At 46.2% G+C, this 60,193-nt stretch overlaps 1 protein-coding gene across 2 annotated transcripts; it reads left to right on the top strand.

The window, feature by feature from the left end:
* Window positions 1-15,338: 15,338 nt before the first annotated feature.
* GNA11 (G protein subunit alpha 11) lies at window positions 15,339-56,905 on the top strand. 2 transcript variants are annotated; one of them, XM_081321362.1, is made up of 8 exons: window positions 15,339-16,586; window positions 30,148-30,332; window positions 31,292-31,446; window positions 35,068-35,196; window positions 39,975-40,104; window positions 48,351-48,504; window positions 52,030-52,153; window positions 53,829-56,905. In XM_081321362.1, exons 1-8 carry the CDS (start codon window positions 16,451-16,453, stop codon window positions 53,833-53,835), a joined length of 1,020 nt encoding a protein of 339 aa, XP_081177488.1. In that variant the 5' UTR covers window positions 15,339-16,450; the 3' UTR covers window positions 53,836-56,905. The 2 variants fall into 2 exon arrangements, with proteins under 2 accessions (XP_081177488.1, XP_081177487.1); XM_081321361.1 differs by having other exon boundaries at window positions 52,030-56,905.
* The last annotated feature ends 3,288 nt before the right edge of the window (window positions 56,906-60,193 follow it).

The raw sequence follows: 60,193 nt of genomic DNA, 5'->3' as shown, positions 1-60,193 counted from the left end.
GCCGCCCAGCTAAATGCATACACCTGGATAAGCACCTCTCTCTCTACCTTCACCGTGAAAATGGCAACCTTGATAATGAAACGTTTTGAGAAAATTACGGGGTGGGAATAACTATGGAAATTGCTTAGAAAGAACAGAAACTCCATGGATGAGGCATAATTACGGTAACAAGAATAATGATATTAGAATAGAATAACAAGAGTTGGAAGGGACCTTGGAGGTCTTCTAGTCCAACCCCCTGCTCAGGCAGGAAACCACTTCAGACAAATGGTTATCCAATCGCTCCAGTGTCAGAGCACCCACAATTTCTGGTGGCAAGTCATTCCACTGGTTAATTGTTTTAACTGTCAGGAAGTTTCTCCTTAGTTCTAGCTTGCTTCTCTCCTTGATTAGTTTCCATCCGTTGCTTCTTGTCTTGCCTTCAGGTGCTTTGGTGAATAGCTTGACTCCCTCTTCTTTGGGGCAGCCCCTGAGATACTGGAACACTGCTATCATGTCCCCCCCTGGTCCTTCTCTTCATTAAACTAGACATACCCAGTTCCAGCAACCGTTCTTCATATGTTTTAGCCTCCAGTCCCCCAATCATCTTTGTTGCTCTTCTCTGTACCCTTTCTAGAGTCTCAACATCTTTTTTACATCGTGGTGACCAAAACTGGATGCAGTATTCCAAGTGTGGCCTTAGCAAGGCCTTGTAAAATGGTATTAATACTTCACATGATCTTGATTCTATCCCTCTGTTAATGCAGCCTAGCACTGTGTTGGCTTTCAATATAGAGGTAGTTCTTGATTTAACAACCTTTCATTTAGCAACTGTTCGAAGTTACAATGGCATTGAAAAAAGTGACACATGACCGTTTTTCACACTTAGGACAATTGCAGCATCACTGGCAACTGGCATTTATGTATGGCAGTTGCAATGTCCCTGTGTCCTGTGTTATTATTTGTAACCTTCCTAGCTGGCTTTTAACAAACAAAGTCAAGGGGGGAAGCCAGGTTAGCTTAACAAGCGTAGTGATTCACTTAACAACTGTGGCAAAAAGGTCGTAAAATGGGGCAAACTCACTTAACAACTGCCTTGCTTAGCCATGGAAATTTGGGGCTCATTTGTGGTCATAAGTTGAGGACTAGCTGCATGGGGAATTATTCATTGTGTGTGAGCAAGAAATGCATTGATTTAAAATGTTTGCTGCCCCCTGGTGGATAGTGACAACAAAAATCCCGGAATAACCTGATAAAAGTAACAACAACCAATAAATAGTAACAGCCAATCTTTTCCCAAAACCCAAGAATACTTATATTGATTATGGGGGGGGGGGGAATCCAAAATAGATATTCCCTTAGATTGGAATAACACCACTTCCGAATAACCATAATAGGGGGACCTGCCAGATTGATTCCCAGGGCTGGGAGAAACATTAGTGATCAGAGGTGATCACATTAGTTGTAAGCACAATCACTTCCTGAGGAGAGAAGCTGCAGTTAAAGGGGATTTGTTCAAAGCTGTACGGATGTCAGAAATCATACATTTTCTAGTCCAGGGGTCTTCAAACTTGGCCCTTTTATGACTTGTGGACTTCCACTCCCAGAATTCCTCAACCAGCGTGCCTGGCTGAGGAATTCTGGGAGTTGAAGTCCACAAGTCATAAAAAGGGCCATGTTTGAAGACCCCTGTTCTAGTCCAACTCAAGCAGGGGGCAACTATACCATTTCAGACCAATGGCTGTCCAATCTCCAGTGATGGAACACCCACAATTTCTGAAGGCAAGTTGTTCCACTGCTTAATTGTTCTCACTGTCAGGAAATTCCTCCTTAGTTCTAGGTTGCTTCTCTCCTTGATTAGTTTCCATCCGTTGCTTCTTCTCCTTCCTTCAGGTGTTTTGGAGAACAGGTTGACCCCCTCTTCTTTGTGCCAGCCCCTCAGATATTGGAAGACTGCTATCATGTCACCCCTAGTCCTTGTTTTCCCATTAAACTAGGCATGCCCAATTCCTGCAATTCTTCTTCTTATGTTTTAGCCTCCAGCCCCCTGATCATTTTTGTTGTTCTTCTCTGTCCCCTTTCTAGAAGCTCAACCATCTTTTTTCTGCTGTGGTGACCAAAACCGGATGTAGCGTTCCATGTGTGGTCTTATCAATGCAATGTAAAGTGGTAATAACTTATCATGTGATCTTGACACTATCCCTCTGTTAATCTGTTTTTGAAGAATAGCCAACACCCCAGAAGACAAGCTTGGGATCCAAAAAGATCTTGGCAGACTTGAACAATGGGTCCTATCCAACAAGATGAAATTTAATCTGGGGAAAAGCAAGGTTTTACACTTAGCCAGGAAAAACCAAAGGTCCAAGTACAGATTAAGGTGAAACCTGGCTCAAAAACAGTAACTGGGAGAGGGACCTTGGAGTCCCAGTGGACGATTACTTAAACGTGAGCCAACCGTCTGTGGCAGCAGCCAAAAAAGGCTAATATAATCCTTTGTTGTATAAACAAAGGCATAGAATTCAAATCACGTGAAGTATTAGTACCGCTTTATAAAGCCTTAGTAAGGCCACACCTGGAATCCTGCAACCAGTTTTGGTCACCACATTACAAAACAGATGTTGAGACTTTGGGAAAAGTGCAGAGAAGAGCAACTAAGATGATCGAAGGCCTGGAGACTAAAACATGCGAAGAACGCTTGCAGGATTTGGGTTTGGCTAGTCTTGAGAATAGAAAGACTAGCGGGTGGGTGACATGATAGCAGTATTCCAGTATTTGAGGGGCTGCCACAAAGAAGAGGGGGGGGGTTCAACTTATTTTCCAAAGCACCAGAAGGACAAGAAACAACGGATGGAAACTAATGCAAAGAGAGAAGCAACCTGGAATTAAGGAGAAACTTCCTAACGGTGAGGACAATTAACCAGTGGAACAGCTTCCCACCAGAAATCATGGGCGCTCCATTACTGGAGGTTTTTAAGAAGAGACTGGACAGCCACTGGTCTGAAATGGTATAGGACGGTTCTCCTGCTTGAGCAGAGGGTTGGAATAGAAGACCTCCAAGGTCCCTTCCAGCTTGATTCTGATTGATTGAGTGATTAATTTGGTTTCAAAACAGAAACCTGGTCACAAGAGGCAGAGAGAGAGAAGGGGGGAGGGAGGGGGAGAAAGACAGAGAGAGAGAAGGATTTCTGGTGAAGAGTCTGAGATAAGAGAGGAGAGAGAGAGAGAAGCAGAGCTCTGAGGATGCAACATCACACATCATTTCTGCCAAAAAAAAAACCACCCCCACCACCCCTCTATATTACCGGCTTTATCACTGACTACAACTAATTAAACCCCATAAGTCTTGTGTGGCGGGAATTGCCCCCCACCCTGCCCCTCTTCCATTTTTCTCCCTTCCTTTCACCTCCTCCACAGTATTTGCTTTACAGGCTGATTAAGCTGTAATTATCGCCATTTACCGCCTCAAGATGCAAGATATATCTCTCAAGCAGCCTGTCAGCTAGAGCTGGGAGGCCTCTCCTGGTCCCTTGGCAGCTCCCGCTGTTTTCTCTCTCCTAGGGACCAGGGTTGGGGCTGGATCCTTAACCCTGGGAATTATTATTTTTTTCACGGCTGTGGTGAAAAGCTGGAGAAAAAAACCAAAATTCATCTCTTAGGCAGCAGTTCCCAGCTCCTGAAAGACATACGTGCACGCTCAACGGAAGGGCAATTGGAAAATGCAACTTGGGATGGGTAACATCAGCTTGGAAGCAATCAGCAAAACGAAACAAAAAAAACCCCCTTATGATGGGAGAGCAGGAGAAGGGGACTTGAACTGTACGCAGAATACAGAATAACAAGAGTTGGAAGGGACCTTGGAGGTCTTCTAGTCCAACCCCGTGCTCAAGCAGGAAACCCTATACCAGGGGTAGGCAACCTTGGCTCTTTTATGACTCATGGACTTCAACTCCCAGAATTCCTGAGCCAGCCACGCTGAGGGGAAAGGGAGAGGTTTCCAAGCTGAGCCACGCTGGCTCAGGAATTCTGGGAGTTGAAGTCCACGAGTCATAAAAGAGCCAAGGTTGCCTACCCCTGCCCTATACCATTTCAGACAAACGGCTGTCCAGTCTCTTCTTAAAAACTTCCAGCGTTGGAGCATTCAGAGCTTCTGGAGGCAGGTTGTTCCACTGGTTTATTGTTCTCACTGTCAGGGAATTTCTCCATAGTTCCAGGCTGCTTCTCTCTTTAGTTAGTTTTCATCCGTTGCTTCTTGTCCTGCCTTCAGGTGCTTTGGAGAATAGCTTGACTCCCCGCTCTTCTTTGGGGCAGCCCCTGAGATATTGGAAGGCTGCTATCATGTCCCCACTCGTCCTTCTCTTCATTAAACTGGACATTCCCAATTCCAGCAACCGTTCTTTATATGTTTTAGCCTCCAGTCCCCTGATCATCTTTGTTGCTCTTCTCTGCCCTCCTTCCAGAGTTTCAACATTTACAACCATTTGTTTAGCGACCGTTTGAAATTACAGTGGCCTGAAATACATAAATACATGCCAGTTGTCAAGTATCTGAATTTTGATCACATGACTATGGCGAATGCGGCAACGGTCACAAGTGGGAAAATGGCCATAAGTCACTTTTTTCAGTGCCATTGTAACTTTGAGCAGTCACTACAGCAGGGGTAGGCCACCTTGGCTCTTTTATGACTCGTGGACTTCAACTCCCAGAATTCCTGAGCCAGCACGGCTCAGCATGGAAACCTCTCCCTTTCCCCTCAGCGTGGCTGGCTCAGGAATTCTGGGAGTTGAAGTCCACGAGTCATAAAGCGGCCTAGGCCTAGACCAGGGGTAGGCAACCTTGGCTCTTTTATGACTTGTGGACTTCAACTCCCAGAATTCCTGAGCCAGCGTGGCTCAGCTTGGAAACCTCTCCCTTTCCCCTCAGCGTGGCTGGCTCAGGAATTCTGGGAGTTGAAGTCCACGAGTCATAAAGCGGCCTAGGCCTAGACCAGGGGTAGGCAACCTTGGCTCTTTTATGACTCGTGGACTTCAACTCCCAGAATTCCTGAGCCAGCGTGGCTCAGCTTGGAAACCTCTCCCTTTCCCCTCAGCGTGGCTGGCTCAGGAATTCTGGGAGTTGAAGTTCACGAGTCATAAAAGAGCCAAGGTGGCCTACCTCTGCACTAAGGGAATGGTTAGTGGGTCTACTTGTAGAAAGGATATTCAGGTAGTCATCAACTTACAACCTTTTCATTTAGTGACCGTTCAAAGTTACAACAGCAAGGGAAAAAGTGGCTGTTTTTCACACTTAACGACCATTGCAGCATCCTTGTGGTCACGTGGTCAAAATTCGGACGCTTTTGGGCAACTGACTCGTATTTATGATGGTTGCAGTGTCCCGTATCTTGTCATCCCCTTTTGCCACCTTCTGCCTGGCAAAGTCAATGGGCAAGCCAGGTTCAATTCACAACCGGGTTACTAACTTAACAAGCTGGGCAGAAAGGTTGTAAAAATGGGTCAAAAACTCATTGAACAAATGTCTCGCTTAAAAACAGAAACCTGAGTCTCAGCTGTCGCCGTTAAGTCGAGGACCCCCTGTATATCCTGGAGGAGGTGACCAAACCACTCAGAGGCCTGGAAAGGAAGAGCGTTTCCAGACGGCCGGCCTGGCTCGGCTCCCAGATCGAAACCACCAACCGGCCTCTGATCATACATCTGTTTCCTGGGCTCTTTCCTGCCCGCTGGCATTTTGAAAGCTGTGTACGGAGGCCTAGAGGGCAGGCAGCGTGCCGTCAGACATGGGTGGCCCCATCCATCGCTTTAATAAAATAAAATAAAATAAATGGCTGCTTGTCAGCCTGCCAAGAGTAACCAGGAGGAAATCCCCCCCCCGCACCCCCACGTGTTATCCAAGGAAGAAAAACCAGCATGAAATGGGTTACGGAGCTGGCTAGTCCTGTGGTTTGGTCTGCTTTCCAAGCAGCCCCTTTGTGGCTTGCAAAAAATAAATGCCAGATTGTCCCCAGGCTGCTTCCAAGGACCTGAGAAATGGAAATTTGGAGGGTGTGTGTGTGTGTGTGTGTGTTTGTGTGTGTGTGTGTGTGTGTTTGTGTGTGAGTGAGTGAGATCGAAGTGTCCCAAGTTCTTGGACAAAAAGGATGAAAAAAATGGAGGATGATTGTCGTGGAAGGTTTTAGGATGGCTGTCTTCAAATACCGACCAATGGTGGTTAGATGGTCAAACGGCTCAACTGGAACTCACAGATTTAAATAATGGTGAAGGTGGGTTTGGCAAGGACTCCCTACTGCGGTGCACCTTAATGTTAGCAACTCTAACATGAGTGGACTTCAGCTCCCAGAATTCCCCAGCCTGCATGTCTTAAGATGGGTGGATGTCAATTCCCAGAATCCCCCATCCTGCATGTCTTAAGATGGGTGGACTTCAACTCCCAGAATTCCCCAGCCTGCATGTCTTAGGATGGGTGGAATTCAACTCCCAGAATTCCCCAGCCTGCATGCCTTAAGATGGGTAGATTTCAACTCCCAGGATTCCCCAACCAGCATGCCTCAAAATGGGTGGACCAATTCCCAGAATTCCCCAACCAACTTGTCTTAAGATGGGTGGACTTCAACTCCCAGGATTCCCTAGCCAATATGCTTATGGTTTGATGCCTTAAATCGGTGTGGGCAATTATGATCCCTTTATGACCTGTGGACTTCAGCTCCCAGAATTCTGGAAGTTGGTCCACAGGTCGTAAAGGGGCCATAGTTGCCCACCCTTGACTTAAATTGGTCACTGAGCTTCTTCTGATGATACAAGAGGATCAATTACAGGGAAATTGGTGGAGTTCGTGAAGTGCTGGGAAGTTGTGGTTGCTGATTTCTGACATCTGTACAGTTTTCACAGAATAACAAGAGTTGGAAGGGACCTGGGAGGTCTTCTAGTCCAACCCCCTGCTCAAGCAGGAAAACCCTAGGTTCTCCTTCAAAAAAATGTCATAAAGTTGGCTGCGATTCTCTTAGCAACGGCTTCGCTTAGCAACAGCAATTCCAGTCCCAATCGTGATCGTAAACCAAAGTCTTGCTGTAAGCTTGGTCGTAAAAGCCCTACAAGGGGAGGCTGGGAGGCGGTGGGGATCCAGGTTCGAACTGCAGCCACTGTCAGATTTTATGCACAATCATTCTCAGGGAACTTTTCAGAACAGCTGCATGAATCTTCTATTTTTTTCTCCCTAAAACAAAGTAAATATAGATATACAGGTGGTCCTCGACTTACGGCCACGATTGAGCCCAAAATTTCTGTCGCTAAGTGAGACATTTGTTAAAGTGAATTTTGTCCCATCTTATGACCTTTCTTGCCACTGTTGTTCCAGGAATCATCACAGCTGTTCAGTAACACGGTTGTTCAGCAGATCTGCCTTCCCTGTTGACTTTGCTTGTCAGAAGGTCGCAAAAGGGGATCGCGTGACCCCGGGACACAGCAACCGTTATAAATATGAGCCAGTTGCCAAGCGTCCGAATTTTGAACCCGTGACCGTGGGGATGCTGCAACGGTGGTACGTATGAAAAAACGGTCACAAGTCATTTTTTTTCAGGGCTGTCTGAATGGTCGCTAAACGGACGCTCCGAAGTCGAGGACCGCCCGTATTGCAATGCGGTCTCTCTGGGATGCAGATCAGTGGAAGAATGCAGATCCTTCAAAAGCTGCAGCTTCGTTCCTCTGGATGGCCTGTAAGGCTGGTGGGCCAGAAGGTAAAAAAAATAATTAAAATATTCCTTGAGTGACAGGCTGCCCTCCTGGCATGGAAGAGGCAAAACTCCACAGAGGTGCTATGGACAGATCGGTGGGCGTTCAATCTTTTTTTTTTCTGCTGCCTTCAGGGCTTTTTAAGATGCAGATCCATCAAGAGGAGCGTGAGAACTGTGTCTTATTCAAGGGGGGAAAAAAATAAAATAAAACCTTTCTTTTGTTTCTCGGTATCAGAGATCAGAACCACAGAGAAACGGAAGCTTCCCCTCCGGAGGGATTTAGATAAAGGCTTTCTGAAGTTTGGTCATCCCCCAGAAGGTGGACTGGCTATGCTTTGATAAGACAAGGGGGGGGGGCTACCAGCATGTCTGAATGGGCCATCTTTTGTTCTTTCCGTGATTTCTCTTTAGTGTTTTTTACACCTCCTGGAATTTCATTCAGTCCCAAGCCAAGGTCTCAGGAGGAAACCTTTGGCGGAGAGCTTTTTCAGGGTTTGAAATTGGGCAGGCGGAGGAAGCAAGGAGGCTTTGGAAGGAGAAGAGAAACGTGCCACCCAAGCTAATTCGGGCAGCCTTTTTGCCACCCACAGCTGCTGAGTCAGCTGGAAAAAAAAAAAGAAAAAAAGCCTGCCGCTCTTATTTATTTACCGTGCTTTAAAAAACCGACGCCTGGCCAGGCAATTTGCAGCATAACAAAAACAGTGTGAAAATATAGACGTGAACACAGGTAGTCCTTGACTTACAACCATTCACTGACTGGTTGTAACATGATAGCCACGTTCCAGTACAGGGTGCTACTCGAAAAATTAGAATATCGTGCAAAAGTTCATTTATTTCATTCATGCAGCTTAAAAGGGGAAACTAATATATGAAATAGACTCATTACATGCAAAGCAAGATAGTTCAAGCCGTGATTTGTCATAATTGTGATGATTATGGCGTACAGCTCATGAAAACCCCAAATCCACAATCTCAGAAAATTAGGATATTGTGAAAAGGTGCAATATTCTAGGCTCAAAGTGTCCCACTCTAATCAGCTAATTAAGCCATAACACCTGCAAAGGGTTCCTGAGCCTTTAAATGGTCTCTCAGTCTGGTTCAGTAGGAATCACAATCATGGGGAAGACTGCTGACCTGACAGTTGTGTAGAAAACCATCATTGACACCCTCCATAAGGAGGGAAAGCCTCAAAAGGTAATTGCAAAAGAAGTTGGATGTTCCCAAAGTGCTGTATCAAAGCACATTAATAGAAAGTTATGTGGAAGGGAAAAGCGTGGAAGAAAAAGGTGCACAAGCAGCAGGGATGACCGCAGCCTGGCGAGGATTGTCAGGAAAAGGCCATTCAAAAGTGTTGGGGACTTTCACAAGGAGTGGACTGAGGCTGGAGTCAGTGCATCAAGAGCCACCACACACAGACGGATCCTGGACATGGGCTTCAAATGTCGTATTCCTCTCGTCAAGCCGCTCCTGAACAACAAACAACGTCAGAAGCGTCTTACCTGGGCTAAAGAAAAACAGACCTGGTCTGTTGCTCAGTGGTCCAAAGTCCTCTTTTCTGATGAGAGCAACTTTTGCATCTCATTTGGAAACCAAGGACCCAGAGTCTGGAGGAAGAATGGAGAGGCACACACTGCAAGATGCTTGAAGTCCAGTGTGAAGTTTCCACAGTCTGTGTTGATTTGGGGAGCCATGTCATCTGCTGGTGTTGGTCCACTGTGCTTCATTAAGTCCAGGGTCAACGCAGCCGTCTACCAGGAGATTTTGGAGCACTGCTTCCTTCCGCAGACGAGCTTTATGGGGATGCTGACTTCATTTTCCAGCAGGACTTGGCACCTGCCCACACTGCCAAAAGCACCAAAACCTGGTTCAATGACCGTGGGATTACTGTGCTTGATTGGCCAGCAAACTCGCCTGACCTGAACCCCATAGAGAATCTATGGGGCATTGCCAAGAGAAAGATGAGAGACATGAGACCGAACAATGCAGAAGAGCTGAAGGCCGCTATTGAAGCATCCTGGTCTTCCATAACACCTCAGCAGTGCCACAGGCTGATAGCTTCCATGCCACGCCGCATTGAGGCAGTAATTGCTGCAAAAGGGGCCCAAACCAAGTACTGAGTACATATGCATGCTTATACTTTTCAGAGGTCCGATATTGTTCTATGTACACTCCTTGTTTTATTGATTGCATGTAATATTCTAATTTTCTGAGATTGTGGATTTGGGGTTTTCATGAGCTGTACGCCATAATCATCACAATTATGACAAATCACGGATTGAACTATCTTGCTTTGCATGTAATGAGTCTATCTCATATATTAGTTTCCCCCTTTTAAGTTGCATTACTGAAATAAATGAACTTTTGCATGATATTCTAATTTTTCGAGTTTCACCTGTATCTCAGGGGCTGCCCCAAAGAAGAGGCAGTCAAGCTATTCTCCAAAGCACCTGAAGGCAGGACAAGAAGCAACGGATGGAAACCAATCAAGGAGAGAAGCAACCTGGAACTAAGGAGAAACTTCCTGACAGTGAGAACAATTAACCAGTGGAACGACCTGCCTCCAGAAGCTGTAAATGCTCCAACCCTGGAAGTTTTTAAAGAAGAGACTGGACAGCCATTTGTCTGAAATGGTATAGGGCAGGTAAAGGTAAAGGTAAAGGTTCCCCCGCACATGCGTGCTAGTCGTTTCCGACTCTAGGGGCCGGTGCTCATCTCCGTTTCAAAGCCGAAGAGCCAGCGCTTGTCTGAGGACGTCTCCGTGGTCATGTGGCCAGCATGACTAGACGCCAAAGGCGCACGGAACGCTGTTACCTTCCCACCGTAGTGGTCCCTATTTTTCTACTTGCATTTTTACGTGCTTTCGAACTACTAGGTTGGCAGAAGCTGGGACGAGTAACAGGTGCTCACTCTGTTACGCGGCACTCGGGATTCGACCCGCCAAACTGCCGACCTTCCGATCGACAAGCTCAGCGTTCTAACCCACTGAGCCACCGCGTCCCTGGTATAGGGCAGGGGCCTTCAAATTAGGCCCTTTTATGGCTTGTGGACTTCAACCCCCAGAATTCTGGGAGTTGAAGTCCACAAGTTATAAAAGGGCCAAGTTTTGAAGACCCTTGATATAGGTTCTCCTGTCTGAGCAGGGGGTTGGACTAAAACAGGGGTCCCCAACCTGTGGGCCATGTCCCATTACCAGTCTATGACCTATTTGCAACTGGGCCGTTGTGAGTGGCTGGCTGGTGTGTGTGCTTGTGGTCACCCCCCCACTCATCTGAGCGTCGCGGGCACTCGGGCCCCACTTGCCGGTGCTTTCAGCGTCTCTTGCAAATAACGCCTATGCACCTGCCCCCCCTCTTCCCCCCCTTCTCCCTCCCTCCAGGCCGCCAACCCAGAAAGATTGGGGAACTCTGGACTAGAAGACCTGCAAGGTCGCTTCCGACTCTGTTATTCTATTATCCTTAGGCATGAAAGCAAGTTGGGTTACTTTGAGCGTTACTCTTTCTCAGCCCAACCCACCTCACAGGGTTGTTGTTGTTATGGGGAAAATAGGAAAAGGAGGGTATGGTGGATATACATTTACTACCTTGAGTTATTCATAAAAATAATAAAAGCGGGATAGAAATAAATAAAAAGGCCACATTTGAAAAACACTGGGGTAGGCAACCTTAAGGGACGCGGTGGCTCAGTGGGTTAGGACGCTGAGCTTGTCGATCAGAAGGTCGGCAGTTTGGCGGGTCGAATCCCGAGTGCCGCGTAACAGAGTGAGCGCCTGTTACTCGTCCCAGCTTCTGCCAACCTAGCAGTTCGAAAGCACGTAAAAACACAAGTAGAAAAATAGGGACCACTATGGTGGGAAGGTAACAGCGTTCCGTGCGCCTTTGGCGTCTAGTCATGCCGGCCACATGACCACGGAGACGTCCTCGGACAAGCGCTGGCTCTTCGGCTTTGAAACTGAGATGAGCACCGGCCCCTAGAGTTGGAAACGACTAGCATGCATGTGCGGGGGAACCTTTACCTTTACTTTTAGGCAACCTTGGCTCTTTTATGACTCATGGACTTCAACTCCCAGAATTCCTGAGCCAGCCATGCTGAGGGGAAAGGGAGAGGTTTCCAAGCTGAGCCATGCTGACTCAGGAATTCTGGGACTTGAAGTCCACGAGTCATAAAAGAGCCAAGGTTGCCTACCCCTGTTCTTAGGGTGTTCAACCAGAGGCGGGATTCTTCAAGATCCCTTTGCCCCAGAGCAGAATACAGGGAGATGCTCTAACGGGCGATCGTCTTCCCTAAAATGCTTTGAAAAAGCTGAAACAAACCCTGGTTTGTTAAGGGCTGTCTCACGGAAGAGCCACAGCGCCCTCTGCTGAGAAGAAAAGGCTATCCTGGAAAAACCAGGAGATGGGATTGGGAGCCGTGAGTGGGATTGTTGAAGAAATGGGGGTCTTCAGGAGTGGGGGACTTGTTAGGAAGACCATCCTTTTGCTTTACTCCCTACCCAGGTTATGCAAACTACAGGCTTCACATTTCTCATGCAATGTCATGAGAACGTGATAGGAACAGGGAGAAGTTGGGAAAAGATGATCACATGATCCTGTGACATTGCAACGCTCATAAAAACGAGTCAGTTGCCAAGTGTCTGAATTTTGATCACTTGACTATGGGGAATGCTGCGACGGTCATAGGTGTGAAAAAATGGTCCTAAGTCACTTTTTCCAGTGGTGTTGTAACTTTGAATGGTCACTAAATGAACTGCTGTAAGACTAGTTCGGCGTTTAACACAATCATTCCCCAGCATCTCGTAGACAAACTGGGCCTTTTAGGCTTAAACGCTCCTTTGTGCAACTGGATTCTTGATTTTCTTACCAACAGGCCCCAATATGTGCGAGTTGGAACAAATACCTCTAATACCATTTCCTTGAGCACCATTTTCTTCTCCTCAGGGCTGCATCCTAAGTCCGCTGCTGTTCACCCTGTTGACTCATGACTGTTGTGCTAGATTTGCCACCAACCATATTGTGAGGTTCACAGATGATACAACCCTAGTGGGCCTTATTCATGATGACAATGTGGATGCTTACCGCAAGGAGGTTGAGGTGTTGGTGAACTGGTGTAAGGAAAACAGCCTAGTTTTAAACATTGGAAAAACCAAAGAGATCATTGTCGATTTCAGAAAAGGCAGGCACAGCCACACTTCTCTGTGTATTAATGATTCACCTGTGGAGATGGTTACCAGCATCAAATTCCTGGGTGTGCAGCTAACGAGTAGGCTGGCTTGGTCACTCAACAGCGAGACACTGGTGAAGCAGGCACAGCACCTGCATTTTCTGTGTCGCATAAGAAAAGCACATCTTCCTTCCCCTGTCCTGACCACTTTCTACAGGGGGACGATGGAGAGCATCCTGTCATACAGCATCACAGTCTGGTTTGGAAGCATCCCTGCTTCAGACAGGAAGGTGGTGCAGAGAGTGGTGAGGACGGCAGAAAAGATCATTGGCAGTTCCCTCCCTCCCATCCAGGACGTGGCATATAAGCATTCCTTGAACAGGGTTCGCAAGATTGTCTGGGACACGACACATCCTCTTCACAACCTGTTTTCCTTGTTATTTTCTGGGAGGAGGCTTCGTGGTATCCGAAGCAGAACATCCAGATTCAGCCATAGTTTCATTCCTTGCAGCATTAATCTTTTGAACTTGCAAGCTTCCTCCTTCCATTATATATTCAAGATGGACAGTATTTAATATATATGTTGTGTATATGTAGGGGTGTGAGTCTATACATATGATGTATATCAGACATGTCAAACCCGTGACATCGCATGATGTCTTGATAACTTTATTGTCACTTTGAATGTACACCAATTGGCATACATCAAAATGAAATTTCGTTGCATACAGCTCTCAAAGGGTCACCACCTCCGATATATACTCCTTGTTCGTGGCCCGCTCAAATTTCACATTGTCCATTTTAGTCTCTAGAGAGTGAACGATGGCAAACAGGACAGATGGAAATGGGGCTCCATGTGGATTAGCCCTCAAATTCGCTTGTATTCTGACAACCTCGCCCTCTTTCCTTTTTCTGATCCTGACTCTTCCACCCTTTCCTTAAAGAGGCCTTGCTTCTTTTCACCCCTGGAGCACGCTGCTGCCGCCGCCACCAACTTCTCCAAAAGCCTCTCTCTCTTCCTCTGGGCCTGCCGACAGCTCATCCAGTTCCTTCGCTCCTCTCCACCTCTGGAAACAGCCCTGATTTGCAGTAGAATCCATCACTGGGCCAGCAGTCAGATCTTGCTGCTGGTAGAACAAATTCAAACAGCGCCAATGACTTTTAACGGTCTCACCAACAGTTCCAAAACAACTAGAAACTCGCCATGCCACCAAAGATTGTCGGTCGTATGTCGTATGTTACCTTAGTTCCACCATGTTGCTCAAATACATTAAAATCTTCCTGATCATGTGGCCTATAGCCTTTACTATCCCTCCCAAAACTATTCGCCTTCAAGAGCCAATGCAGCCGCAGCCATTCCAGGCGCCGCCATCTTAGAACCTTGCAGTGTATCGGGACGCTTTTGCCATTGCCGGCAATGGGGTGGGCACAGCTTCTGCATGACGCATCCAGCCCACCGGCCGGCAGTTTGACACCCGTTGCATACAGTATGTTTAGGTGTGTGTCATATATGTTTCACTTTGAGAGTGGGCAACTAAAGTTAATTTTTGATGTGTGCCATTGGGCCCACAGTAAAAAAAAATGACAATAAAGGTTTATCTTATCTACATGTTTTTAACCCAGGGGTCTCCAAACCTGGCCCTTTTATGACTTGTGGACTTCAACTCCCAGAATTCCTCAGCCAGGCACTGGCTGAGGAATTCTGGGAGTTGAAGTCCACAAGTCATAAAAGGGACATGTTTGAAGACGTTTTAACCTGTTGTTTCCAATGTCTTTTGAAAACCCAGAAATTGGCTTAAATCAAGGTACACTCATCAAATTGTAAGGTTTCCCACTTAGCCTCACAATTGCCCCAGCGTTACTCAGGAATTTAAAAGAGCCAAAAGAAACTCCTGAGCCGAGGTTTCAGCAAGCAAACAACTTTTATTTTGATAAAAATAGAGTTGGGTTGACCCTGTCTCTCTTCGTGGCTGGTCAAGAGATGAAGGGAACAACCAGGAAAGATGTCTTCCACCTTTTATACCTTTCCAGAACAAAGAGATCTGGTCTTGGTACTAGGAACCAAAAGTTACAGAAAAATAATTCCTAGATGATGACTCATAAACAACCCAGGCTGCTTTTCCCCCTCCCCTTACCATGCTCTTTTCATGTAAGAAATCCCCTGTACCTAAATCATGAAACATTTGCTTTTACATAACTAATTTCCCAATATAAAGCACCTACAAAGCTGCTTACACATAAACAAAGATATTTGCCTGAAATGGTATAAGGTTTCCTGCCTGAGCAGGGGGTTGGACTAGATGACCTCCAAGGTCCCTTCCAACTTTATTATTATTTATTATTATTATTATTATTATTATTATTATTATTATTATTATTACTATTACTATTATTATTTTATTATTATTATTACTATATTATTATTATTATTATTATTATTATTATATATGATTACAAAGTATCACTATTAATCAATATTACTAACGTCAACCTTAAGCATAACAAAATCCCTTCAAAATAGACTGGATTCACGCAATACCTTCATGCACAAGTCAGGCCTTGTGCAAAGGTGCCTGTGAAGCCTTGTTAGGGGTTCTATTTAAATCTAATTTCCACATTTGCAGCTGCCTACATACACACACTGGCAAATAGAATCTGGAAAAAGTCAAGGAAGAGATGGAACGTCACTCTGCACATGCACAGAGGCACTATTCAAAAATAAAAATAAAACTTTTGGGCTCCTCTAGCCCTTTCCACTCGCTCCCTCGAGTCCTCCACCCGCCCATAGTGCTGCGCGGCCGCAGTCGCTCGGCGCATGCGCACTCCTACTCTAGCCAAGTGCCCGAGACCGTATATTCCCCCGCCATCTCTTATCTAACAACCAACCTTGCTTAAAAAAAAAAGGAAAAAAGGGCGGGTCCCACATAATAATTAAAAAACCCTCTCTGCCTCCTCACACGCCACCAAAAGCCCTCGGACTTCTTCCCACCCCTCCTCCGCTCTCGGATTGGTCGTCGTGCGGCCGGCGGGACCAATCCTTTCCCTGCTCAGCGGCGGCGCCCCGCTGCCCCCGCCTGCCGCCTGAGAGGGCTCGCTCGCCCATTGGCCAGGCCACGTCGCGTCTCTCTCTCTCCCGCGCGTCCAATCCGGCTTCTCCGGTGTTTTCTGTCAGTCACTGTGTGGTGGTTGGAAGGAGAAGGCGGGGGGGGGGAGCCGTTACGCACCCGCCCGCGCGCGCGCGCCCGCGTTCCTATTGGGCGCGGCCGCCGTCCGTCCCCGCTGGTGCTGGCAGGAAGGTTCGGTTGACCGCGTGTTGTGAGGCGAGCTGGGAAGTTGGGTTGGCGTCACGGGGCTGGGTCGTCGTCGCTGAGGGGGCGGCGGAGCAACAGAAGCAGCCGGAGCCGCCGCCGCGGCCGGGCGGCCAGGAGCGCGAAGCCGCCACCGCCGCCGCCTGAGCAGGCCGAGCCTTCCCGTCCGTCGCCTCCTCCTCCTCCTTCTCCTCGTCCGCCGCCGCCTTCTGTGGCGGCGGCTGCGGCGGCTCCGCCCGTGCCGGTGGCAGCGGCAGCAGCGGCAGCAGCAGCAGCAACAGCCATGACGCTGGAGTCCATGATGGCCTGTTGCCTCAGCGACGAGGTGAAAGAGTCGAAGCGCATCAACGCCGAGATCGAGAAGCAGCTGCGGAGGGACAAGCGCGACGCCCGCCGGGAGCTCAAGCTGCTCCTGCTCGGTCAGTCCGGCCGGCCGGCGGGCGGGCGGGCAAGCGGGCCTCTCTCTCTCTCTCTCTCTCTCTCTCCCGGGGAGGAAAGGCGGAGGCGACGCTGCCTCGGCTGGGGCGGGAAGGCCCCATCCCTCCGCCGGCCCCCTCCCCCACGCTCCGGAAAGGCCGGCTCCCCTCCCCCCCCTCGGCCGGGCTCCTCGGCCGGGCTTATTTCTGCTGCGCATTTCCCCGCCTCGAGCGGCGCCCGGCCGGAGGGGTCCTCCTCCCCCGTTTCCCTCCTCCTCGGCATCGGGCGGCTTTTTGCTTCTCTTAGGGCCGGGAAGGACCCCTCCCCCTCGGGGTGGGTCCCCTGAGGGCTACGTGTGTACATCCCTGTGCGCTGACACGTGTGTCTGTATACATGGCTGGGCGATTTAAATGCATCTGTAAGGGAGATACGCGGATATATGTTGGCAGTCGCATGTATATATACAGGTGTGCGCGCTATGTATATATATATATATATATGTGTGTGTGTGTGTGTGTGTGTGTGTGTATAATATATATATATATGGTTATAGGTATGTGCGTGTGCATGTGATATATACATGCCTGATATGTGCACACAATTATTGGTGTACATGTGTATATGGTATATACACATAATTACATGTATATATGTGCATGTGTGATATAGAGGTGTCATATACAGTGCTTTTTTTGTAAAATAAAAAGGTGCCAGAACTCACACATGTCATACAACTGGCCTTGCCTATTCTACAAGGTTCCATCCAAAAAAAAGGTGCTGGAACTCCGTTCTGAGTGTTCTATGACAAAAAAGGCCCTGGTCATATATATCTCTATCTCTATCTATCTATCTATCTATCTAACTATCTATCTATCTCTGTATGTAAATTTTTTTTGGCTTGCTAACAAAGAATAAAGGGAGACATATATATATATATATATATATATATATATATATATATATATATATATATATATATATATATATATATATATATATATATATATATATATATATATATATATATATATACACACACACACACACACACACAATTATATGTACAAATGTGTATGTGATATATACAAACTATGTTTGCAATTGTATGTGTACAGGTGTGTGATACAATTATATGTGTACCTGTGATATATGCATGTCTGATATGTGCACACAATTATTGGTATACGTGGGTGGGTGGGTGGGTGATGTCTGTGATGTATACACATCATTATATGTATACATGTGTGTGTATACGATATATACCAGCATTTGTAGGTGTGCAATCATGTATAAATCTGTGTGACCATGTGTGTGCGATCGTGTGAGTTGTATATACTAATTTTGTACATATGCAAATTATATGTATCTTAAATATGAGATTATGATATACGCAGTGATAGATTTGTGTGATATATGCAGTATTGTGTATATACACAGACACGCATCTGCAGTTGTTTGCATGTATCTCTGTGTGCCTTCTTTATTACTCTACTCACTGTTTCCTTTCTGGTAGATGTTTGCCTTCCTCCCTTTCTCCTTTCTTAATGGTATTTATGAGAGAGATGTCTTTCTCTCCAGGGTGGATGCCCTGTCTGCTTTCCTCTTTGCTTCTACCTAACCCACCCTGCCATTTCCACGCTCAGGCTGTGTCTCTAGGGCCCTTTCCCCACTCTTTCTTTCTCTGCTTTTTCATCCCGACACGGAAGAGAGCTAAGACAGGCCTCTGAAGCAAAGGCTTCTTTGCTGTCCAGGTGCTGCTCTTCTTAAGGGGAACTTTCATACCCCTAAATAGGCAGGGGTTGGTTTCTTTTAGACAACCTCCTTTATCCTCTTTGTGAGCCTTTAATATTCACAGCAGCCCTCCGAGGTAGGTCAGAAGGAGAGAGTTTCATTTCCTCCCCAAAACTTCCTCCCCAGAAATTTCTTGAAGTGGGAGTCTGTGCAAGGGCCTTTTTGTCGTCTTCCTGCATTTGTCATTCCTCCATCCTCTGAATCCCATGCGATATTAGGGTGGGATTTATTTGGCTTCTAATTCCACCTCACCCTCATTTCCTGATGGATCAGCTCAGCATTCTGAGCAGGTCATTGCTGGGCCTGTTTGATCATTGATTGTGTGAGGTTTTACCGAAGCAACTGTGACTGGCAACAGGAATAGTTTTCTAGAATGCGTGTGCGTTGAAATCTTGAGCATTTTTATATCCTCATTTGCACCCTTTTTCTGTCTTGACTCTAACTTTCACTCACTGCCATCCAATTTCTTTTTATATTATTTGTGGGGCATTGCATCCTATTCCAACCAGCCTTATTTCTGTCACTTTCCCAAGTGTTTCCTCTATTCAGCTTTTTTTTTTAAAAAAATGTACATTATGGTCAGTTTGTTTTTTTTTACTTTGCTTTGCTTGGCTGTTGTTGGGTACACATACTTAGTAATATCTCAAATGCCGAAATATTGAGTTTGCTTAGAAAAAAGATTGAGAAGAGAGGGGAGGAGGTTACATTGATTTTACCTCAAACTCTTCACAGCATATAAAGGAAACTCTGTTCATTTGCATTCTGAGCAGGAGTTTTATAGTATAAACAATGTAAGGAACTGCAGTCAGTTTTGCAAAAAAAAAAAACCGCTGGAGTTTTATTACCCGTTAATTTTTTGAGATTAATATTCCGCTATCCTTGCACCTGTTAGAAAATACTTCTTCATGTTTGAGCTTATACTTTTCGGGCCTTGTGGATCATTCTGCCTCTTCCTTCCAGAGAAGGGATAGTAAAAAAAAGTGCAAAGGGCATAATTTGATAAGGCAAGAGAACTGGTCGATAGGCTTTGTGCAGGGTTGAGGATGGCAATTCTCAAACAGAACCAGCTGATTAAGAAACGAGAGAGGTTTTGAAGTAGCCCTGGCAATAATTATTAGACGTGCGGTCTAAAGTATGGTGGGAGAGGAACCGGGTAACGAGAAGAGCAGGTACAATCAGAATCTTGATGGAGAAGGCTATAATTTCACTATCTTGTATGATGTGGATGTTCTGGGATCTTTTAACCCTCTTAGTAAGGGACTCTTCCTGATCACTGGCCATGTTCCTTTTATATAAGCGCTGCATTTTTTTCCCCCTCTCTCTCTCTAGTAAAACCCCCCTCCAAACCTCCTACAGCAGACATAGAATATAAGATAGCAGTCCTGCCCATCCTCCTTTACAGTTTTGTTTGCAACCCTTTAGATTCCTTCCGTGTTGTTTTTCTGTAATTTATATCCTGCTTCCTAGCTAAACGGATCTTACATGGGCCTTTCTTTGCCCCCCCCTCCCCTTTCCAAAGTCACCCCCTTCATAATTGTCTCCATCTGTGTGTGTGGAATGTTTGCCTTCCTCTCCAAAGCGTGAAGTATAAAGCCTCTATCCTCTTCTCCTCTCCACCCTTTCTGGCGGCTTTTCCTTTGGTACAGCCTCTGCCAGCGCTGTTTTAGATTCATTACTTCCTCATACCTAGCTAGCAACCTTATTTTCAGTCTTCCATGCTTTCAGAGGAATTTGCTCTCCTTTCTTTTCTCTTGAGCTATTCCTTCTCCGCTGTGTCATTTTTGACAGCTTCATCACTGATGTTTCCAGAGATGTGATGTTCGGGCCACGAACAAGAAGTATATATCGGAGGTGGTGACCCTTTGAGAGCTGTATGCAACGAAATTTCATTTTGATGTATGCCGATTGGTGTACATTCAAAGTGACAATAAAGTTATCATCATCATACAGCTTTACGCAGCCTTTTCTTTTGCTTCTCTGCCTGCCTGCCTGCCTGCCTGCCTGCCTTGTGTTCCAAATGAAAACATACTCAGGGGTGAGGAAAAATATTTATGCTCTTGAAGCCTTAGCAACTTTTTTTTTTAAAGATGTGGTTTTAAACTTTAGCTTTCAGTCCTGAATAAGGCTGAACATAGGTCGGATACGGGTTATGTTCTTGTTTTGGGGGCTTCTGCCTTGGAGGTCTGTTTTTAATGTCTTTTAAGGCCTGTGTTGGGCAACAGGTGACTTTCTTAATTGTAAACCTCAGACTTTGCATCCTGGGTTCACCGAATAGCGAATTTTCTTTAGTTGCACTATGAATTCATTTCTTAGTTGAAATAACCCTTTGGGGGTAACAAATCTCTGTCACTTCAGATCTTATAGGACCAAGGTGTTGGTGTTAATAGAACATTTTTTTTAACAAAAGTGCAGAACTGATTTGTAAATCTCTGTTGCTCCTAAGAGTCTTGGATTCAGATTTAACTCAGACTGGTTCCCTGTTTTGAATTAGGGATGCAGTCCATCAGTCCCAGAATTAATTTTCAACTAAATTGGTGTTCTCTTTATATAGCCTAGAAGAGCAGGGGTAGGCAACCTCGGCTCTTTTATGACTCATGGACTTCAACTCCCAGAATTCCTGAGCTGGCTCAGGAATTCTGGGAGTTGAAGTCCATGAGTCATAAAAGAGCCGAGGTTGCCTACCCCTGGCCTAGAGCTAAATGGCAAAAAAACCTATCAAGGAATTTACACTTCAATATTTTACACTTCCCCCCCCCAAAAAAATCTAATAGAATATTTTTCCATGGTAATTTTTCCTTGTGAAAAGAGAAATTTTGAAATGTGGATCTCTGTTGCATTATCGGTGCTTATTATAGTTGTGGAACAGGAAATCTCCAGATATAATACTACATCTTTTTTTATAGTAGTGTTTCTCAACCTTGATAAGTTGAAGGTGCAGGGACTTCAGTTTCCAGAATCCCCCAGCCAGCCTCTGAGAGTTGAAGTCTATCCGCTTTCAACTTGCCAAGATTGAGAAACACTGTTTTATATCATTACTGTAACAATCAGTCTTCCCCATAACTAAGCTTTGCCTTCTCATGTTTTGGTTCCACACTTTTTCTTGCCAGACTTTAGCCCTCATCCAAATGATTGTCATGCTTCTTTTTACCTCTAGAAATGACTATTAAAGCAAATATTTTGCTATTTAGTTATTGTTGTGTAGTATGATGTAATATTAGTATTACTGCGTATTTTATCTGAATGGATTCAGAGGAAACGTTCAATTAAAAAAAACCCTACCAATAATGAACATTACTTTTGAAATATGCTTACTTTGATAAGTATTTGCCTCTGTGTTTCTATGACAATTTAAGTTACAGGCATAGTTATTGGTGTGCTAACTTCATTTCTGGATTTTATGGCAAAGAGCATAAAAAGTGGAATATGAAATAGCAGGCAGTGAATAACTGTTCTCCATCACTGGAAGATACAAGAATTTTTTGTAGCCTCCCTGGCAAGGACACATTATTTAAAAAATTGGTCTCATAATCAAGGCAGTTGGCTACAAAACAAATTTGCAGAGCAGTGTTATTTTTTTTGAAATAGTTTATTAGATTATAGAGGAGGGCTAATTGAAGGCAAGTGAGCAAAAGGTTAATTGAATACACTGTTGTTTTCATAATGTAGATCTTTTATTCTATGATATTTGTTTGCATCTCTTAAAATTACATAGACACCCTGATGGATAGTTACTGCTAGGTGTTTCTTTAAAAGGTTGAAAGAAATGCTACATCGTTGCTAGGCAGAATGATCATGGAAATCCCCTCAGATCTTGTCTTACGAGTGTACACAATTGCTTGCACCCATATTGTGTTAGATTATTTTGTGCTCTCTGGCGTTGTTTTGCCCCTTATCCTTATGATTGCATTTGTTAGTAACCCTTAAGTGACAAGGCAAGTATCTTTGCTCAGCTGGGGTAGAAAGCACGGTGCTGTTTTGTTAGGAAATAATGACCGTTTTTTAAGAAACGCATTCTTTTTTTTACCTTATACATACATACATACACACACACACACACACACACACACACACACACACACTAGAAATATGCTGATTTGACAATTGGAATGGATATACCGTATATACTTGAGTATAAGCCGAATTTTTCAGCCCACTTTTTGGGCTGAAAAATTCCACTTCGGCTTATACTCCAGTCAACAAAAAAACTTACCGAGGACTTGTGCGCGGCCGAGGCTTTGGTGCTTCCGGGATCGCGCGCACCTCTCCCAAGCCACCGCCGTCCAGAGACCTGCCGACGTTTGGGGAGGTTTGGGGAGGTGCGCGCGCACCTCCCCAAACGTCGGCAGGTCTCCGGACCTCCGCACCCTGCCTGCCTGCTTCTTTCCGCAGCGGAAAGAAGCAGGCAGGCAGGGCGCGGAGGAACGGAGACCTGCCGACGTTTGGGGAGGTTTGGGCGCCTCCCCAAACGTCGCCGGGTCTCCGTTCCTCCGCGCCCTGCCTGCCTGCTTCTTTCCGCTGCGGAAAGAAGCAGGCAGGCAGGGCGCAGAGGAACGGAGACCTGCCGACGTTTGGGGAGGTTTGGGCGCCTCCCCAAACCTCCCCAAACGTCGCCGGGTCTCCGTTCCTCCGCGCCCTGCCTGCTTGCTTCTTTCCGCAGCGGAAAGAAGCAGGCAGGCAGGGTGCAGAAGTCCGGAGACCTGCTGACGTTTGGGGAGGTTTGGGGAGGCGCCCAAACCTCCCCAAACGTCGGCAGGTCTCCGTTCCTCCGCGCCCTGCCTGCCTGCTTCTTTCCGCTGCGGAAAGAAGCAGGCAGGCAGGGCGCGGAGGAACGGAGACCCGGCGACGTTTGGGGAGGTTTGGGGAGGCGCGGAAGCAAGTGACGCGAAGCAAGTGACCGCCCGGAGCTTACCGAGGACTTGCTTCGGTGCTTCCAGGATCGCGCGCACCTCTCCCAAGCCGCCGCCGTCCGGAGACCTGCCGAAGTTTGGGGAGGTTTGGGGAGGTGCGCGCGCACCTCCCCAAACCTCCCCAAACGTCGGCGGGTCTCCGGACCTCCGCACCCTGCCTGCCTGCTTCTTTCCGCAGCGGAAAGAAGCAGGCAGGCAGGGCGCGGAGGAACGGAGACCTGCCGACGTTTGGGGAGGTTTGGGCGCCTCCCCAAACGTCGCCGGGTCTCCGTTCCTCCGCGCCCTGCCTGCCTGCTTCTTTCCGCTGCGGAAAGAAGCAGGCAGGCAGGGCGCGGAGGAACGGAGACCTGCCGACGTTTGGGGAGGTTTGGGCGCCTCCCCAAACCTCCCCAAACGTCGCCGGGTCTCCGTTCCTCCGCGCCCTGCCTGCCTGCTTCTTTCCGCAGCGGAAAGAAGCAGGCAGGCAGGGCGCAGAAGTCCGGAGACCTGCTGACGTTTGGGGAGGTTTGGGGAGGCGCCCAAACCTCCCCAAACGTCGGCAGGTCTCCGTTCCTCCGCGCCCTGCCTGCCTGCTTCTTTCCGCTGCGGAAAGAAGCAGGCAGGCAGGGTGCGGAGGAACGGAGACCCGGCGACGTTTGGGGAGGTTTGGGGAGGCGCGGAAGCAAGTGACGCGAAGCAAGTGACCGCCCGGAGCTTACCGAGGACTTGCTTCGGTGCTTCCAGGATCGCGCGCACCTCTCCCAAGCCGCCGCCGTCCGGAGACCTGCCGAAGTTTGGGGAGGTTTGGGGAGGTGCGCGCGCACCTCCCCAAACCTCCCCAAACGTCGGCGGGTCTCCGGACCTCCGCGCCCTGCCTGCCTGCTTCTTTCCACTGCGGAAAGAAGCAGGCAGGCAGGGCGCGGAGGAACGGAGACCCGGCGACGTTTGGGGAGGTTTGGGGAGGTGCGCGCGCACCTCCCCAAACCTCCCCAAACTTCGGCAGGTCTCCGGACGGCGGCGGCTTGGGAGAGGTGCGCGCGATCCTGGAAGCACCGAAGCAAGTCCTCGGTAAGCTCCGGGCGGTCACTTGCTTCGCGTCTCCTGAGGGAAGGGGGGGCGACTGGAGCAGGCGTGTTTCCTCGCCTGCTGGGCGCCGCGATTTGCCCGGGGAACGCGCAGGCCCCGAATGGCAGCGTGGAGCGAGGAAGCGGACAGCCAGGGCTTCCCCGAGAGCCGCGGCCACACAGGGTATTCCTGTGTATTCAGGCTTGCAAAATGGCGGATCGAGCCTCTGCTGGCGGCAGAGGCTTGCAGAACGGCGGATCGGCTTATACTCGAGTCAACAACTTTTTCCAGTTTTTGGGGGTGAAATTGGGGGTCTCGGCTTATACTCGAGTCGGCTTATACTCAAGTATATACGGTATATGATTAAAGCCTTGTAAATAAGTTCACAGCAGTTACCAGTCTTAAGAATTGTTTAGTTGACTTCTCTGAGATAGTGACATGGGTATTGAATTCTTTGCAAGTGAGCTAAGAGGAGGCTTCCTACCATTCAGACCAGAGAATAGAGCAGAGATCTCCAAACTTGGCAACTTTAAGGCTTGTGGACTTCAACTCCTAGAATTCCCTAGCCAGCATGGCTGGCTGAGGAATTCTGGGAGTTGAAGCCAACAAGTCTTAAAGTTTCCAAGTTAGGAGACCCCTGAAATAGAGCCCTGTGGTGGTCCCCATTTGTTCCGCTGCTCATCACTGTCTGGAATTTCTAGGTTGACTTGAGTGAGGCATTTCTTGGTATTTGTGAAGTTTAATTTTTTTTAAAAAAGGTTTTATTTAGGTGACCTTCAGAACTTTATTATCATGCAAAGTTCTGAAGGTAACGCAAAAAGCTTTTTTCAATAATTTGCAGTGTTTTACATAAAATAAAAGATGGTTAGGCAATGTAGCACTTGTAACACCTCCGGGGGATAGCTACAAAATACTGCACAAATGGCTGAAGAGTTGCACCATTTTCATTTTCTTGTTTGAAATCTCACAAAACATCAGGCCAGAACTCTGTAACGTTATGGAATCCTAGAAACGAAATTGTTAGTTATGGCAAGTTTGGGGCAATTTTTATACCTTGGGGCGCCTACAAATTGATTGCAGGTCTTCCAATAGAAATAATTTCCATGTTTTTAAAAAACCCATCTTTGTATGTAACACTCGTCACTATTTCTGATTATTTAAAGCATAATTACTTTGAACTACTGAGAATTGTTAAGGTACGCTACACTGTTTTGTTTTTGTTTACTGAATACAGGAAGTCAGGTAGTCGTTATGGTTATGGAGAATATTTAGAACTCCGATTGTTGGCCACTCTATTCAATGTGCCCACATTTTATGCTTATGAGCAAAACTCTCAGCCGTGCCAGTCTGTCACTGTCTGAGCAGTAGCATCATCTGGAGGAAGTTATGATGTGCATGGATTCTTTCCCAGTCCACTGGAGAATCCTTAAAATGTCATCATTTTTACAAAGTTTTCCCCCCAAGTCCTGACTTGCCAGTGTTGATGATGTGTGTGCATGAGAAGGAAAAGAATAGGCCTTTCTAATTAGGCTGTCCTCTGTTTGCCAAAGCAAAAATCTGCTCGTTATTCTGTGAGCATTTTTATTTCAACGCTGCATAAGCTGCTAATTTTTACCACTCGCTCTTGCCCTGCCAAAAAAGTATGAGTACTCATATAAAGTAGTGCTGGTGTGTTTCCTTTAGAAGCGTTATCTTCTACTTGCATAGGAAGAAAATTGGTGAAGTCATGTAAACATATCCCAAAGTTGTTGGCTTTAATTTCTAGAGAGGAAGCCGGTTGGCAGAGGCAACCTGGTGTGGATCTTGTCCAGTCCCAGGATTGCTGCAGTCAGTTGCTGGCTGGTGTTTTAGTTGGGTGAGGCAGGAAGAATTGCTGTATTAATCACACTGGGATTAAAAGCTAAGTTCCTAGTATTTATACCAGATCTAGATAGTCCACAAACCTCACATTTCCTGCCATTCAGAGGTCAAGGCTAGCCACTGTGACTTCTCTTGTACCTGAGGAAAACTCCAAAGACTGTGCATCCACAGGCCTTGTTTGCCACCACTTACTTTGGCCATATTTGCCCTGTCATAATGTGGTAATTGAAATTAGTGGCAGGAATTCTAGGTTTCTTGCCAGTTTAAAACTGCCCTGGAGAGTACAGCCTTCATAAGGTTTGGTGCTGGCATCTAGTGGTTATTCAAAATTATTTTATCTTAACACAAGAATGCATAATTGTGAGAGATGAGGAAGAAGATTGTTGTTGTTGTTAGTTGCGAAGTCGTGTCTGGCCCATCGCGACCCTATGGACAATGTTCCTCCAGGTCTTCCTATCCTCTGCCATCTTCTGGAGTCCATTTAAGCTCACTCCTACTGCTTCAGTGACTCCATCCAGCCACCTCATTCTCTGTCGTCCCCTTCTTCTCTTGCCCTCAATCTTTCCCAGCATTAGGCTCTTCTCCAGTGAGTCCTTCCTTCTCATTAGGTGGCCAAAGGATTTGAGTTTCAGCTTCACGATCTGGCCTTCTAAAGAGCAGTCAGGGTTGATCTCCTCTAGGACTGACCGGTTTGATCGCCTTGCAGTCCAAGGGACTCGCAGGAGTCTTCTCCAGCACCATAGTTCAAAGGCCTCCATTCTTTGGCGCTCAGCCTTTTTTATGGTCCAGCTTTCACTGCCATACATTGCAACTGGGAAGACCATAGCCTTGACTATACGCACTTTTGTTGACAGGGTGATGTCTCTGCTTTTTAGTGTGCTATCTAGATTTGCCATGGCTTTCCTCCCCAGGAGCAAGCGTCTTTTAATTTCTTGGCTACAGTCCCCATCTGCAGTGATCTTGGAGCCCAGGGAAATAAAATCTGTCACTACCTCCATTTCTTCCCCATCTATTTGCCAGGAATTGAGGGGGCCGGATGCCATGATCTTGGTTTTCTTAATGTTAAGTTTCAAGCCAACTTTTGCACTCTCCTTCTTCACCCGCAACAAGAGGCTCTTTAGTTCTTCTTCACTTTCTGCCATTAGAGTGGTATCATCTGCATATCTTAGGTTGTTAATATTTCTCCCGGCAATCTTAATTCCAACTTTTGATTGAGGAAGAAGATACTGCCTCCCAAAATTATAATATGGGTTCATGGGCATTGAAAATGTTTTCAGTAGTCACATACAATACATACATACATACATACGTAGACACACATGGATTTATTGGCCAACCCAGGAGCCTTTGAATGCAATGGAATAGAAATACCTTTATACACGAAAGGAGACAGCTGCTTTCAAAGGGTTTCATTCAAATAACACAAAAACGTAGAATCTTCAACATTTTCTCAGTCTGCCTGACTGCTGGAAAAAGGATTAAATTTTAAATAGGCTGTGATAATTAACTCACATTTGCATGGGTCTTTAGCATGTGATCGAAGAAGGTTTAAGAAACTGGTAAAATTGGAAGAGCTGAAGTTTTTTTGGTCAGGAAAGAAAGAGAAAATTGTGAAAGATAGGGCAGCAATGCAGAGGTCAAGGAGTATAAGCTGTAAGATGTTCAAGGAATGTTTCAAATGTTCAGAGTGCTATTGAGAAGCAACATGTAAATACCTAAAATAAAGCGAGAGCTCATAATTCTCGTAACGGTAAACTATGGTTTGGAATTTCATCCCAAAGCCCTACTTTTTGAATGAGAAAAAGTATCAAAAGTGTTTGAGTAAAGAGTTAGACGTACAAATTAGACATGTGGCAGCCCCTTCTTTCTCACAACAAACACAATCGCTGTGTAGAGAAGACTGGTCAAGGGAAGCTAATTTTCAGGGCCCTTATAGGGAGACCTGTCACCTGACTGAACCTGGGAATAAGGTGTGGCTAGGAGGGAGCCAAAATAGCCGGAGTGACAAAGAAAGTACCAGGTGATGTTGGATCTTTTGTGAATAGTCAGAGCAAAATAAAATAGTCCAGAGGAAGTGGTTTTAACAACAACAACAACAATAATAATAATAATTTGGAAGGGACCTTGGAGGTCATCTAGTCCAGCCCCTGCTCAGGCAGGAAACCCTATACCATTTCAGACAAGTGGCTGTCCAGTCTCTTCTTAAAAACTTCCAGTGTTGGAGCATTCACCACTTCTGGAGGCAGGTAGTTCCACTGGTTAATTGTTCTCACTGTCAGGAAGTTTCTCCTTAGTTCTAGGTTGCTTCTCTCCTTGACGAGTTTCCATCCGTTGCTTCTTGTCCTGCCTTCAGGTGCTTTGGAGAATAGCTTGACTCCCTCTTCTTTGGGGCAGCCCCTGAGATATTGGAAGACTGCTATCATGTCACCCCTCGCCCTTCTCTTCATTAAGCTACACATACCCAATTCCAGCAACCGTTCCCTATATGTTTTATCCTCCAGTCCCCCAATCATCTTTGTTGCTCTTCTCTGTACCCTTTCTAGAGTCTCGACATCTTTTTTACATCGTGGTGACCAAAACTGGATGTAGTATTCCAGGTGTGGCCTTACCAAGGCATTGTAAGGTGGTATTAGTACTTGACTTGATCTTGATTCTATCCCTCTGTTAATGCAGCCTAGCATTGTGTTGGCTTTTTTGGCAGCTGCAGCACACGGCTGGCCAAAAGCTTAGAAGAGCTTCTTTGTTTTTCTAGGTGACTAATTTCTGAGGTGTACAACAGCCTTTCTGGATAAAACTTTGAGAAGAAAATTAAAATTGGGGATTCCGCTGTTTGCCAGTGTATCAAAATCAGCTTCTGCATGCTAAGCTTTCCTTTTTAATAGATACTATAACAATCGGGCATAGTTGTTTAATCACTTTTTAATTTTTGTATCCTGTTTTTTATTATGTATTGCCCTGTTCACCGCCCTGAGTCCTTCGGGAGAAGGGCGGTATACAAATTAAATTATTAAATTATTAAAATTAAATATTAAGATAACAATATTGTAACAGTAACAATATTGTAACAGCATTGGATCAGCCAGAAGTTGTAATAAGCATGCTTCTTAACGGCTTCCATTTTGAAGAATTTTTTTTTTAATCACACAGCATGTTTCAAATGTTCCACGGCATTGTTAGCTCAACTAAAATATGGTTTCCATCTTTGTGAAAAGTCAGCCAGGGAAAGTGGATTATTGACAGGTGATCAGTCAGAGGGTTTGGGAGAAAGTTGTTTGAACGGCAACTGAGAAAAGTTATCAAATAATTTGAATAGTTATCATTTATCCTGTTATTTACGAGAGCCTGTAATTCGCCCAATTTTATAAATGCAACCAGGAACCAAACAAGTTTGGTGCCAGAATTAGTTTCACTGACAATGCTTGATCTCATGATCCCACGGTGCCTTGGCGCACGTGCAAAAAAAATGCTTTTCTCCTATCACAGAAGTAATGTAAAATATGTTCCTGTCTCCATGCTAAAACATAGGTGTGTTGTTTGTCTTCTTCATTCTCACTTTCTTCTTTCAATGAAGAGACAATGCGTAAAGAGCAGCTTTTCACTACAGGGTGGGGCGATTTGAAGGATGACAAAAGTTTTTGAAGTCCTCCCGCTGAAGGGTTGACGTGAGGATCTTTTACCGCTGGGATTGGAACATAGAATTAACCTTCCTCCTGTTTCAAAAAGAAGTGCCAGCTTCTATTATAAGCACACCATTTTATTTACAAGGCTTTCGGAGGCTGCTTTTATCCCCGTGTTACCCGGCCGGCTCTTAAAACGAATTGTATCGTAAAAATTCATGCCAGAAAATAAAGAGAAAATAAAACCTCCATTTAAAGGGGGTTTTTTTAAAGAAAAAAGAAAGAAAAAAAGAAAAAAAGAAAAACTTACTTTATCCTATTCTGTCCCACGTTTCTTTTTTCAGGCACGGGAGAAAGTGGGAAAAGCACGTTCATTAAACAGATGCGGATAATCCACGGCTCAGGCTACTCTGAAGAGGATAAAAAGGGTTTCACCAAGCTGGTGTACCAGAATATCTTCACTGCCATGCAGTCAATGATCAGGGCTATGGAGACCTTAAAGATCCTATACAAATATGAGCAAAATAAGGTGAGGCTTATCGCTACAGAGCAGCCTGCATTTCTTTGTCCTGTCCAGTTTGCGGGGTGGGTGGGTGGGAGGCATGCAGATTCTGATAATCCAGAGGACACCCCCCCCCCCAAAAGAGCAGTGTAAACTACATTCAGAAGCTGGCTTTTGTTTTGTAAGAGCCAAAGTACAGATAGTCTGTGCATTACGACCATAGTTGGAGCCGAAAATTTTATGTTGCTAAGTGAAACGTTTGTTAAGTGAGTTTGCCCCGTTTTGCGACTTTTTCTTGCCACAGTTGTTCAGCGAATCACTGCAGTTGTTAAGTTAGTAACACGGCTGTTAAGCGAATCTGGCTTCCCCCTTGACTTAACCTGTCAGAAGGTCACCAAAGCAGATCGCCTGAATCCAGGACACTGCGACTGTCATAAACGTAGTGAGGAACAGGGTGGCTATGGTCGTAAGTGTGAAAAATGGTCATAAGTCACTTTTTTCAGTGCTGTTGTAACTTGGAACAGTCACTCAATGAATGGTTGTAAATCGAGGACCGGTTGCGTATCCGTCCCTAGGTAGTGAGACATTTCATCTCTCTTATCCCAGTTTGTTGGGTGCCGTATTTTGGGATGGTGCATGTCCGATGAGTCTAGACCGGGGCGTGTGTGTCCACCCTTGGCAACTTTAAGACCTGTGGACTTCAACTCCCAGAATTCTCCAGCTGGGAATCTTAAAAGTTGCCGAGGTTGGACACCTCTGATCTTGGAGGAAAGGGTGCTTTTTATGCATGGAAATGCTTGGGGTGGGGGTGGGAATTTTGCACTGGATCCTCCTGCTGTGTTGCTGTTGTTAACCCGTAGCTCCAGCAATCAGTTAGGAAAAGGAAATGAATAAATCAAAGGCAGTTCCTGCTGAGAGGGTGGGGAATAAGGTCTGAGTAAGCCCTTAACACCAACTTTGCTCTCTCTCTCTCATCCCCAACGAAGGCTAATGCACTACTGATCCGAGAAGTGGACGTAGAAAAGGTTTCGTCCTTTGAACAACCCTACGTAAGTGCAATTAAGACATTGTGGAATGACCCAGGAATCCAAGAATGTTATGATCGGCGGCGAGAATACCAGCTGTCTGACTCGGCTAAATAGTAAGCCAACTTACTCTCACTTGGTTACATCTTCCCTCCCTGAAAACTTAAAAGGAAGATGGACTTTGGGAAGTTCCTCTGGTTGACTAGTCTGTGTAGTTTTAATACATTGGTTTTGGTACTTACCTCTGGGACTATAGAAACCATTCCTTCTATGTAACAAGCTCTTACATTGTTACAGTATTATGTTATTTGACAGCAACTGTTGCACTTGCTCTCTCAGTTATGCCTTCTGTAGGCCAAGCCTACCTGGATCCCTTAATCATTCTGCAGAGGGCTTGGTTTCCAGTCTCCTTTGAATCTTGCTAGCTCTCCTCTGACGCTGCTCCAATTTGTCCCTGCTCCTTTTGAACGTTGGCGCTCATAAATTAGACAAATTAGGGCAAAATAGAGTAGATTGTGACTTCCCATGTTCTGGACATAGAGTGTACCCCCAGGAAAATATTTGCCTTTTGAGCTCCTTGGCTTTACGTTGGAGGAAAATGGTGAGGAGAAATTGGTGTTGAGGCAACACGGGTGGGGTAGAAGAAAATGTTTGGACTTAAGATTTAGCGGTCTTAATCTGCTTGATATTGATAGTCATATTGAAGGGGCTACGCAGAACCCATATCCCTCTAGGACTTGTGGACGTGCCTGGCTGAGGAATTCTGGGAGTTTATTTTATTATTTTATTTTATTAGATTTATATACCGCCCTTTCCCGGAGGACTCAGTGCGGTTTACAGGGCATTTTAAAATCATACCAATACAAAATACAAGTTAAAAGACAAATAAAAGATTAAATTATCCCTGAAAATAAAACCCCAGTTAAAATTCTCAAAGAGCCAAGTCTTCAGGTCTCAGCGGAATGAACGTAGGTCAGGGGCAGTTCTGAGCTCCACGGGCAGCTGGTTCCAGAGGGCAGGCGCACCCACAGAAAAGGCTCTCCCCCTGGGTGTTATCCGCCGGCAATCTTTTATCGGCGGCACCCTGAGAAGACCCTCCCTCTGCGAGCGCACTGGACGAAGGGAACTTGATGCTGGCAGCAGGTGTTCTCTTAAATATCCCGGACCCAAGCCATTTAGGGCTTTATAGGTCATCACCAGCACCTTGAATCTCACCCGGAGGGCAACCGGAAGCCAGTGCAGCTCACGGAGTAGAGGTGTTACATGGGAGTATCGGGAAATCCCCATCACAACTCGTGCGGCCGCATTCTGTACCAGTTGAAGCCTCCGAGTGGTCCTCAAGGGCAGCCCCATGTAAAGAGCGTTGCAGTAGTCTAAGCGGGAGGTCACGAGTGCATGAGTGACTGTGCGTAGGGCATCTCGGTCCAGGTAGGGTCGCAACTGGTGTGCCAGGCGAACCTGGGCAAAAGCCCCCCTGGTCACGGCTCCTATATGATCTTCAAAATTGAGCTGTGAGTCCAGGAGGACGCCCAAGTTGCGAGCCCTATCGGTGGGGGGTAACACCTCACCCCCCCATCATTAAAGGTGGAATAGTTTGGTTAGCCCGAGATGCCGATACGCAAAGCCACTCAGTCTTGGCAGGATTCAGACGAAGCCTGTTTCTCCCCATCCAGACCTGGACCGCCTCCAGGCAACGGGACATCACGGCGAGGGCATCGCTGGGTTGGTTCGGGGTGGAGAGAAAAAGTTGGGTATCATCAGCATACTGATGATACCCCACCCCGAAACCACGAATGATCTCACCCAGCGGCTTCATATAGATGTTGAACAGGAGGGGCGAGAGAACCGACCCTTGAGGGACTCCACAAGTGAGTGGCCTCGGGGTGGATCTCTGCCCTCCCGTCAACACCGATTGCGAGCGGCCCAGGAGGTAGGAGGAGAACCACCGTATAACGGTGCCTCCTACTCCCAGCCCCCTCAGACGTCGCAGTAGGATACCATGGTCGATGGTATCGAAAGCCGCTGAGAGATCTAATAGGACTAGGACAGAGGAGCAACCCCTGTCCCGAGCCCGCCAGAGATCATTCACCAGCGCGACCAGTGCCGTCTCCGTGCTGTGACCGGGCCTGAAACCCGATTGGTACGGGTCCAGATAATCAGTTTCTTCCAGGAACAGAGGAAGCTGATGCGCCACCACGCTCTCAACAACCTTCGACAGAAAGCGAAGGTTGGAGACTGGACGATAGTTATTTAAAACAGCCAGGTCCAGGGCAGGCTTTTTGAGGAGGGGTCTCACCACCACCTCCTTCAAGGCGGCGGGGAAGACGCCTTCCTTCAAAGAAGCAGTTATTACTGCCTGGAACCTGAAGTCCACAAGTCCTAAAAGGGCCAAGTTTGAAGACCCCTGCTCTGTGGTGATGGTTCTTCGCTCTTGATCTTCCGCTGTGGTCTGGATAAGGTTGTAGTTTTGCTGTTTGTATTGATCAATAATAAGGGACGCGGTGGCTCAGTGGGTTAGGACGCTGAGCTTGTTGATTAGATGGCAGTTTGGCGGGTCGAATCCTGAGTGCCGCGTAACAGTGAGCGCCTGTTACTCGTCCCAGCTTCTGCCAACCTAGCAGTTCGAAAGCACGTAAAAATGCAAGTAGAAAAATAGGGACCACTCCGGTGGGAAGGTAACAGCGTTCCGTGCACCTTTGGCGTCTAGCCATGCCGGCCACATGACCACGGAGACGTCCTCGGACAAGCGCTGGCTCTTGGGCTTTGAAACGGAGACGAGCACCGGCCCCTAGAGTCGGAAACGACTAGCACGCATGTGCGGGGGAACCTTGACCTTTATTGATCAATAGGTCTTCTGAAATCTGACAAGCCTCAGGATCTCATGTTCATTTCTGCATTGTGCCTCTGAGTAGCATCCAAATTAGAGTCCTTGGTCCGTGCATCAAGTTGTGTGGGTGGGATGCCCAGCTGTGTGCAATTCCTAATACCCCCCCCCCCCCAGACTGGAGACATTTGGCTGGTGTAAAAAAAAATATGAAATGTACCGCCCTCTCTTCTCTGCATATCAAGGAGAATAGCTGCTGGAGGAGGAAAGCTTTCTCATTTACTTACATCATGTAGAATTGAAACATTCGGCCCCTTTTCTTCCAGCTCCACCAATTTAGGGAATGTCGATCCAGGTTAGTAATAGGAATAGGGGTGTTAAATCTCCTGTCTTTTCGGAAGGAAGCAGCTGATAACTGTAGTTCAGCATCACAACTTTTTTAAGACTTCTGGACTTCCAACTCCCAGAATTCCCCAGCCAAGCTTGCCAAATTTGGAGACACCCTCCCCTGCTGTAAATTCACAGCTACCTCCTTTGCTTTGTCTTTTTTTTTGTCTTTTGGGTGAATTGTAAGCTGGAGAAGTCCTATCTTTGCAGATGATGGGAAGTTAGATAAAAGCGACAAGGAGAACAAAGGCAGGGAAGGGAGGGAGAGTAAAGAATAAGGATGAAGACTACAAACCGCTCAAACATTTGTGCCTTGCTGCAAGCAGAGGGATATATACATTCGATATTCTCGGATCTAGGATATTGTTGGAAGCCAGTCGTGAAAATTGTGAGCGACCGAGCAGTCCTTCTGTGTCGGGGCCCTTTTATCATTTTGTGTCATAATCATCTCTCTTCAAAGGCATGTAATGTGGCTGCCAAACCTGAGCCTCTTTAATCTTTCCCTCCTCATATATGCTTCTTGCAGCTACCTTACTGATGTGGATCGTATTGCCATGCCAGGGTACCTCCCAACCCAACAAGACGTCCTGCGGGTCAGAGTCCCAACAACTGGGATCATAGAATACCCCTTTGATCTTGAGAACATTATATTCAGGTAATTTCCTTTCATGGGCATCTGACATTTAATAGTGTGCGTCATGTAAAAGCATAATAAGATAACTTCTGTCTATGGAATTTGGGGCTTTGGCCAGTGGGGAAACAATTGCCTTTTCTCACCACGTTTCTCTGTGTCTTGTTGAGATTGTCACTTTAATGTGGTGGAAGAGCTCTCTAGCTTTTATGACCTCGACCACAATGTCATTAGGAGTCCCCTCCATAACATCAGCTCATATGGCAGCCAGTTTGTGTCTAGTGGTCAAGGCAGAAACCAGAAAACTTTAAACGTGAAAAGGACAAGAAAAGCAATATTAAATAATTTTTTGGGGAAAAAAATCGGAAAATGTGCAGCCAAGGTAAAACTCCTCAAGAATAATTAAGAAAAGGACTTAATACAGGCCTCTTAGAAGGAAGATGGAGAAACTACACAGAAACATTTAGTGGGGAATATGATTACAGAACCATAGAAACATTTATAGAGAAATTAAATTTGACGTCACCAGAAAGTGGGATGTGACAGGCAGCACAGTAAGACAATACAGGCGCGTATGTATGTAATGTGTGTGTGTGTGTGTGTGTGTGTGTGTGTGTGTGTATATATGTGTGTGTGTATATCTTATCTATATATCTATACACACATTATATCTATATCTCTCTATATATCTATAACTATATATATCTATCTATATCTATCTATTTTGAGGGCTTATTTTTGAGCCATTGCTTGCAAGAGGATAGAATCAAACGAGGGAGAAATGTCAAATGAGCCAAATCCAGCTATCTGACAAAAGATAATGCAGGATGGCTTACTTTTGTTTATTGATTATATACGATTAATTGGCTCATGCCAGAATGTAGAAGAGATTAAGACTAATTGTGAATCAGAAAACCTGGCTTTTGTAGTACCATTCAGGGCAAGGTATCCAACCCTGGCAATTTTAGGACCTGTGGACTTCAACTCCCAGAATTCTGGGAGTTGGAAGTCCACAGGTCTTAAAGCTGCCGAAGTGGGACACCCCTGCTTTAGGGGAATTCGAAGCTGCTGAATTTTGAGTAGTTCAGAACAGGTAAGGAACTGAGACAGAGATTCATGTTATTTGCCATCTTTGCAAATTACAGTGAGTTATAAGAATGGCAGGATTAGAAAAGTGGGAATCGGGGGGGGGGATTATTGTGGCAGAGTTGCTTCAGATTACACAGGTTACTCTTGCAGAAAGTAAAGAGGAGCTAGAAAACCTAATTATAAACACAACAATGGGAAGTGACTAATTTGAGTTCATGTTAAATATTAAAAAGATAAAACCAGTGTGAATTTGCTATTGACCATGGAAGAAACGAAGGTGGGGGGATGTATTTGTTTTCTTGGGCTGGGGAATAGATAAACACGATAGAGCTTGCGGGAGACATAAAGAGGAGATCCTTCTTAGGAAGGAAAACAATGGCAAACAGAGATAAGATTAGGAAGGATTTCTATGACAACAAGGAACACATAACAATAAAGCAGCAGTTTTCCCCACTGGCAGTATATGGCTGTTAAACCAGGAGAGAGAAAGCAAAAAGACGCTTGTGAATTACACATTTTGAGATGGTTACTGGGTTTATTAGTGCTCTTACTTTGAACAGTAAGAATTAGTCCTTCAATCCTGGACCCTGCCTTATGATGTCTGTCTGTGTCTCTCTCTTACTTTTGTTAACTAACCACCTCAGTCATAAAAACTCTGGAGAGTGGACTGCGGAGCAATAACGAACCAAATCTTCATAACTAATAAAATAATCAGTTAAAAGATAAAATAAAATACACAGGTACAGAGGAAGTGTCTTGTGCCGATCAGCTGGCGCTAAAAACTCTTTGGGGGGGGGGAAAGGGAAGGTTTTCATAATCTTGCTAAAGAGAAAGGAAGGGGCCTTTGAATTTCTTTTGGGAAGGAGCCTTCAAGTCAATGGATCCCTGGTGATTGTTTGGAAGAGCCCCCCCCCCCATTGTTTGGGCAAAGTTTTGGGAAATGGTTTTTCAATACCTTCTTTCTGATGTTAAGACAGATCCTCCGGGTCAGAGTCAGGCAGCTGACTTTAGGCATAAGGGGTGGGGTGGTGTGGGGGGCTAGAACCCACACCAGTAGATTCCTGGTTTCTGGCTCATGGTTTTTAACCCAAATTGATGCTCTTTGAGCTTCTAGGCACAGAGCTGTCAAACTGCCGGCCCTGCAGGCCAGTTGCATCATGCACAGGCCGCGCCCACCCCAGCTCCGGCAACGCGAAAAAAAGCTGCAATACGTCGCGTCACGTGACGCGGCGAGTTTTGACAGCCGTGCTCTAGGGGTAAAGTCTTCAACAACATGAGGACCGCTGCTTTATCCACGGATGAGGCGCACCCTGCAGTCTTGTATGACGTGCTCGGACTGAATGGATGACATTCATGATGGCAATAATAGTGGTGAAGGCATCAGGCTAGAAAACCAGGAGACGGTGACGTCTGTTTATTTATTTATTTATTTTAATCCCATTTATATCCCGCCCTTCTCCAAAGACTCAGGGCGCTTTACAATTTAAAGCACAAATCAATGTGCTTAGCAATAGCCTTCATTCTATGTATATGTCTGTTCCCACCTCAGGCACGAAAGCCAGCTGAGCCGATCACCAGGAGACTGTGAGTTCTAGTTCCGACTTAGGCGTAAAAGCCAGCTGGGTAAATGGGAGCCAATCACTGGGAGATAGTGAGTCCTAGTCCCGCCTTAGGCTTGAAAACTGGCTGGGTTGGCTGACTTTGGGACAATCACCAGGAGGCTCTGAGTTCTAATCTCACTTTAGGCAATAAAGCCAGCTGGGTAGCCTTGGGTCAGTTTCTCTCTCTCTCTCTCTCTCTCTCTCTCTCTCTCTCACACACACACACACACACACACTTTCTCTTTTTGTGTCTTGCTCTCTTTTTCTCACTCTTTTTTCTCTTTCTCACACACACAATCTCTTTTTCTGTCTCTGTTTTTGTCTGTTTCTCCATCTTTCTCCTTTTCCCTTTCTCGTCCTCTTCCCTTCTTTTTCTCCTCCTCTTTCTCTCTTTTTCTTTTTTCTCTCTCCTCTTTCTCTCTTTCTCTCACACACAACACAGTCTCTCTTTTTCTGTCTCTGTTTTTGTCTGTTTCTTTCTCTTTCTCTTTCTCCTTTTCCCTTTCTCGTCCCCTCCCCTCTCCCTCCCTCCCTCCCTCTCCCTTTCCCTCAGCCCAACCCACTTCACAGGGTTGTTGTGGAGGAAATAGGAGGAGAAAGAACACTGTGTGTGTTCAACGCTTGAATTACTTTTGAAAATAATAAAGGTGGGATATAAATGAATAGATAAATAAAACAAAAATTCACATGCTTCAGACATGTTACATGAGCAAGGGCTAGATTAGGGGGGTGGGGAAAGGGGCGGAAAAGCCTGACTGCTCCTCAGCCTGGAAAACTGCAACCCATCAAGGTAGGGAATAGATGTACGCTCCCGTGGTCTTGGGGTCTGGTTACTGAAAGCCATTTCTTTAAAAACCATGCAGGAAAACCAATTAAACCATTGAGATGTCGCTCTCCAGCCTCTTCTTAAAATCATCCACCAGTCATCAGCTCACAAACCCTGTAGGCAGATTGCTCCAGTATTGTTGAGATGTTACCAGGACAATTTTTTTCTTCACATTTTCTGGGTATTTATTGTGCCTTATTGTGCCTATTACTTCTGGTTGTGGTCTTGAAAAAGAGTTCCTATCCATTGTCCTTGTTCCTTCCTTTTATGTACTTGGAACACCCAGGTTGACCATCCTCAGTTCCTTCAACCCGTCTAGATCAGACATGTCAAAACAAGCAGACATCGCGTGACGCCGCGCAACGTATCGGAGCTTTTTCGCCATTGCCGGCAATGGAGTGGGCGTGGCTTCCCGATGACGCATCCGGCCCGTGGGCCGGCAGTTTTGACACCCCTGGTTTAGATAGAGCAGATCCTCAAGCCCCCCCCCCCCTATCCTCTGGAATTGACCCCAGACTAGCGTCACACACAGCGGAGGTGTCCCACTTGAGCAACTTTACGACTTGTGGACTTCAAGTCCCAGAATTCCTCAGCCAGCTAGGCCGAAGTCCACAAGTTATAAAGTTGCCAAGGTTGGAAACCCCTGATACACAGTACCTGAAGCTTGCTCTCACTGAGCGCAGTGACACTCGGGAAGAGCTTTTGCATAAAAGCCAGACACAGTGACCAGTTGCCTATTCTTTCACCTCCTAGTGCAGGGGTAGGCAACCTTGGCTCTTTTATGACTCGTGGACTTCAACTCCCAGAATTCCTGAGCCAGCTATGCTGACTCAGGAATTCTGGGAGTTGAGGTCCACGAGTCATAAAAGAGCCAAGGTTGCCTACCCCTGTCATAGTGGCAATGTAATAGTAGCATGTTAGGCTAGAAGCCTTCACAAAGAAAGATGGATTGTAGCAGGGAATCTAACGAGTAAGTATTTCAGCTTCACGGAAAGCCACTAAATCCGGGTTTGGAAACTTGGCCCTTTTACGACTTGTGGACTTCAACTCCCAGAATTGTGCCCGGCTGAGGAATTCTGGGAGTTGAAGTCCACAAGTCATAAATAGGGCCAGGTTTGAAGAGCCCTGCACGTACATGATTATCTTTCGCACACCAGCCTTGCTGGTCCCCAACAATTCTGCTGTTGCAAACAGATACTCTTTTTTGGGGGGGGGTGTCTTGGGGAATTGGGAGCATTGACCAATCAACGAGCACTCACTGCTTTTTTTTCCCCTCGTCCCTTCAGAATGGTGGATGTCGGTGGGCAAAGGTCAGAAAGGAGGAAGTGGATACACTGTTTTGAAAATGTAACTTCCATCATGTTCCTAGTAGCTCTCAGTGAATACGACCAAGTCCTGGTGGAGTCTGATAACGAGGTAAGCCAAATTACTAGCGTTGCCAGCATTGGCGTGCGGTGTTTGCCGCGCTACGATGGCAAAGAGGCCGAGAAGCTACCTTGCCAAATATTTTTAGAGAGATGACTCGGGACATACTAGCACATTACTTCCACATTTTTAACCTTTCGTCCTGCAGCATGAGAGTGAGGACGACTAAGAAAAATACGCAGGTGTTCCTTGACTTACAACCATTCATTTAGTGACTGTTCAAAGTTACGACGCCACTGACCTGAGTGACTTATGACCGTTTTTCACACAAAGGACTGTGGTAGCGTCTCCACGATCATACGATCAAATTCGGACACTTGGCAACTATCACGTATTTATGACGGTTCGCAGCGTCCTGGGGTGTGTGTCACGTAATCCCTTTTTACGATCTTCTGACAAGCAGAGTCAACGGGGAAGCCGGATTCACTTTACGACCATGTTCCTAACTTAATAACGTAACTGCAGTAGTTACGTGTTAGGCAAGGAAAGGTCTAAAACGGGGCAGAACTCACTTAACAACTGCCTTGCTGAGCAATGGAAATTTTGCACTCAGTTGTGGTCATAAGTTGAGGGACTCCCCTGTGGTTTACTCCGGGGGTCCTCAACCTCTAGGCTGTAGCACTGTTTGCAAATAGGCCACGGAAACGGTGTGTGCGTATGCATCGCCACTTGCACGAGCACGCGCTCCCTTTGTGTGAGTGGCGGGCCGCTTGTGCAGAACCATCCCCTCCGGCTGGTCCTCAAAACCGGAAAGATTGGGGAATTCTGGTTTACTCACTTAGTTGCTGACCTTGCAGCCTCTTTCCTCAGTACATTTATTATGGGCATTTATTTCATTGTCCTAACCATGGTCTATAGCAGGGGTAAGCAACCTTGGCTCTTTTATGACTTGTGGACTTCAACTCCCAGAATTCCTGAGCCAGCCATGCTGAGGGGAAAGGGAGAGGTTTCCAAGCTGACCCATGCTGGCTCAGGAATTCTGGGAGTCCACGAGTTGCAAAAGAGCCGAGGTTGCCCACCCCGGGCTCTGTATCCACTGCAGGACGAAGGCCTCTTCCGCATGTTTCCAACCTAGACGGTCCTGAGCTTCCTTTTGCCAATTGGGCCAGCAATACTTGCTGATCTCATCAATCCATCTTGTTTTAGGTCTCTTTTCGTGGAGGCTTTTGATCGAGTGGGATCCATTCTGTGACTGTCTCAGCCCACCTGCCCTCAGTCCTTCTCGCTATGCGACCAGCCCGTTTCCATTTCCAGCCTTTTACTCTCTTGATGGCATCGTAAACTTTCGTTTGTTCGCTAATCCATGGGCGGGACTTTCTACCTGGTCTTTCCATGGCTCTTTGTGCAGCTCGTAGCTTTTGTATCGATTGTGCGGTTAGTGTCCATGTTTCACCGGCATATGTTAGTGCAGGTAGCACACACAGATCGAAAATCTTTGTCTTCAGGCGTAGAGGGGAGAAATAGAATAGAGTAGAATTAGAGTTAGAATAGAAATAGAATAGAAATAGAATAGAATAGAATAGAAATAGAAATAGAATAGAATAGTATAGAATAGAATAGAATAGAACAGAACAGAATAAGAATAAGAATAAGAATACAATTAGAATTAGAATTAGAATAGAATAGAATAGAAATAGAAATAGAATAGAAATAGAATAGAAATTAGAATAGAATAGAATGAATAGAATAGAATAGAATAGAATAGAATAGAATAGAATAGAACAGAATAGAATAAATAGGACAGAACTGAACAGAATAGAATAGATGCAGTGGAGCATAGAATAGAATAGGGTAGAACAGAACAGATCTGGAAGGCACCTTGGAGGTTTTCTAGTCCAGCCCCCTGCTCAAGCAGGAGGACCTATACCATTTTGGACAAATGGTTGTCCAGTCTCTTCTTAAAAACTTCCAGTGTTGGAGCACCCACAACTTCTGGAGTCAGGTTGTTCCGTTGATTAATTGTTCTCACTGTCAGGAAATTTCTCCTTATTTCTAAGTTCCTTCTCTCTTTGATGAGTTTGTTCTTAGGTTGTTCTTGAAGATTACCTTTAGCTTGCCGAACGCCTGCCAATTTCATTTAACACCCCGTTCAGTTTCTTTTATTGTATCACTTTTCGTTGAGATCCGTTGGCCAAGGTCTACTACATCGGGTTGTACTCCAGATATAAAAAATGTTTCTTTGGCGAACCGATTAAACACAACCTGGCTCTTTTTGAAGTTTTTTTTTTAAGCCGAAGGCTTCCTCTGCTTTGGGCAGCTCCTGTATCTCTGTCTTTGTAGCTCTTCTGGGTCTTGTGCGAAGAGAACAGCACATTTATTTATGCGGAGAGATTTGTCTAAGAGTCATCTGCAGGGAGGGATGGTTGGGCAGACGAGCTTTTTATAGATAGCACCGTCCCTGAACAGCTTTGTTCATAAAGCCCAGTGCCTCAGAATAGCAGCTTTATCTCGGCAACAACAAAATTGTTTTGTAGGAAGTGAAGCACCTGTCCAAGTCCTATTTCTTGACTCAAGATTTTGGGTTTTTTTTAAAATGGAGAGCTTTATAGGAGGACTGCCTTAAAGCAGGGCTTTTCAACCTTTTTCACCCATTGTACCACTTTTAGGATATGTCAACATCTGAGTACCACCAGTCGGCTAGCAAGGTGTCAAAAACTTGATGACCTTCCCCCCCCCCAAAAAAAGGGAAAAAAGTGATGAAGTACAGGTAGTCCTCGACTTACAACAGTTTGCTTAGTGACCCTTCGAAGTTACAATGGCACTGAAGAAAGTGCCCCCCCCCAAGCCACAGCCGAGCAAGAGACCTGCCTGCCTGCCCGGCGGCGCTCTTCCTCCTGTCTGAGGTTTTCATTGTTGTGAGCATTTCTGTTGAGGATTGGCAGCGGGGGTGGGGTGGGGTGGGGGAGTGTTTTTGATTTTTCTTCTTCCCCCCCCCCCAATCTGCTGGGTGGTTGCAGCAGGTTTTGCTCACTTCACATAACCCTGGGGCACTCTGACCGTCATAAATATGAATCAGTTGCCAAGCATCTGAATGTAAATCACAAGACCCTGGAGATGCTGCAACATTCCAGCTGATCGGCGCTTCTTCTGGGCTCAGCGGAAGCGCCAGGATCAATGCAGAGCTCCAGCTGGATCCTGGCGCTGATCCTGGCGCTTCTGCTGAGCCCCGACAGCCCTGCAGCTCCAGCCGTCTCTCGCTCAGGCTTGTGCGGTGCTGCCACCGGTTCAGCTCATTCCCCTCCCCCGCTACCACTTTTCTAGGATGGTCGCGTACCACCTGCCAGGTGCCAACAGGTGGTACTCATGTACCACCTGCCAGGTGCCAACAGGTGGTACCCGTACCACTGGTTGAAAAGCCCTGCCAGAGGAAGGACTCTGATGTTCCTTCCAAGTTCTCTTTGCTGAGAATGACCCATAAAATATGGGTGGGGATCCAAGATTGCTACTTGGCTTTTAAAGCGATTGTTTGTGCCCCGCAGGGTTTTTTGCTGGGTTTTGGGCCGTGAAGGCCTGGAGGATGCTGAGTTTTTCTCTCTCTCTTTCTCCCTCCCCCCCAAATAATATAGAAAATCAACGAACAATTGACTTTTTTTTTCCCCCTGAAACTTTGCAATCCCTTCTCCTTCCACGTGAAACAACAAGGAGTCAGGCCTGGGTACACATTTACAACACCGTTCTGGCGAGCAGGCAGACTTGAAGTTGTTCCTCTGACGTCAGTTGTTTGCTCATTTTAACCTTTTTCAGGATTTCTAGATACTGTTATCTTTTTAAAAAGAGTGCCGTAAAATCAGGAAGAAACAAAAGATGGACAAACGGGGGGGGGGGGGAGAAGGAGAACGCAGGGTGTGTGCTGCTTTATTTAAGAAGGAATAAAGCTTGGCGCCAATAAAACTATGGAGATTTTTAGGGCATCCAATTCACTTTCTAGCTTTCGGGTGACTTCCTGCTATAGCTGAAATCACGGGAACCAAGGAACAAAATATATTTGTGCGTTTTCCCTGCTTGAACAGAATGACCAGCTAGAGAGAGCTAAAAGCTGTTTATTGGGGACAGTCTTGTATAAAAATAGCCCTTGCCCTATGACCACAATTAAGCCCCAAATTTTGGTTGCTAAGCAAGGCAGTTCTTAAGCGAGTTGTGCCCCATTTTACAGCCTTTTTTGTTGTTGTCATGTTTGATGACACGAATCGAATCGCTACAGTTGTGAAATGACTCATCACTTAAGCAGATGTGGCTTTCCCCATTGACTTTGCTTATCAAGCTCCCTCGGATGTTTGCAGATGACAACTGAGACGCTGCAACCATTGTAAATACATGCCAGTTGCGAAGCACCCAAAGTGATCGCAGGAATGTGGGAAGGCTGCGACAGTGTGAGAACTAGTACCGCTTTATAAAGCCCTAGTAAGACCACACCTCGAATACTTCAGCCAATTTTGGTCACAAAAAAGATGTTGAGAGTCTGGGGGAAAAATCAGAGAAGAGCAACTAAGATGATCCAAGGCCCGGAGACTTAAAACATACGAAGAACGGCTGTGGAACTTGGGTTTGGCTAGTCTAAAGAAAAGAAGAAATAGGGGAGACATGATAGCCGTGTTCTGGTATCTGAGGGGCTGCCACAAGGCAGAGGGGGTCACGTTATTCTCCAAAGCACCAGAGGGAAAGACGAGAAACAATGGATGGAAGCTAATCAAGGAGAGAAGCAACCTGTAATTAAGGAGAAACTTCTGGAGAGTGAGGACAATCAACCAGAGGAACGGCTTACCCCCAGAAATCGTGGGTGCTCTTATCGCTGAAAGTTTTTATGAATAGACTGGACATTCACCTGTCTGAGATGGTATAGGTTCTCCTGCTTGAGCAGGGGGATGGACTAGAAGACCTCCAAGGTCCCTTCCAGCCTTCTCTTCTCTTCTCTTCTCTTCTCTTCTCTTCTCTTCTCTTCTCTTCTCTTCTCTTCTCTTCTCTTCTCTTCTCTTCTCTTCTCTTCTCTTCTATTCTATTCTATTCTATTCTATTCTATTCTATTCTATTCTATTCTATTCTATTCAACTGGTCATAAGTTACTTTTTTCAGTGGCGTTGTAACTTTGGTCATTAAATGAATGGTTGTAAGTCTAGGACTACCTCTACAAGCAGTTCTGACCTCAATAGGGAAGGAAAATTTATCAGTAGGCACTGCAGTCATTAACCGAGGCATCAAGGGACTCTGGCCAATTTTATGATTTTTTTTCCCCCGCTGTGGTCGTTAAGCAAGAACATATGACCGGGACTTAACAACCCTCCACACCAGCTTCTGTATTGACTTTGCTTATCGGAAGCCAACTGGGAAGTTCGCCAATGGTGATCATGTGACTGCAGGACGCTACAGCTTCCGTAAATACATGTTAGTTTCCAAGCACCCGAGTCACGACCATTTGATTGCAGGAATGTGGCAACTGTTATAAGTGTGAGAACTGGTCACTTTTTGGGGGTGCCATCGTAACTTGGGTCACTAAACGAATGGTCGTAAGTCAAGGACTTACCTGTACAGCTTCCCGTAAAGTAGTTTTATCGCAATTCACTACGAACGGGGATGTTACCTGATTGTGTTGCCTACATCCGGGTATTTTCTCCAAAGTGCCATTTTTCCAGTAAAAGCCAAGGATGAACTTTCGCAGCCTTGGAAACGGCACCCTTTAAGAGCTAGATGGCACCAGGGCTGAGGGAAGTGGTGTCTCTTCCGAATTTAGCACACTTACCAAAAAACAAAACAAAACAAAAGAAAAAAATCATATTTAACTGCTTTAGGGCTATTGCTAAGCACATTGATTTGTGTGTAAGCCGCCCTGAGTCTTTGGAGAAGGGCAGGATATAAATGGGATTGAAATAATAAAAAAAATTGTCCTTGCTGGAAAGCAGCATCTGGATCTAAAATGAATGGAAGATTTCATACATGAACTTGGTTGGATGGGATCCTTACTTTATCAAAAGTGATGAAAAGCCACTGGCAAGAGATTAAGGCAGCGTTTCTCAAACTCGGCAACTTGATAAGATAAGATATAAGGAACGGCTGCTGGAATTGGGTATGTCTAGTTTAATGAAGAGAAGGACGAGGGGGGACATGATAGGAATGTTCCAATATCTCAGGGGCTGCCCCAAAGAAGAGGGAGTCAAGCTATTCTCCAAAGCACCTGAAAGCAGAACAAGAAGCAACGGATGGAAACTAATCAAGGAGAGAAACAATCTAGAACTAAGGAGAAACTTCCTGACAGTGAGAACAATTAATCAGTGGAACAACCTGCCTCCAGAAGCGGTGAATGCTCCAACACTGGAAGTTTTTAAGAAGAGACTGGACAGCCGTTTGTCTGAAATGGTATAGGGTTTCCTGCCTGACCAGGGGGTTGGACTAGATGACCTCCAAGGTCCCTTCCAACTTTTATTATTATTATTATTATTGATCATCGCACAGTCAGCCAGATGTCCAGACTGGATTTGGCATTTCTGTCGACCTATCGAGTCCTTACCAAGGACCTGGGATAGGCAGGTGTGGATGTTTGAGGGTATTCCAGATCTCGTCGCAGGATGGAAGCAGTTCCTAGTAAGGCCGCCTATTGCAATTGACTAATGGCGAATTTGTCAATGCCGATGATGGTGTTCAAGTGTTGCTCCAGTTGTTTTGGGAATGCACCCAAGGCGCCTATTACTATTGGTACTACCCTTGCTTGCCTTTGCCACAGTCTTTCTATTTCTATTTGTAGGTCTTTGTATTTTGTTATCTTCTCCAGTTCTTTCTCCTCTATTCTCCTGTCTCCAGGCACTGCCACGTCCACTATCCAGACTTTTTTGTCTTTCTTATCGATTCCTGCCTGAGCAGGGGGTTGATTTGATTTATTATATTTATATGCCGCCCTTCTTCCTAAGGACTCAGGGCGGCTCACAACAATAAAAACTAAAAAAGAACATGAAAATACAATATTTAAAAAGAATTAAACAGTAGATATGTTCGATACATAGTAATTTAACCCCATAAAACCAAATTTAAAACCATAGTCAGTCCAGGCCCGATTGTTGAAACATCCAGGTCTTCAGGTCACGGCGAAAGGACCGAAGGTCAGGGGCCATCCGCAGCTCCGGAGGCAGCCCATTCCAGAGGGTCGGTGGGCCCACAGAGAAGGCTCTCCCCCTGGGGGTCGCCAGCCGGCATTGCTTAACCGACGGAACTCTGAGTAGGCCGACCCTGTGGGAGCGAACTGGGCGATGGGTTGGGCTAGATGGTCTTCAAGGTCCCTTATGATGATGATGATGATGATGATAATAATAATATGGGTTTTAGCTTTTTAAATATTGTTTTAATTGTTGGGCTTAATTAATTTAATTTATTTTAATTTTATATTATTTTTTATATTGTATTTTATGCTGCCGTGTAAACCGCCCTGAGTCCTTCGGGAATAGGGCGGTATAGAAATCTAATTAAAGAAATAAATAAATAAAATAATAATAATATAACCTTTATTGTCTTTGTTTTTTACTGTGGGTACAACGGCACACATCAAAAATGAAATTTAGTTGCCCGCTCTCAAAGTGAAACATACATGACACATACATGACACACATCTGAACATACTATATACAACATATGTATATGTGGACTTCGACTCCCAGCATTCCTCAATCAGCACACACATATCTTAGAAGTTTCTGAGGTTGAGAAGCACTGAATGTAGGTACGGTTGAAACTGGACAGGGCAAACGCTTTTATGATCTTATTAATCTATACACAGGTAGCCTCGACTTGCAGCAGTTCATTTAGTGGCCATTTGAAGTTACAACAGCACTGTAAGAAGGGACCTGTGACCATTTTTCATCCTCCTGACGGTTGCAGCATCCCCATAATCACGCGATCAAAATTCAGAAGCTGGGCAACTTGCTCACGTATGTGACCGTTGCATGTCCCGGTTTCGTGTGATCCCCTTTTACGACCTTCTGAGAGACAAAGTCAATGGGGAAGCCAGATTTGCAGCAGCTGGGTTACTACCTTAACAACTTCAGTGCTTCACCTAACAACCGTGGCAAGAAAGGTCGCAAAACGGGGCAGAATTCACCTAACAACTGTTTCCGCTTATCCACAGAAATTTGGGGCTCAGTTGTGGTCATAAGTCGAGGACTACCTGTACGAGGCTTCTCCAACGCTACGAAATTGTTGTTTACCTCTTTTTATTTATTGTTTCACCCCTGGGTCTAAAATCTCCTTTTCCTTATTAGAACCGCATGGAGGAGAGCAAAGCCCTTTTCCGGACCATCATCACCTACCCGTGGTTCCAGAATTCCTCCGTCATCCTCTTTCTCAACAAGAAAGATCTCTTGGAAGACAAGATTGTGTACTCTCACCTGGTGGATTATTTTCCAGAGTTCGATGGTAAGACGTTAACTTTTCAGGAATTAAAAGAGGGGATCAGTCCTGCTAGCTTGTGAGGCCACGCCCCGTTCAGGGTTTTTTTGTTGTTTTTTTTGTTTTTTGCGGCCAGGGGATTAAAAAGCTGCAGTGCACCCAACATCTCCAACACTGGAAGTTTTTAAGGGGAGACTAGACAAGCCACTTGTCTGAAATGATATAGGGTTTCCTGCCTGAACGGGGTTGGACTAGATGACCTCAAGGTCCCTTCCAAATCATCATCATCATCATCATCATCATCTTGCTAAATTAAATTAATCCACTGGGCATTGTGTAAAAAAAAATACGACTTGCCTGTGTCCGAAAAGTCGTGGGAACGTAGGGTGGAAAATGATGTCGAGAATGAGAGGGTGAAGATCTTGTGGGACTTCCGAATACAGACAGATCGCCATTTGGAACACAACACGCCAGATATCGCAGTCGTAGAGAACCGAAGCGTACAGCTGATTGATATCGCTGTACCAGGAGGTGCCAGAGTCGAAAAAGAACTGGAAAAAATTACGAAATACCTCGACCGGGCCATCGAAACTGCGCGATTATGGATGAAACGCGTAACGGTGATACCCATTGTCATCGGGGCACTGGGAAGTATGTCCCAAAAGTTTGCAAAACACATCAAGAAACTGCAGCTTCCTGCAATCACTCCAGCAAAGCTACAAAAAAAAACTGCGCTACTCGGAACATCTTACATTTTAAGGAGGTACCTGGTTGATACCTAGGATGCTGGCAGCAACTCGTGTCAACCATTAGCGCCAGTCAGTTTGAGTGTTCAGTTGACTGAGGTTCACGTCTAATGAATAAAAGATAATATAATTATCATTCTCATCTGCTCCAGATTTTGGATCGGTGCAGTGTTTTTCCTGCAGAAAGCCTGGGCAGCTTCAGCAAGGTGTGGGAAACACCCCTCTGCTTCAGGCCTGATAATTTGTTGAAGTGGATCCAAATCTGATGCGATAAAATCTACTTCACCTGGGCGTTTCCCCTTCCCTGAGTCCGCTGAGGAAGGAGGCAGAGTCCCAGGAAATAACAGCTGATACCTATCCCAAGGCTGTTTTTTTCACGAGGCAACTGGACTTCCTTGTTTTTTTTTCTTTGAAGACGTTTCGCTTCTCATCCAAGAAGCTTCTTCACCTCTGACTTGATGCTGGGGGAACGAAGAAGCTGCTTAGATGAGAAGCAAAACGTCTTCAAAGAAAAACAAGAAAGTCCACTTGCCTCGTGAGAAAGCACCTTCGGGACAACCATGACCTGGAGTGACTGAGAATCTCCATAGACATTTGGCTGGTATCTATATGTTTTTGACCCTTTCCTCCCAACTCTGGAAGCTGGCATTTAGGTTGGACAGGCAGGAAGCAACTTGACCTCTAACAACAGAGTAATTTTTTTTAGGTAAAGGTAAAGGTTCCCCCGCACATGCGTGCTAGTCGTTTCCGACTCTAGGGGCCGGTGCTCATCTCCGTTTCAAAGCCGAAGAGCCAGCGCTTGTCCGAGGACGTCTCCGTGGTCATGTGGCCGGCATGACTAGACGCCAAAGGCGCACGGAACGCTGTTGCCTTCCCACCGTAGTGGTCCCTATTTTTTTACTTGCATTTTTTACGTGCTTTCGAACTGCTAGGTTGGCAGAGGCTGGGACGAGTAACAGGCGCTCACTCTGTTACGTGGCACTCGGGATTCGAGCCGCCAAACTGCCGACCTTCTGATCGACAAGCTCAGCGTCCTAACCCACTGAGCCACCGCGTCCCCCCCCTTTTTTTTTTGTTACAAACGGTGAAATTAGGTTACGGGTCAGAGATACTTCTGACTTGTTGATAGTGCTCCCCCCATTTCTAGTAAAGGGCACAAGAAGAAGCTGGGACAATTGTGGAAGGCCAAACAAATATAGCTGCGAAGGTGCACAGGCACGCACGCACGCACGCACATGGGTAAATTAAAAAAAAAAGCCTTCAAAATAAAAGCAGTGCAGTCGGTACAGGTAGCCCTAGACTTACAAGCGTTCATTTAGTGACCGAAGTTTATAACGGCACTGAGAAAAATGACCATTTTTTTTTTCACACTTACAACTGTCGGGGCATTCCCCCACGGTCACGTGACCAGAATCGACTCACATCTGTGATCGTTGCAGTGTTCTGGGAATCACGCGATCGTCTTTTTGCGACTCTCAGGCGAGCAAAATCATTGGGGAAGCCAGATTCACTTCACAGCCTTGTGACTAACGTAACTAACTGTACCGATTCACTTAACCTCTGTGGCGAGGAAGGCCGTAAAGCGGGGCAGAAACTCACTTAACAAACCTCTCACTCAGCAACAGAAATTTGGGGGCTCGATTGTGGTCGTACGTTGAGGACTAACCTGTACTGCCTGCGTGGCATATACACTTATTTACATTTGATTTCTGATTTCCAGTTGACCTGACACAGGCCAGACAGGGGCAGGCAAAGGGCCGGGGGGGGGCACCCTGGCAACTGTAAAATGCCCAGGTCTACCCTAGAGCAGGGGTCTGCAACCTTCACAACTTTAAGACTTGTGGAATTCTGGGAGCTGAGGTCCACAAGTCTTAAATGTTGCCCAGGTTGCAGACCCCTGTCCTAGAACAGGGTTTTCAACCTTTTCACCCATTGTACCACTTTTAGGATATGGCAACATCCGAGTACCGCCAGTCGCCTAGCAAGGTGTCAAAAACGTGATGACCAAAAAAAAAAAAAGGAAAAAAGTGATGAAGTACAGGTAGTCCTCGACTTACAACAGTTCGCTTAGTGACTGTTCGAAGTTACAGTGGCACTGAAAAAAGTGCCCCCCCAAGCCACAGCCGAGCAAGACACCTGCCTGCCCGCCCGGGGGCGCTCTTCCTCCTGTCCGAGGTTTTCATTGTTGTGAGCATTTCTGTTGAGGATTGGCAGCGGGGGTGGGGTGGGGGTGTTTGGTTTTTATTTCTCCCCCCCCCTTGCTGGGTGGTTGCAGCAGGTTTTGGTCGTTTCACATGACCCTGGGACACTGTGACCGTCATAAATATGAATCAGTTGCCAAGCATCTGAATGTAAATCACAAGAGCCTGGAGGTGCTGCAACATTCCAGCTGATTGGCGCTTCTTCTGGGTTCAGTGGAAGCGCCGGGATCAGCGCCGAGCTCCAGCTGGATCCTGGCGCTGATCCCGGTGCTTCCGCTGAGCCCTGACAGCCCTGCAGCTCCAGCCGTCTCTCGCTTAGGCTTGTGCGGTGCTGCCACCGGTTCAGCTCATTCCCCTCCCCCGCTGCCACTGTTCTAGGATGGTCGCGTACCACCTGCCAGGTGCCAATGTACCACAGGTGGTACCCGTACCACTGGTTGAAAAGCCCTGGGCTAGAGGATACAGTGATATTTGGGAAGAGTGAGAATGAGATCCATTGAATTGGAGAATGGCTGCTCTTGATCAGAGGGCTTTCAGCCAGATAAGTCTTCCGCTGCTGAGAATCTCCTTATTATAATCGTGCTTCTTTCCCATTCTGTCTCCAGGCCCCCAGAGAGATGCGCAAGCAGCCCGGGAATTTATCCTCAAAATGTTTGTGGATCTCAACCCCGACAGCGATAAAATTATCTACTCTCACTTCACCTGTGCCACAGATACGGAAAACATCCGGTTCGTCTTTGCCGCCGTCAAGGACACCATCCTGCAACTCAACTTGAAGGAATATAACCTAGTCTGACCTTGAATTTAATCTGTCCTCTCCTCCCGCCCTCCCACCCGCCCCGCCCTCCATCTCCTTGGGGAGACCTTTTTTTTTTTTGTCGTGAAGAAAAGTAAGACAAACAAATCCCATGAATTTAAACCAACAGGAAAACAATCTTGATTTTTTTTTTTAAAAAAAATGATGTAATGATTGCAAATTGTCTGATCTGTGGAGTGGCAAAAGTTTTTTGTTTTTTGGTTATTTTTTTTTAAGCACACCGTTACCTTCGGTCTCGTGTCTGCCCCACAGAATAGCCAATTATTATTATTTTTTTTAAATTGCTTTTATTTCACAGTATAAAAACAGCGGTGGACACGTTTCACTCTTTTTCTCTCTCTCTCTCTGGCACTTTGTTAATTTCCTGCTTTGTTGCCAGCAGTCAAGGGCAGTTTCCTCTCAGACTTGGTCCGTTGCATTTAGTAAATTCTTTTTTTCCTGTCTGATCTGGCGATTAAAAAAAAAAAAAGAAACGTATCCCAGACTTTACCAAGCCAAAATAAAGGAGCTTATGCAGCTGTGGGAGTATGAGATGCATCTAGGACTGGGGTAGGCAACCTTGGCTCTTTTATGACTCGTGGACTTCATCTCCCAGAATTCCTGAGCCAGCATGGCTCAGCTTGGAAACTTCTCCCTTTCCTCTCAGCGTGGCTGGCTGAGGAATTCTGGGAGTTGAAGTCCACGAGTCATAAAGCGGCCTAGGCCAGGGGTAGGCAACCTTGGCTCTTTTATGACTCGTGGACTTCAACTCCCAGAATTCCTGAGCTAGCGTGGCTCAGCTTGGAAACTTCTCCCTTTCCCCTCAGCGTGGCTGGCTGAGGAATTCTGGGAGTTGAAGTCCACCAGTCATAAAGCGGCCTAGGCCGAGGCCAGGGGTAGGCAACCTTGGCTCTTTTATGACTCGTGGACTTCAATTCCCAGAATTCCTGAGCCAGCGTGGCTCAGCATGGAAACCTCTCCCTTTCCCCTCAGCGTGGCTGGCTGAGGAATTCTGGGAGTTGAAGTCCACAAGTCATGAAGGGGCCATAGTTCCCTCATGCTGGCTCAGGAATTCTGGGAGTTGAAGTCCACAAGTCATAAAAGAGCCAAGGTTGCCTACCCCTGATCTAGGACCTCCAGCTTGTGCCATATAATGCCTCTGGTGTAACTCCTCCCCCCTCCCCCCTACACCTTGACTGTAAGGATTTTGTGCGGAAAGGCTTTATTGCCTAGATGACACCATAAGAGGAAAACCCAGTTTATTTTGCGGCAGCGCAAAACAAGCCTTGGTTCTTGCGTTTCTTCGTTCTGTTTTCACTCTGGCTTTTTTTTTTTTTTTTTTGTGCATGCGTGCGTGTCTGTGTTCTTCCCTCTTCCCAATTACGAAAGTTCTATTGAGACTGTGATTATTATTATTATTATTATTTTTTTAAATTATTGTTCTACACATAGTTTGCCTACCTGTGCTATACTTTTTTTGTTGTTTTGTTTTTGTTCGTTGACTACCAACCAAGCAATAGCTATCAAGCCTGAGGGAAGTGCCTGATTGTGGGTGGGTGTGTGTGTTTCATTATCTTTTGTTTTTTTTCTTTTTGTTTTCTAATTTAGCATTTAAGGAAGAAGAAAAAAAGAAGTAAGTAAACTTGCTTCTCACCTGACGTGAGAAAAATCCTTTTGGCGCAATCCGAAATCCCCACCAGATTTTGGGTTTGGGAGGAAGATTTGAGATTATTTTTTTTTAACTCGTTACCTTGGATCTTTCGGGCATGTGTGTGTTTGTGTGTGTGTGTGTGTTTTGGAAAAAAAAAATCACCCTCCCTGACCCGGTGTTTGGGGTTAGGGTTAGGGTTAAGATGGTGTCTGCATTCTGAATCGAGCCGAAGCAGCCCTTTTTTTTGCCTTTTTTAGTCCTTAAAAAGTTATTGGAAAGGCTTTCTAAGCCCTCAGCGTGGTTGCTGCCAAAGACGGGGTGAACGACGTGGCCAAGGCTGGTGTGATTGGCGGCTGTTGCCATCCGCCTTCCCATCTCTTGACCCCGGTCGGTCGGAAACCGGCTCGCTCTGGCGGTTTCCCGTGAGCACGCGCGAAAGGGGCCCGTGGAACAGAAGGTGGTCCAGGCGTAGTTTTCAAGTGGACCAAGCGAGAAGGGTCGGCTGGGTGCCAAACGCGTCCCCTTGCTCAAAGCCAGTGCCAAACCCCAAACTTTGCTGGCCCTTTTTTTTTGGGGGGGGGGGAAAACCCAACCATGGGATCTAGGAGAATTAGATGCTGCCCCCTCCCCTCCCCCTTCCTTCCTCTGGAGATCCGGCGTAGCGGCAACGGTATCAGTCTCACAACTGCCAACCCTCACGTTGACAGATGCCGCGAGAATCGGCCTTTTCCCACAAACCGGGGAAACCATCCCTGCAAGGTGGGGAGGAAAAGGACGGGAGCGTCAAATGTGGTTTTTTTTTTCTCTCCCCCCCCTCTCTCTCCCCCCCCCTACGTTGCAACGGGCAACACTAGTGGGCTTCCTCGCACGAGATGTAGCAGGGGGCTTTGGGGGGGGGACGTGTTGTGCTTTGACACAAACACACACCAAAAAAACACTAATTTCGCACGGACGTTTGCAGCATTCCAGCGGGACGGGAAGGGCAGGAGAGGGAGCTGCCTTTGGCTTTCGGGGACTGCCCCTTCTTTGTGGAACACTACAGAAAGAAGCCGGGGCAGTGGGGGGGGGGAGAACTGCAGGGTTTTTTTTGGGGGGGGGCGCAGGCAGGTGGGAGAGTCCCTCCCGCTTACCGTCGGCATTGTGTTGACAACACACCGTGACTGAGAAGTGAAAATTATGGGAGAAAGTAACTTGCAAGTTTACCGCCAAGTATAACTACACAAAAGGGCTTGTTGGGTTGATTGGGGGGAGTGGGTTGGGGGTAGGAGAAGGGCGCTCTTTTCCGACGTCACCGACATTCCTTACTTTTCTTTTTGTTAATTGTTTTGATCTAAAGGTTATTGGGGGGGTTTGTGTTTTGGGGAGGGGGCAAATGGATCCCCCCCACCCCGATAGACCGAGGAATAGCTACATGTCGAATTTGTCTTCTCGCCCAAAGACCCGGACTTTTCTTTCTGTAAGGGGGGGAAACTCTGTCCTTTGCAAAGGTGCCATGACTTCAACTCTCGAAGCCCCTCGCCGGAAGTGTTTCCTTGGACGGAGCGAGCCCCTACCTCTGCAGCGGGCTTCGCCGCAGCCTTTGGACCTAGAATTTGGATCGGGACCGCTTGGCCCAACCCCCCCCCCCCCTCTGTCTTGCATTGGGCCTTTGTCCCGGACTGCTGTGGGCCCTTAGCCCCACGCTGGTTACGAGCCGCTGGGGGCTGCGTGGAGAAGTGTGAAGGGCCCGGCCCGTTCTCGTGAAGCCGCACTACGAGGACCAGGCCCGCCGGGAGAGACGTGCCGCCCCAGTTTCTGCTCGCGAGCGTGCCAACCTTCCTCGCCCGTCGAAGCCTTCCTCCCTTCCCCTTCAGTTGGGCCGACGGGAGCCGGTCGAGGTTCTGGATGATCCCAAGAGAGAGAGAGAGAGAGGCCGGCTGAGTCCTTGAAACCGGGCCTGCGCGTGGCGGAGGCAGCCAAAGTTAAAAGACGGGGAAGCATCTGTCTGACCGCGTTCTGTTCACGGTGCACTTTATATGAAAAAAAAAAAGAAGTTTCCTACTGAAGACGCACTAATCTGCTCGCACACTTCCATCGGACTGTAGGCGGAAGGAGGATTGCCAAAAAAACAAAAAACGCCATTCCATTTCCTTCGGGGGACTTTTGCGACGGTGGGCCCACCCGAACCGACTGGCCGGCAGCTGCTCCCTGCCCCGAGCCCGGTTTTCCCCTTGGGATTGAATTCTCCACCTGCTTTTTTTTTTTTTTTTGCCTTCGATCGTGGTTTTTTCCTCCCTCACTTTAAAAACACGTTTTATCGCTACTTTGGGGAGGGCCTGTAGTGCTGGCCGTAGGATCCCACTTGACCGTAAAGGAAGGCCAAAGTTCACCATCTGAGGTCCCAAGTCTGTAATTTCAATGCGCTCTCTCTCTCTCTCTCTCTCTCTCTGTATGTGTGTACGTTGTATACTTTTTTAATTTTTTTTTAAAAAAAGCATTACATGGTTTCGTGCCAATAGCCGCCATCCTTTTCTTTAGTACCAGAGACTCTTTTTACAAGTACCAGTGTGGTGAAAAATTATTTGGATATACTAGTATATTATAATAAGAGAACCTGATTTAAAAAAAAAAAGAATTAACATTTAAACATCCTATTTAAAAAGAAAACAAACTATTATATATATATATATATATATATACATATATCTATATAGAGATATAGATATATAAAAATGCTGTTTTTAAAACCTCTTTTTGTCATTTTGAACTTGCATGTGGTGTTAACACGTGGGGGCGGGGTGGGCAAAGGAGGGGATTTTGAAATTTTGTGGCCCGGGATTGGTATATTTCCCCCCCCTCCCCGTGTTCCTGTCTCAGTCTCCCGACGGCGAGGAGGCAAAGAGATTTGAGTTTCTCGGAACACTTGAATTTGTTCATCTGCTGGGTGCTGACTCTCCTTCTTTTAGAAGTACCTGATGGAAAAATTGATTTTCATAGCTTTCTCCTGAATAAATTGTTTGAAATTGGAATAAAATTCATTCCTTACAAAAATCAACCCCTGTCGTCCTTGTTCTCTGCGTACTTTAAAAAAAAACCAACCACAATTGAGCGGTTTGTAGGCAGTCCTTAACTTTACAAAGAAGATCATCGTAAAACGGAGCGAAATCCTGCTCCCAAATCTTTCCCTTCGCAACAAAAACGTTGGGCTCCTTTGAGTCGTAAAACGGCCAAATTTGAAGACCCCTGGGCTAGATGGTGGAGAACGGAAAGATTTATCTTTATTTAAATATAAATTTATATAGTCCAGTTGCCTCCTGAAAAAGCACCTTTGGGACAACCCTGACTTGGACGACTAAGGATCTCCATAGACATTTTATGATTTACCTTTGCATGTCTTAACGTTCTCTTGATCTCCTTGCCTCTTTTGATAATTAACCTCTCCCAGTCTCTCACCATTGACCTGCAACTGTGTCTTCCACTGTGCCATCGATCTTTGCGCAAATTTTCTGATGTTTCTACTGACTCCTGTTATTTCTAGGCACTTGATTATCCAGTCAGGTGGCAGAGAGTCAAATGCCTTTTTGTAAGTCGATCCATGCCACATTTTATTTTATTTATTTATTTTTAATTTATATACCGCCCTTTCCCGAAGGACTCAGGGCGGTTTACAGGGTGATTAAAAAACCAAGATACAAAAGTTAAAAACAAATTTAAAAAAATTATATTTGTCCCTGCATAAATAAAACCCCAGTTAAAATTAAGATTAATTCTCAGCCTGGGCCAGAGAGCTCGAAGAGCCAGGTCTTCAGGTCCCGGCGGAATGAACGGAGGTCGGGGGCAGTCCTCAGCTCCACTGGCAGCTGGTTCCAAAGGGCAGGCGCCCCCACTGAGAAGGCCCTATCCCTGGGTGTCGTCCGCCGGCAATCTCTTACCGGTGGCACCCTGAGAAGACCCTCTCTGTGGGAGCGCACAGGACGAAGGGAGCTTGATGCCGGCAGCAGGTGTTCCCTCAGATATCCCGGACCCAAGCCATTTAGGGCTTTATAGGTCATCACCAGCACCTTGAATCTCACCCGGAGGGCAACCAGGAGCCAATGCAGCTCGTGGAGTAGAGGTGTTACATGGGAGTATCGGGAAACCCCCATCACAACTCACGCGGCCGCATTCTGCACCAGCTGAAGCCTCTGAGTGGTCCTCAAGGGCAGCCCCATGTAGAGAGCGTTGCAGTAGTCTAAACGGGAGGTCACGAGCGCATGAGTGACTGTGCGTAGGGCATCTCGGTCCATTCAGGTTGGTCTTCCTTTTCTTGCAGTTTTCCAAGATCATTTTGTCTATTAGGAGTTGATCTTTTGTTCCTCCGCTATTGGGGCGGTTTCCTTTCGGTTGGGGTGGAAAGAGTTTGTTTTCAACTAGATGCTGTTGTACTGCATCAGCTACCACACCAGTTAGCAATTTGAAAGTTGTTGGTGAGCAGGTAATTGGCCTGTAGTTGCCTGGTTGTTGCCCCTTTTGCTGGATTTTTCATTATTAGGTAGGTTTTCCCAGGTGCACGTGTTCATGTTTTCCCCCCCCCCCCCAATCTCTAGATGCCAGTTGCATTTGTTCATTTTTTCCTTGACCCTCAATAGATTTATTTTCAAAAATTCTTCGTTGCATGATACAAGTGAGCTAACATTTGCTGCAAATCAGTCAAGTTTCCCCCCCCCCACACACACACACAACAATATGGTGTCATTTGAATAATTTGAGTTAGCAACAGCTCATTTAGTGACCGGTCAAACTTAACAACAGCACTGGAAAAAGTGACTTAATGACTATTTTTCACACTCATGACCGTTGCAGTATCGCCATGGTCACGTGATCAAAAGTCAGATGCTTCACAACTGACTCATATTTATGACACATGCAGTATCCTGGGATCATGTGGTCCCCTTTTGTGACCTGACATGCAAAGTCAATGGAAAAATCCAGATTCACTTAACAACTGTGTTCCTCACTTAACAACTGCGGTGATTCACTTAACAATTGTGACAAGAAAGGTGGTAAAATGAGACAAAACTCACCCAACAAGTCTTACTTAGCAACAGAAATTTTGGGCTCTGTTGTGGTCATAAGTTGAGGACTACCTGTAAATGGGAAGACTCTGCTCCACAGATAAAAGAGCTGGAGGCTACATTTAAAGAGGCAAATTGATTCTGTTGCCCATGTCTTGCACCCTTATCTAATCAAGGAGAGAAGCAACCTAGAACTAAGAAATTTCTTGACAATTAGAACAATTTATTTATTTATTATTTGGATTTATATACCGCCCCTCTCCCGAAGGACTCGGTGGAACAACCAGTGGAACAACCTGCCTCCAGAAGTTGTGGGTGCTCCAACACTGGAGTTTTTAAGAAGAAGATTGGACCACCGTTTGTCTGAATCTGTAGAGGATCTCCTGCTTGAGCAGGAGGTTGGACTAGAAGACCTCCAAGGTCCCTTCCAACTCTTGTTATTCTGTTATTCCTTAAGCCAATTTTGGGGAGATCAAGATTGGCAGCTTTGAATACTGTTACCAAGTGTGGGGCAGGACCTGCAGCTCACCTCAGCCCAAGATTAACCAGGTTTGGGCTACAATTTTTTTGTTTGTTTGTTTCTGATTGGCTTCCTTAGCAAGCTCTCAAGTTGTGTTTTGGTGTGTTTTCTACAATTTCCCCCCACTTGGCTGCCCAGCCAGCCATCCTTAGCAAAGCAGTTTTATTTTGTGGGTTCGTGTTTTTTTTTTAAACTGAACACTCCATCATAGTCTATAGTCAGTGCCTTGACTATATCCTTGCCACCAATGTGCAGAAAAAGAGTTTTTCCTCAAACTTGGCAAATTTAAGATCTGTGGACTTCACCTCCCAGAATTCCACAGCCAGCCAGGTGGAATTCTGGGAGCTGAAGTCCACAGATTATAAGGTGGCCATAGTTGAGACGGATGCAATAAATAAGCATTCTGACATTCAAATCTTTCTCAGGAACTGACTGCAGAGCAAACACTGGGCCTGCACCCCTTTTGCTTCTCCCTTCCCAACATCTGCTAATTCCCAGTTCTTGGATCCGCCACAATTGATCCCAGGAATGGTGAACAAACTCAACCTCCCAGCATCGATCCCGGCTGCATTTTAATTTGCATCATGATGTTGTACAGCAACATTATGCTTCAAATCAACGGGTGTGAATGCACAATCATATTGACTGCCTAGCAGCCACTCTTCTCAGCAATGTGCTTGCGCTTGTGTTTGTGAGCCTTCACGAGGGTCTTGGCTGGCTGGGGACTTCTGGGAGCTGAAGTCCAACTGGGAAAATTCCAGATGGTGAT

This window comes from Vipera berus (genome assembly GCF_964194415.1).
Source record: "Vipera berus genome assembly, chromosome: 1".
Taxonomy (NCBI): domain Eukaryota; kingdom Metazoa; phylum Chordata; class Lepidosauria; order Squamata; family Viperidae; genus Vipera; species Vipera berus.
This window is presented reverse-complemented; position numbering and strand designations above follow the sequence as displayed.

Excerpts from the sequence above, each read along its gene's own strand:
- GNA11 (XM_081321361.1), top strand. The coding sequence starts at position 16,451 with ATGACGCTGGAGTCCATGATGGCCTGTTGCCTCAGCGACGAGGTGAAA. Across the intron at positions 30,333-31,291 it reads ACAAATATGAGCAAAATAAG|GCTAATGCACTACTGATCCG; the intron begins GTGAGGCTTATC and ends TCCCCAACGAAG. Across the intron at positions 48,505-52,029 it reads TTATTTTCCAGAGTTCGATG|GCCCCCAGAGAGATGCGCAA; the intron begins GTAAGACGTTAA and ends TTCTGTCTCCAG.